At 39.9% G+C, this 72,089-nt stretch overlaps 1 protein-coding gene across 1 annotated transcript; it reads left to right on the top strand.

The window, feature by feature from the left end:
- The first annotated feature begins 5,959 nt into the window (after nt 1-5,959).
- LOC117410628 (potassium/sodium hyperpolarization-activated cyclic nucleotide-gated channel 1-like) lies at nt 5,960-40,181 on the top strand. The gene is made up of 11 exons (XM_034017310.2): nt 5,960-6,321; nt 6,903-7,095; nt 9,023-9,130; nt 14,051-14,191; nt 19,145-19,238; nt 19,767-19,894; nt 20,359-20,505; nt 21,536-21,773; nt 35,126-35,293; nt 36,019-36,075; nt 40,026-40,181. The coding sequence occupies exons 1-10, from the start codon at nt 6,014-6,016 to the stop codon at nt 36,054-36,056; spliced, it is 1,563 nt and encodes a 520-aa protein (XP_033873201.2). The 5' UTR covers nt 5,960-6,013; the 3' UTR covers nt 36,057-36,075; nt 40,026-40,181.
- The last annotated feature ends 31,908 nt before the right edge of the window (nt 40,182-72,089 follow it).

Genomic DNA, 72,089 nt, shown 5'->3' on the forward strand with positions numbered 1-72,089 from the left:
GTCATACCAAACAGCGACTGTTTTCCACAATCCGAAATTTTGTTAAAATCATCATTTATCTAATTTGCATGTCATTGACAATAAAAGTCGGAAAAAGGAAGTGATTCATGATGTCCTTTTAGAGTAAAGAAGAACCGTTTTCACAGTCGGAGTTACCACAAGTTTTGATCTCTTCTAAACACCAAAGAAAACAGGGATGGGACTGTGGCATTGGCAGATAATGCTAATGCATCTGCAGTTGTAGCGCTGGCCGCTAATGTAGCTTTAAAGAACAATGCTGATATGCAAGTTGATAACAATCAGGCTCAACAAAGACAAGCGGGACAGCGGCCAATCCGTCCGAGGATTTTTAAACAAAGGATTTATTTTCTAAACATGCACGATGAGGAGGTGAAAAGAAGATTCAGACTTGATACAGCCACAATTTTCGACCTGTGCAAGGACTTAAGGGGGGATTTGGAAAGCCAGATAGCTAGAACCTATGCTTTACCAGTGCACATTAAGATCCGAATGGCACTGAGTTTCTATGCCTCCGGATCATTCTAGAGACCATGGGGGGATCAATATGGAGTGAGTCAACCAACTATGTCACGCATGCTCAATCAAGTGACAGGAGCTTTGGTGAGATGGCAGCTACAGTTCCTTCCCCACAACACACCAAAAAACCAAACAAGATTTATTTTCCATTGGCTCATTCCCCTCAGTTTTGGGGGCAATAAACTGCACACATCTGGCATTACGAAGACCGACAGAGGACGCCGCAGTGTTCGTCAGTCGCAAGGACTTCCCATCCATTAACGTGCAGGTGGCTTGTGATGCTGCTTGTAATATCACTAATGTTGTTGCAAACTTCCCTGGATCATGCCACGACTCTTACATATTTTAAGCCAGTCCAGCATCTATCGTTTTTTTGAGGGAGACAGACCTCGCTATAACGCGGGACTCGGGGGACACACAATATGAACTTTATAACCGAAGAGCGTTATAAACGGGGGAGGGGGTGGGGGGGGGCGTCGCGGGACACATAGCACACATCTGACTAAAATACAAAATGAAATAACTCCCTCTCTATATATGAATATATAGTGAAGCAAAAATGTAACTTTCTGTAAATTAACCAAGCATAAAGCACGATGTAATGAATGTTATAATTTTTGCCAAAAAATAAATAAAATAAAAGGTAACATTCCCACTCATGGATCATTTTGATTAGCAGTTTTTTTAAACTAAAAATAGCCTGGCTAAACAGCGGTCGGGAGTTCAGTTCAAAGCAAACCAAGTGCGAGAAGGAGAGCAGGTTTGGAGAGGGGAAGAGGGAATGGGCTCACCCCAGGTTTAGCTGCCTGAGCAGGGCTGAAGTGAAGCTGAAGCGTGTCATCTCCCGGAGAAAACCACAGCTCCTCTCGCAGCATAACAAGTAAATACATTAGGAAAGATAACCATCTAATAGGCCTAATATTTATTTAGTTATAAAACAAATGCTGAATAAGATGTCTGTGTTATAAAGTGCCAATGCAGCTTTTCTTCAGTTCAGATACTGTATCAAAAGGGAGAGACAGAAACAGAAGTTAGACTGAGAAGTTGTTTACCGTTTGAACATCACCGGTACTGTATTTACTGTAGAAATATTGCATGAATCACTAGTATAGGGAATTGGGAGACATGCTGTAGGAGCGTTATATCCAAGGCGCGTTATAACCAAGAGCCTATATATCAAATATTTTCATGAAAATTGCCATACTTGTATGGATTTTCATTACATGTTTCATGATTATTTGACTAATTCTGTAGTACTTTTCAAATATAGAATTAGGAAATGTGTTTAGCAGGTGAGAGATTTTACTTGTTGTAAACATACAGTAGTTATATTTTTGTTTAATTTTTTTTAAATGTATTATTTTTTTGTAGGTGATGCTGGTTATGTTCTTAGGTGGTGGTTAATTACACTCTTAGCAGTCATGCAAAACCGGTCGCAGGAAGAATACAAGGAGGCACACACTGCAACATGAAATGTCACTGAAAGGACGCGCTTTCAATGTCTGCACACATCTGGAGGTGCATTACAATGTGCACCGAATAAAGTGTGTGACATCATTGTGGCATGTTGCATCCTGCATAACATCTGGGTGTAGCACCATTTGCTTGAGGCTTTTGAGGAGGAGCCCTGTGAGCAGCGACCTGTTGCACCACAGCCAGCCAATGATCCAGCGCTGCCCGAACATAGGCAGGGGCAGCTGGACCGTAATAGAATAATACAGGATTTTTTTCATGTGTGACTTTTCATTTTAATTATTGCTATTTATTTATTTTTATTTTTTATTTCTTTGTTTTTAGCTAAACTCGACATTGAGCTTATATTAACTTAAATTAACAAGAATGAGTATAAAGTGATGTATTATAGTTTTCAAAAGATAAATATTTATATTTTTTTCCTTATTGTGCGTAAATCCAGTTTATAATTTGATTATTCAAATCAAAATATTTAATTTTTTCTGTTAATATCTTTCCAGCTGATAAACACAACAAGTGGACATCTTATTTTGTTGTATAACTTTTGCTGCCAGCTGTAGCTAAACAATGCATAAGCATCCCTGTGAGGGGAGCTTGTGTGAGGTTGCAAATCAACCACTCTCACCTCCACCTCAAATGTTAAATAATACATAATATGAAGAAACTACACCCAGATATGCACGACATGATGTGTATATATATGTGTGTGTGTGTGTGTGTGTGTCCCTGTGTGTGTGTGTGTGTGTGTGTGTGAGTGTGTGTGCGTGTGTGTGTGTCTGTGTGTGTGTGTGTGTGTGCGTTTTGAAACAGTACCTTCTGGGCACATTAAATGTGTAATTTTAGTAGAAACATCATTAAAAAAATAAGAAAGTAAGAAAAAAACTGTGCAAAATGTTATTTGAATCAAATTACTCGTCAAAAAAAAGGACAAAAGGAGAAATTAAAAAAAAAGTTCACTGCTTTATTATCAAAGTTCAGGGTGTTTCAGACAGTATGTCCTGGATGCACTGCAGTAAGTGTTGATTTTCACATTTCATGAAACTCATATTATTCCAAATTCATTCTGATTTAAACGTGTTTAAATGTAGCTATGCACCTGTTTTATAAACTCCTTCACTGCATGTCAGCGCAGGTAAATTAAATTATATTAACCTTACTTCATTCACAACCCAGTCCATGTGTGTCAGTTCACATGCAGTTAGTTCTGCCAGCGCACTGTCTCCTTGTCTTGATTGATTAATACAAAAATATGTTTAGTCAGGTTTTGCTGTTTTCTGTTTTATAATTATGTTTTTGTTTATTTATTAAAATTGTACATTGCATTGTATTGAAATGTAATTCTGAAATTACATATTCAAAGCTGTAAGTATGACAGATGTACATACTAGCTGTACTAACCTCTGGCGTGTTGCACATAACCTCTGCAGAGCTGTATGGCACTGTACCTTCACTGCACAGCTGTATGGCACTGTACCTTCACCCTGCACAGCTGTATGGCACTGTACCTTCACTGCACAGCTATATGGCACTGTACCTTCACTCTGCAGAGCTGTATGGCACTGTACCTTCACTCTGCAGAGCTGTATGGCACTGTACCTTCACTCTGCACAGCTATATGGCACTGTACCTTCACTGCACAGCTGTATGACACTGTACCTTCACTGCACAGCTGTATGGCACTGTACCTTCACTCTGCAGAGCTGCATGGCACTGTACCTTCACTCTGCACAACTGTATGGCACTGTATCTTCACTCTGCAGAGCTGTATGGCACTGTACCTTCACTCTGCAGAGCTGTATGGCACTGTACCTTCACTCTGCAGAGCTGTATGGCACTGTACCTTCACTGCAGAGCCTTATGGCACTGTACCTTCACTCTGCAGAGCTGTATGGCACTGTACCTTCACTGCACGGCTGTATGACACTGTACCTTCACTCTGCACAGCTGTATGGCACTGTATCTTCACTCTGCAGAGCTGTATGGCACTGTACCTTCACTGCAGAGCCTTATGGCACTGTACCTTCACTCTGCAGAGCTGTATGGCACTGTACCTTCACTGCACGGCTGTATGACACTGTACCTTCACTGCAGAGCTGTATGGCACTGTACCTTCACTCTGCAGAGCTGTATGGCACTGTACCTTCACTGCACAGCCTTATGGCACTGTACCTTCACTCTGCAGAGCTGTATGGCACTGTACCTTCACTGCACGGCTGTATGACACTGTACCTTCACTGCACAGCTGTATGGCACTGTACCTTCACTCTGCAGAGCTGCATGGCACTGTACCTTCACTCTGCACAGCTGTATGGCACTGTACCTTCACTCTGCAGAGCTGCATGGCACTGTACCTTCACTCTGCACAGCTGTATGGCACTGTATCTTCACTCTGCAGAGCTGTATGGCACTGTACCTTCACTCTGCACAGCTGTATGGCACTGTACCTTCACTCTGCAGAGCTGTATGGCACTGTACCTTCACTGCACAGCCTTATGGCACTGTACCTTCACTCTGCAGAGCTGTATGGCACTGTACCTTCACTGCACGGCTGTATGACACTGTACCTTCACTGCACAGCTGTATGGCACTGTACCTTCACTCTGCAGAGCTGCATGGCACTGTACCTTCACTCTGCACAGCTGTATGGCACTGTACCTTCACTGCACAGCTGTATGGCACTGTACCTTCACTCTGCAGAGCTGTATGGCACTGTACCTTCACTGCACAGCTGTATGGCACTGTACCTTCACTCTGCAGAGCTGTATGGCACTGTACCTTCACTGCACAGCTGTATGGCACTGTACCTTCACTCTGCAGAGCTGTATGACACTGTACCTTCACTCTGCACAGCTGTATGGCACTGTACCTTCACTCTGCAGAGCTGTATGGCACTGTACCTTCACTCTGCACAGCTGTATGGCACTGTACCTTCACTCTGCAGAGCTGTATGGCACTGTACCTTCACTCTGCAGAGCTGTATGGCACTGTACCTTCACTCTGCACAGCTGTATGGCACTGTACCTTCACTCTGCACAGCTGTATGGCACTGTACCTTCACTCTGCACAGCTGTATGGCACTGTACCTTCACTCTGCAGCGCTGCATGGCACTGTACCTTCACTGCACAGCTGTATGGCACTGTACCTTCACTCTGCAGAGCTGCATGGCACTGTACCTTCACTCTGCAGCGCTGTATGGCACTGTACCTTCACTCTGCACAGCTGTATGGCACTGTACCTTCACTCTGCAGAGCTGTATGGCACTGTGTGTGTGTGTGTGTGTGTGTGTGTGTGTGTGTGTGTGTGTGTGTGTGCGCGTGTGTGCAGGGGGGTGCACTGGGTGTGTATGTGTGCAGGGGTTGCATGTTATGTGTGGAGGTGTGTAGGGGAACTGGGGTGCATGTTTGGCTTGCAGAATGAGGGTACAGGGGTCTGAGTAAGGGCAGAGGGATGGAGGGGATATAAGAGGCGTGCGAGAGAAACAGGGGAGGGATAAAGGCAAACAAAAACTACAACCATTTTATTTCATTTTCGTCTCCCAGTTCCCTTCCTCGCTTTATGGTTTTATTTTACTAATTGATTAGTAAAATGGTGTTGAGGACGAATGAAGCACGATGTAATTACGAGTTGCGCAAGCAACACTACCCGTGTGAGGATGTCCTTACGAGAGCGACGCTATGCGAGCCTTCATTATGCAGCGATATACTGTTCAAAATACAGCAAGTCAAAAAGAAAAAGACATTACTTGCGCGGATTGATTTTAAATTTGATTCACATTTTGCTGAGTTGTTCCAGTGGGCATACCGTCTATTAGAGCCCAGTAGAACTGGACGCTGATTGTCTGACGCTACTGAGTCGTTTTCAATCCCTGTTTGCACGAGGTTTGGAATTATTATGATTAGGCTCCACGTGACCACCTTACAGGTTGCTATGACAACGTGTTATCTTCATGTCACAACACAGAAGGGTTTTTAAATGTAGTCCTTTATCTCATTTAGACGAGGTATGAATTGCTGCCCTTTCGATATTATCAATTCAATGTTTAAAACAGAGAGGGCCACTCAAGACGGGATGCTACCTCACCCTCGAGAAACAGAGACGCCATCGCGCAGTAACGATCCCCCGAGATCTAGGACAACTGACGGGGTGACGGTTGAAGTGAAGGAAAAGAAAAAGGCCAGGAGAAACATTTTTATACCCGAGGTTAACAAAGTGACGGTCACATATTTTGGCAGCGAGGCAGCTGTTCATAGGGAACAGGAAAGGACTGAGAATCAAAAACAATTCATTATTCACCCTTACGGTTGTTTCAGGTAAGAACTCGCTGACCACGGGTGTTTATATCAGCACTAGTTATACAACAATGTGCATGTTGACTTTTGTATACTACAATTCTATACTGTTTCTGCTTGGAGCATTATTTTTCAGTCTTACTCTCTAATGTCATTTTTCAGCTACTGACTTCTGAAAGACTGTGGATGTTTAAAACAAATTACCAGTAAAAGTTTGTGGTCACAGGTGCAGAAAGACGCCCATGTGAAACCACATTATTTTTTAGATTAGAACACATGAAACGTTTTCTTGAGCCGTTACTTGCTTTGTTCTCGCTTACAATTTACCCTGTGCGCTGTTTTCCTAATGGACCCCGATGCAGTGAACGTTTTGATGGTGAGATTGTCAGTGCCCTCTGAAACGTTTGTAGAAATATATTCCATTTACTAACTAACAGCTGCCACATAGCCTAGGCCTACCGCCTCACTTAATACATTAAGTTTTTAGGAATAGCTATGTCAGAAGCAGATCCAGTCGAAGGACCGTTAGCTTCCTTTGTGGTGTTGTTCTCTATACTTCACCGCTAAAATATATGACTTTGAATTTTTTTTTTTTTTTACAGAGGTTATTGGATTGTGGTTATGCTAGTGGTCACATTAATCAATGTCTTGATTATCCCCCTGGGTGTGAGTTTCTTTAGTGAAGTCATTCATAAGGATGCCCTATGGCTAGCCTACAATGTTATTTCTGACAGCCTATTTATTGTGGATCTTGTCTTAAATTTCTACACGGGCTTCATCAGTGATGATAAGGCGGTAAGTTTCATTTTACTGTAACACATGTATTCATTTTCAATGCTAGTACTTACAATGTCAGAAAACAAAGGTTAGCTTACTGAAACTAGTTTAAGCAATGCACATTGCCAGCTCCTGAATGTGTGTGTATTTCTTAGAGACCATCTAAACTAGTACATGTTGCCCAGTCACAGGGCACAGAGATTGAATAATGAGACTTGGGTAAAGTTGTAGTAACAAGTAGTTCTTTATTTTAAGAGCACTTGAAGCAAGAAGGACTTGGTTGTCATTTTGTTTGCAGATAAACAATTCAAGGTCAATAACACTAAGTTCAAATGGGTTACCACTAACAGATAAGCTTTTGCAATTAAGTAGGTAGATATCTATCAAGGATCTAAATATCTCAATGAGTCTAAATCAATAAGAACAAATCTTACAAGAATACTATCAATAGATAGTGGAATTTACCATGCACTTGGAGACCAACACTGTCAATAGATAGTAGCATTAACAATGACTTTAGGGACCAAACATTCATAGTGGAAAGAAAATAAAGAAATAAACCAAATGAAGTGTACACAGAAATAGTGGCAATCGCCTCCTTTCTAAAATAAAACAAAAACACAAATAGCACATACAGTAACATCAACATGTGACATTCTTCATAATTATACATGCATTGAACACACACTAAAGTCACTTATGTGAAAACTTGCATTTAAACTTCACAGTGAACACCTCTACATGTGCACTAACCCAAGCATATGTAATATTCTTTTATATACACAGGATGTAACTAGTTTTATTCAGTTCATAAAACCATTTTGTCTAAAAGCATTATATAACCATTTTATTTTGTGCATTAAAACATTCTACTTATAAACATTCTTGGGTGCAATTACCCAAATTGTTTATGCCTGCATGAAATGATTTAATCATCATCATCAATATACTTGCACAATATGCAGCCAATGTTATTCAGTGTTTGAAAACGTTCTACTTTTACAGTTGGTTCACAGTACAAAGACACTCTTATACAGTCCAGTCTGTGTACACGATTGCACCAACACAGTAGCACCTCAGAGTTACGAACACCAAACTTACGAACTGGCCAGTCAACCAAATATCCCACTTTCAGCCCGAAGTATGCAATCACTCAATCATGCCTACAATGTAACCCGATTCCAGTTTAAAAAAGCACGTTAACCTGCTGAAATGGTAAGAACTGGGAAGCGCAAATGCGATACACTTTCAATTGAAAGAAAACATTAACAATATATAAAAAAAAATCCAACAGACGATAGACAGCAGAGATCGTACACAACGCTGCTGCTGATGATTTTGATAAAGCTCTCACAAGCCGCGTGCTGGTCACGGTCAGAATTACTGTACCAACAAATGTATCCGGACAGACTTGAGGCAGATTTCAAAGGAAGTGAGGGCAATTTTAGTTTTAAACATAGTTTAGTTTGTTTTCAAGCCAAAGGGCTCTGAATGACTGAGCAAGCTGCATGAATGCATTTAGTACTACATTAATTTTTTAGTACTACAGTTAGTACTACATTAGGTTTTCCTGGCTGTTTAAATCTTTGTTTTTGCTAGTTATGATTTGAATAGTAAGTTCAATTTAGCTTTTTACCCATGTATAGTACGTTTTTAAAACCTTTCAAACCATAACAATTTGAGTATTGCATTACTGTGCTGTATTTTTCGCCAGATTGAGGGTGTAGATGGCAGGGGTGCACATTTATTGATTTATTGAAACCATTGAAAATTCAGAGTTATAGACATTTCAGACTTACAAACAACCTCCATTCCCAAGGTGTTCATAACTGAGGTTGTACTGTACTTACATTTTCACCCTTTCACTATTACACAGAACCAACATTAATGTTCATTTAACTGTACAACTGAATTGCTATTTTTTATTTCTATTTTTTATTTCTAGGACATTGTTTTAGACTTGAACAAGATAAGAAATCACTATTTTAAATCATGGTTTCTTCCAGACCTACTTGCAGTCCTGCCAGTTGACTATGGCCTTCTAATTGCAAGAGTAAGTTATAAAACACTCTATATAATTCTGTAGTATTGTTACTTCTTTATGACCCTGTTTTCAGTTTTTAAACAACTGACAGTTCCATGCAGGGCCGGATTAAAGGACGTGGGGGCCCTACGCTAACCCATATTTTGGGGTCCCTGTCCATATTATGGCGAATGGTGTTATTGGCATATTGGTTATCACATGCGAGTGATCGTAGATGGCGGTTATTAGCAACCCTGATAAAGACAACTTTTGGTTATTAACAACATTTTCACAGGAACCAATCCCGTCCCAATGACTTTAATATTAATGGAATTCTGATATTAGCAACTGCATGCCGCTTATTGACAGCTTTATTACTAGTTGTCAGTGCTGTAGAGCGCACTTGCATGATTTATGTGCATACTTCATGCAGCTTTTATAACACACTGACTTCACAACTGTGTATTTCTGGAGGACTGAGGCAGAATCGTGGCTTTGAAACTGGCTACGAAGCTGCACGCAAAATTGAGATGGGTTTACAGCAGGAGGTGGTACATTGTAAAAAGCAGACAACGTTGGACAATTTCTTATTTTAAAAGTGTGTTGTTTAGAATCGATTCTAAGTACAACACATATTTTATGTTTGCTTTACTCATTGTAAGGACAATTGTAGTACATCGTTGTTTAGTACTATTTAAGCCTACTCCCCTTTTTTTTGTTTTACACACGCGTGAAGTAAACAGTTCTATGTTTGGGTATTTCGTGTTTCTCATGTTCATTTTTTAACACTGTAACATTTAAAACGTACAGTATTTCAGTGCCATATTTGTACAACTACAGTGTGTATGTGTGTATATACAGACGTGCTCAAATTTGTTGGTACCCCTCCACAAAAAACGAAGAATGCACAATTTTCTCTGAAATAACTTGAAACTGACAAAAGTAATTGGCATCCACCATTGTTTATTCCATATTTAATAGAAATCAGACTTTGCTTTTGATTTTTTATTCAACATAATATTGTAAATAAGAAATCAAATGAAAATGGCATGGACAAAAATGATGGGACCGCTAACCTAATATTTTGTTGCACAACCTTTAGAGGCAATCACTGCAATCAAACGTTTTCTGTAGCTCTCAATGAGACTTCTGCACCTGTTAACAGGTAGTTTGGCCCACTCTTCCTGAGCAAACTGCTCCAGCTGTCTCAGGTTTGATGGGTGCCTTCTCCAGACTGCAAGTTTCAGCTCTTTCCATAGATGTTCGATAGGATTCAGATCAGGACTCATAGAAGGCCACTTCAGAATAGTCCAATGTTTTGTTCTTATCCATTCTTGGGTGCTTTTAGCTGTGTGTTTTGGGTCATTATCCTGTTGGAGGACCCATGACCTGCGCCTGAGACAGAGCTTTCTGACACTGGGCAGTACGTTTCGCTCCAGAATGCCTTGATAGTCTTGAGATTTCATTGTGCCCTGCACAGATTCAAGGCACCCTGTGCCAGGCGCAGCAAAGCAGCCCCAAAACATAACCGAGCCTCCTCCATGTTTCACTGTAGGTATGGTGTTCTTTTCTTTGAAAACTTCATTTTTTCGTCTGTGAACATAGAGCTGATGTGACTTGCCAAAAAGCTCCAGTTTTGACTCATCTGTCCAAAGGACATTCTCCCAGAAGGATTGTGGCTTGTCAATATGCATTTTAGCAAATTCCAGTCTGGCTTTTTTATGTTTTTCTTTCAAAAGTGGAGTCCTCCTGGGTCTTCTTCCATGGAGCCCACTTTCGCTCAAAAAGCGACGGATGGTGCGATCAGAAACTGACGTACCTTCACCTTGGAGTTCAGCTTGTATCTCTTTGGCAGTTATCCTTGGTTCTTTTTCTACCATTTGCACTATCCTTCTGTTCAATCTGGGGTCGATTTTCCTCTTGCGGCCGCGCCCAGGGAGGTTGGCTACAGTTCCATGGACCTTAAACTTCTTAATAATATTTGCAACTGTTGTCACAGGAACATCAAGCTGCTTGTAGATGGTCTTGTAGCCTTTACCTTTACCATGCTTGTCTATTATTTTCTTTCTGATCTCCTCAGACAACTCTCTCCTTTGCTTTCTCTGCTCCATGTTCAGTGTGGTGCACACAATGATACCAAACAGCACAGTGGCTACTTTTCTCCATTTAAATAGGCTGAATGACTGATTACAAGATTGGAGACATGTGTGATACTAATTAAAGAAACAAATTAGTTTGAAATATCACTATAATCCAATTATTTATTATCTTTTCTAAGGGGTACCAACAAATGTGTCCAGGCCATTTTAGAATATCTTTGTAGAATAAGCAATAATTCATCTTTTTTCACAGCTTCTTTGCTTTATTCTATGACATACCAAAGGCATGCAAGTATACATGATAAAATAGCTTTTAATTTCATCATTTTTCAGGAGGAATGAAGCATTATTTCAATGAGCTGTAAGGGTACCAACAAATTTGAGCACGTCTGTATGTGTTTATATATATTTGTGTATATATATCCATGTAAATGCAATTGAAAACGGGTGCTTTTTGCTTATTGGCGGCTTTGGTTAATGGCAAATTTTTTTCTGGGAACCGAGAGGTTGTTAATAAGCAGCATCTACTGTAATTAAATCTCACTGTTAATGATAATTTTAATTTACTGTCAAAGATCTATGGGAACATAGAACATGAGAAAGTTTACATCAATATGATGCAATATGGATCACAGGCATAAAAAAAACAGCTTCAGTCCCAGGCAGTAAAGTACAAAAGCATTAGCAAGTGCATAATATAATATCCACTGGGGTTAATGGGTCAGTGGTTTTGTTAGTTTACCAGAAGGTCCTGCAGCTATTATATATTCACAATACCAGCAGAATTATATATATATATATATAGCAAAACAAAAACAATGTTTTTTTATTTTCTCCAAACCTGATTCCAGCTACGGACCAGCAGTAGCATTGCATTCAATAGAAAAAAAAAATCTAGTTTAACAAAAAAAAAGGGAATATCTTTTCTGTCCTTTTAATTATTATAATTTTTTTTGTAACTATAATAGGGAGACAAACAAACACTATAGACTTAAACCGTTCTTGCCGGCTGCAGACATCCACATTTGAATTTCCTTCATCCTCCCGCATTGTACATGTTTTCCTTTACCTGCCTTTTTTTCTAAAATTCCAAACCCCTAATTAAAAAGAAAAGTTATTAAAATTTAAAGAGGCATACTATGTACATTTGAGACAAGACAGGTTTGTAAATTGCCCCTAAACTGAAATAAATGAATACGTAAATTGAGCATGATTCATGCATTTTTTCCTGCTGACTGGTTTAATTTTCCCACGTATTGGACATTTTGACCAAAATATCTGTATGCATTCTTTTTCGTAATTCATTTACTATTTTTCCTTTTTAAATGAAGTGAATCTGCAGCATCGCATGCAACATTCGATACGCCCAGCTTGTTGTTTGTTCGGTCGGCCTTACATAAGGAATATTTTCTTAACTGCGTTTGAAAAGAAAAATAATGGACGACTAGCGCTGTGTTAAAGGTGAATTATATGTAATGCTGTATTTTTTTTTTTTTTTTTTAATAGTTTTGCTATTTCTGCGAGATTATTCAGCTTCACAGTGTATTTCGGCTGAAAAAGCACAGCAGTACAGGCTACATCGAACACTTTCATCCTTTTTTTTGTGAAAACTTTACTAAAATTAGCTACTTTTGCAGTGTTACATTTCTATCTAACCAAGCATATTATAAACATTTGTTTTTGTTTTTTTTTAAATTTAGTCGTTGCCAATTATTTTTATTTTCTCCCCATTTTGGAATGGCCAATTATTTTTAGGCTCAGCTCACGCTACCACCCCTGCGCTGACTCGGGAGGGCGAAGACAAACACATTGCAGACTCGCCATGCAGCCACCCAAGAGCTACAGCGTCGGAGGACAACGCAGCTCTTGGGCGGCTTACAGGCAAGCCCGCAGGCGCCCGTCCAGACTACAGGGGTCGCTGGTGCATGGTGAGCCAAGGACACCCTGGCCGACCTAACCCTCCCTCCTCCCAGGTGGTGCTCGGCCAATTGAGCTCCCCCCCCCGGAAGCTCCCGTCCTCGGTCAGCAAAGGAATAGCCTGGACTCGAACTCGCGACGTCCAGACTATAGGGCACATCCTGCAGTCCACGTGGAGCGCCTTTACTGGATGCACCACTCGGGAGCCCAGCAACAAAATTATATATGTACTAGTCTAGACTTAAATCATATTGGAGAGAAAAAACAAATGGACAGCAGTGCTTTAATTGTAAATTTAAATTAACAAAATAAATGCTGAAAGTGGGTTAGGCCTAATTAGATTGTGGCATGTCTTGAACATCTTTGAGTTCACTGCTGCTAAACCATGGTGTTGGCTCTCGATACCAGGGCAGTATAGCTATTAAACAGCAGATTTTCTGCACAGTTTTCCATAAATGCATCCAAAAACAACGCTAGTACTGTGCTTTCTGCCATCTTGAAAGCTCTGTTCCATAACACGCTGTTCGATTAGAGCCAATTTATGTTACGTAGCGCCACGGCAGAGCACTACCTATTGAATGAAGCCCAGGTATGCTGTAATCGAGAAAAAAAAAGAAAAAAATGAATCAAAAAGTAAGCTTCTGTGCGCCGCTCTTCCTGTGTGACCTGTGCCCAGCCACATGCAGTTTTTGTACAATGTCACAAACAAACGGTGACCTGCTGGGGGCCCTACACTATAGCGTAATTTGCATATAGGTTAATCCGGCCCTGGTTCCATGACATAACCTGAAAGCTATATAAATCCGTAGTGCCCAGCAACCACATTCACTTTTAAAATGAATAGTTTAGGTAAATGAAAAGTTTTGTGAGTCATGTGGTTCGTTTCTAGCTCTTATAGTCTTTAGGTATTTCAGTAATATTACTTTCTTTTAAGTCTGCAGGTTTGGTTTCTACTTACCCATCTGGATATACAGCGGTACGTGTTACACGCATGATCAAGATAACTAGACTGTTCAGCTTACTACGTTTATTTCGGTTTTTCAAATTGGTTCGGTATATCCGCATCTGGGAAGAGGCAAGTATACTTTTTTTTTTTAAAGCTAGTTTTACAGCACATGATTAGCACTAATTGTGGACTACTTAATGCTACTATAGGTAAGATAGTATATGATTTCTGCTAGTTTAGGTCTGTGAAATAGATGCTTTAATGTTTTAATATGGTTTGATAGTAGTAACAAGTCATCATGATCATGTTTCTGTTCAGTGTGTAATTGATACTGTTAGACATAAATAAATACATTTCTGAAATATGTGGCACAAAATGGTATATAGTATTAATTGTCACTATTTGGGAATGTTTCCGTATCGCAACAATTTTTCAAAGCAATGATGAATACATAACAGATATGTAAATTAAAACCTGGAATACACAATTTGACAAAGTGGTGTGAAAAGTGCAAATAGTTACTGCAGACAAGTTGCTTACAAAATAAGTGAGTCTGCTGTGTTTGCAGTAGAGGTGCGCACAGACAGTGGTCTTGATTTTTGGAGTGGGCGATTTGTCTGCAATTTTCTCACACTGAAATCCTGTATAGGCCAATAGAAACCACCTTACATTTCTCCTCTCTGTTGTAGGTCCATATGCATGGAATAGCTTCAGCCATTAAAATCTTCTACTTGATTGCGATTATTGTTCTCTTATGTCACTGGAATGCCTGTCTTCAGTTCTTGGTTGTTTTAATGCTTGACTTTCCAGATAAATCCTGGGTACAAGTGGATGGCCTAGTGGTAAGGATTCTGTTTTTTACACTTTCATGCTGATGGTAGCATATCAGGGTGTCTATTCAGGGCTTGAATTTCAGCGCAGGATTGCGGGAATCGTGCATTTTGCAAGTTGCTCCCGCATATCTGCAACTTTCAATACAGGAAAATCCTGCAGAGATATTTTAAGACACCAAGCTACTGTATTTTTCACCCAATTTAGAATGCCTGAAACGCTACAACAATCTATAAGGAAGTGTAAAAAAATAAAATAAAAGTAGTGCTGGATATTTTAAGTGCTGCAAGACTTTATTCTCTCGTACGTGATTACGGGCCGCTATCTTTAAGGAGTATAGAAACTCAGTACACTGCAGGAAGTAAACAGTTTAAAAAAAAAAAAAAAAAAGACAATATTAAGTCTATCTAGGTGTTTTGCAAGCGGTGACTTTCGCATTAACTCTTAAAACTCAGCCCCATTCATTTTGGGGCGCCAGGGCACCGAAGGTTACGCACATATTACTCCGGCACTGTAAAAGCCACCTACCTGGCTTGTTTAAAAGTACAGACTTGGGGCTTTCCAAAGACGTATTCACTGTGTGTATGCGGTATTCCTAGTCATAGCCGGAACTACGATTGCCTGAAGTTAAGCCTCTCATCACGTGACAGAGTTTACAGCTTAGGTTTCGTTTTGAGTCTATTGCTCTGTGATTATAGCGGCTAGACTGAAAGGGGCGGTATTGTTGGAAGCTCAGCTTCTCCACCCCCCTTGTTAATTTCATATTGAGGTTCAATGGTGAAGTGTTTTTTTTTTTTTTTAGCCATCTATGTTTACAATATATATAGCAGTGACCAAACATGGTTATTTTGGAAATTTTACATATATTCTCATCTCTACTACATATAGTATGCCTGTTGCAACTTACATAATATGAAAGGACATTTTGTGGCCTTTCATTTGATATGTTACATGCATGCCGTATAAACTATCCAGTAGTTAAACATACATGAATGAAAACTGTGAAAAACAGGCGGAAATAGGGCTGGTGTAAAGAGTTAAAAAAAAAAATGGAGCGTTGGTTAAAAAGAAAAGCACTTTTTCTTCTGCTGCTGCAAAAACTTCATGACAGACAATGGCAAAAGCAATGGAGAGTGCTCTATCTCAGTAATGAACAACTGTAGGTCTCCTGAAAGCAGCTTATTTTAAAGCAACACCAACATGAATGATGATGCAGTTTATATATATATATATATATATATATATATATATATATATATATATATATATATATATATATATATATATATATATATATATATATATATATATATATATATGGAGGCTGTGTGGTCCAGTGGTTAAAGAAAAGGGCTTGTAACCAGGAGGTCCCCGGTTCAAATCCCACCTGAGCCACTGACTCATTGTGCGACCCTGAGCAAGTCACTTCAACTCCTTGTGCTCCGTCTTTCGGGTGAGATGTAATTGTAAGGGACTCTGCAGCTGATGCATAGCTCACGCACCCTAGTCTCTGTAAGTCGCCTTGGGTAAAGGCGTCTGCTAAATAAACAAATAATAAAAAAATATATATATATATAATATATATATATACAGTGCCTTGCAAAAGTATTCAGACCCCTGACCAATTCTCTCATATTACTGAATTACAAATGGTATATTGAAATTTCGTTCTGTTTGATATTTTATTTTAAAACACTGAAACTCAAAATCAGTTATTGTAAGGTGACATTGGTTTTATGTTGGGAAATGTTTTTTAGAAAAATAAAAAACTGAAATATCTTGCTTGCATAAGTATTCAACCCCTGTGCTGTGGAAGCTCCCAGTTTACACCGATGAAAGAAATTGCCCTAACGAGGACACAATTACCTTGTCATTGGCCTCCACCTGTGAACCATTAAAGTTGCTGTCATTTTCTGGATAAAAACCCCACTGTTGAAGGATCATTGGTCAGGCTGTGTATCTGAAGGAAAATGAAGACCAAAGAGCATTCTACAGAAGTTAGAGATAAAGTAATACAAATGCATAGATTAGGGAAAGGGTACAAAATAATATCCAAGTGTTTGGATATCCCAGTGAGCACAGTTGGATCAATAATCAGGAAGTGGAAGCTGCATCACACCACCCAGGCACTGCCAAGAAAAGGCCGTCCCTCAAAACTCAGTGCTCAAACAAAAAGGAGACTTGTGAGAGAAGCCACAGAGAGGCCAACAATCACTTTGAAGGAGCTACAGAGTTCAGTGGCTGGGAGTGGAGTAATGGTGCACCAGTCAACCATATCAAGAGCTCTGCATAACACTGGCCTGTATCGGAGGGTGGCAAGAAATAAGCCGTTACTCAAAAATTACCATCTGAAAGCACGTCTGGAGTTTGCCAGAAAGCGTGAGAGTGACTGTCACAAAGACGGCCGGAGTGGGTGGCGTCAGACCAGAAGCAGGAAATAAACAGACAGAGAGGTGTGGTTTGGTGAAGCTGAGCGAATGCTTTCGCTCAGCATTTAATAAACAGAACAGAAAATAAAAGGTTTTAAACACAAAACAGGACACGGCACTTGCGCCAAAATAAATAGACAAACAAAACGTACTAAACACTTAACAAACGGTGCACGGAGAGACAAACAAACACGGTGAGTACAAACACTTACAGATTATTTCACTTTAACGTTTCTCCTTCTCTTTCTCACCCGTTCTCCACTCTCGAACACCCAACCCCGACTGAATGCTACGTGTTTCTATATATACTGTTGTGCTGGGATTCAATTACTAATTAATTATTCACTTGAATCCCAGCACGTGAATTAATTCTGTGCAATCCTGTGCTTACATATTACATTTAACCAGCACGTGAAGTGATTTGTGCCCTCCTCGTGCCTAAATACAAATCTACACTTTTTAAATACACGTGAAACACAGACCCGTTTATATCCCGTGTACCAATGACTATACACCAACATTAACACACGCACGCAACATACAACACATAATATGCACACAGGGGCGGGGCACATTGCCACAGTGACCCAGCTGCGATGTGGGAAAAGGTTTTGTGGTCAGATGAGACCAAGATAGAGCTTTTTGGCCAATACTCAAAGCGCTATGTGTGGCGCAAACCTAACACTGCCCATGCCTCAAGACACACCATCCCTACAGTGAAGTATGGTGGTGGCTGCATCATGCTGTGGGGATGCTTCTCATCAGCAGGGACTGGGCATCTTGTTAAAATTGAAGGAAGAATGGATGGAGCAAAATACAGGGAAATACTGCAAGAGAACCTGCTTCAGTCCGCTAAATGGAATAAAGTTGTACAAGTCATTTCAGGGGAAAAACACAGCTGTCTCTACAAAACATTGTAAGCAGTAAATGCTTTGGTTGAGCATGCATATTAAGTTAGTCTTATCCTTCATGGTACTAAATTAATCAATTTGGTACATGGCAGTCAGGATCTTGTTTAGCCTGATTTTAACAGATGATCCACCTGTGATGACTAACTTCTGGTATGCTATAACCAGGATTAGCAGGTGTACTTTAGTCCAGTCAAGGTGACTAAACCTGCTTAATCCACTAGTTAGAAACATCAAGTGGACTACATGTGGTATGCTGCAATTGAACCCATTATGTTCAGTTTGAAATTAATAAATATCAAATATGATTCTGTTTTTTTTTTTTTTTTTCTAAATGGTATATGGGTTCAGTTCTTTGGTGCACATTCTGTTAAGTTCTTGGACGTTTCACAACTCGTCCTAGTGAACCAAACCACACTTCAATTAGCAACAAACTGCCTAAACGAACCAAGTGTATAATGAAAGCAAGATGTATTGGTTATTGCTGTACTCTGGGTACTATTGGTTGTATTGTCTTGAAACTTGGACTGTGTAACAATCACCATATTTTTAGTTTTTACCACCTAACCAATATGGCCTTCTGGTGCCATCTTGGAATTATTATTATTATTATTATTATTATTATTATTATTATTATTATTATTATTATGTGCTGTCTTCAGTCTGCTTTGAAGCCTGGGATGTGTCATGTAGGTGAACCCACTTGCTCTGTGACATAGAAGCAGATGGGTTAAATGTTTTCTATAAGTATTATAAACTTAACTTTTTGCCTTGTTTTGGGGACAGTTCGTACTGTTACATAACTGTTTTTGTTGTCCTCTTTTATATAAAAAACTAAGAAGATAACCCATTAAGTGCTTATTTTGTCTGATTGTATAGATAGATGAAACTATGTTTATTTAATTTTTTAACAGGATAAGTCTATTGGCCAACAATATTCAAAAGCCATGTTTCGTGCATTATGCCACATGATGACACTTAGTTATGGAACTACTGGAATTCCAAGAGGTAATGACAACTGATTATATTGATAATGGTTTTAAATCTAAAAGTAGTTCAAGGAGAACTTGTTGTGAATTTCTACCAGGAACCAAACAGACCTATCCCCTCCAACCATTCCAGGCTTGGAATGCGCATTTCCAAAATGTAGAAAAGTATAGTACAATGATAACTTCCAACATTCTAGAAAACAGCGTTCCATTTGGGTGCCAAAAGTTAAGATTATGCATTCCTTTTAACAAGCAATCTGGCTACCAGATAAGTTTGATGTCCTGACTCACTATAGGCAATTTGACTTGTTCATTCTCTACTTAAGATTTAAACAGTTGAAGGTGAAAAGCATTCACTTTATGTAAGAGTATTCTTTATCTGTTTACGCTATTGAGCACAAGTCCCACTTCTTAGCTTCTTAGTGGGCTTGTTGCCATTTTATTTGAGGAACTGATCTTAGTATTGTAAAGTATTATGAAGTGAGAAATCAGGTAACCTACTGTTTTTGAAACAGGTCCTCATTGTCCTCCTTTTTCCTACTTTTAGGGTTGTGTGACATCTGGGTTGTGATTATCAGCATGCTGATTGGAGCAGTTATGTATGCACTGCTTCTTGCCAGTCTTACCTCAGTGCTCACAAATTCTGAGGCAAGCAGACAAGTTTATGACATCAAGGTAATTTACATGTTTGTATTGTAATCCTACAGTAATAATGCTTGTATCTTTTTTGTTTGGCCTCTGTCACGCATGTCGAGGCCAAACGGAGACGGTCGTCTTTAGAGCCTGGAGTAAGGGCTCGGCCAGCATTGACAGCTGTCAGCACCTACGGACTCCAGCCAAATTCATTACAATCATTAATTTGTCTATTCAATTGCAATTTAAGTCATCCACATTGGGGATTCTCCGTACAGAATAGGAAAATTATACACTTATCCTAAATAGCAGTTACTTGATTGTATACATAATTGTAGATCAGAACTGTTCTTAACAGAAATGTCAGGATCATCTTATATGTAAATTTATTGTCACAGGATAGGCTTTAAAAGTGGGTAATTTTTTACGTGCTTAACTTTCACCACAGAGTAGAAATGTATTGCAAATGAACCTTTATCTACTGTAATGCTTTTTGCTGTGTACAGTGTAACTTGTGTAAGGAGTACATGCGCTGCCATCGTCTACCATCTGATATTAGGCATCGGGTTATGGATTATTTAGAAAGCAGTTACCAAGGGAAGTGGTTTGAGGAAGATGCTATCCTCATGGAGCTATCAGAATCACTGAGACAGGTATGGTGAAAGATACTAGCTTTAATATTAAACAGGGCTTTATTCGGGGGGTTAGGAAACAGGAGGGTAAACATTAAAAATGAACAATGCCTTTCTCTTGAGACTAGGCTGGCAGTGTTATTATGCAATCTTTTTAATCACCTGAGTCTGTACCCCAAAAAGTTTCCAGCAGTGGCTAGCTCCACAGTTTTTAATTCTCGGGTTAAAATCCCCCCAAAAAATTAAGAAATGTCTGATAGCTAATTTTTAATTGTTGTTCTAATTGTTTTAATCTTAACAATAGAACAATGTTTGCTAGCTACAGTATTCTTGCTTTCAGCCAGTGTATTATCAGTACTGTCCTAGCTGTCAATGATGGTCATACCCCCAATTTACACTATTTCTAGTATTTCATTTTTTTTTAACCACTTTATTTCCCATAAATTATTCACAGTTACAAGCTACTGTATTTCAAAATGCGAAAGCTGTCGGATACACAGGTGAAATTCATAAACTGGAAATCTAACTGAAAACTGGCAACCTAACGGCCCCACTGAGTCAGTTTTTCAGTAACTTACTAATTTTTGTTTTAATGCGCCCTAATCCTTGCACCTCAGTAAGTATCTCAGTTATACTGTCTCTCTCAGAGCGTCAATGTTGAAAGGTTTGCCGCAGTGTCTGTAGAACACTTGTGATCTTGTTGCCACTGAAGAAAGATACAGATCACTTCCAGAATATAACGGCCAATAAAAAATGGAGGTGGCCAAAAAAGTAGATACAGTATGCAAAACTGTAGTGTGTGCATACGCCTGCCACCGCTTTATCTCACTATAGTCCTGTCGACAGGGATATAATCCCCAGCGATGGATAATCAAGGTACTTATTAAAGTGCAAGGACTGAAATCGTGTGAAAAAAATGGAAGTGATTAGTGGAAAAATGTGGACTAGAATAATAACACATTGCAGTCCTGAAGTCCCGCATGAAGGTTTTTCATATGACTTCATGGCTGGAGTTCTTGATTGTAAAACCTTTCAACTTTTTTTCCAACAGGATGTAATCATTTACAACTGCCAACGTCTTGTGTCTAACATGCCACTTTTTAAAGACACGGACCCAAACTTTATCACAGCGATGCTCGACAAGCTGCAGTTTGAAATGTACCAAACAAATGATGTTATAATAAGGAACGGTGCACTTGGCAATCGCATGTTTTTCATTGACAGAGGTACAGTGCTGGTGGAGTCGGCAAACTTAATGTGCCAACTCAGAGATGGAGATTTTTTTGGTGGTAAGCAATTTATATTTGTATTTAAGCTTTTCAATTAAGCTTTTCTGAAATGTTTTAAAGTGTTTTTTTTTCTTCATTGTTTTCATTGTAGAAAGAGAGAATGGAATTCTGTTAAAATGTTAGATAAAATAATAACAAACTAGTATACATAAAATCTTAATATTCAGTGCAATTACATATACACCATATTGCTGAATGTGAATTACCGTAGGTGAAGTACAAAATGTTAACTGGTTATGGTGCTGGGGTGGGCATTCTGTTGCCCGTGTTACCCCACTAAGACTGCTTGCTGACAAGTACCTTGTTATATACGTTGTATTGTGGACCAACTAACACAGAGGTCTAAATTCAGTAGTCCTGCTATAGTTGCTACTACAGTAGTGTGACTGGAGTCCTCTTAACAATAAATAATCTTAACAATAGTATTTTTCATATTCATTTTAAGTTATTTTTCATTTTTATATCAGTATTCTTACCCTAGAATATTTTAACTTACATTCTTTCTCTACAGAATTATACTTGCATACTCTTTCTAGTAACTAATCTTACTGTACTGTTTGTACCCCATAACATCATGGAAACATTTAAAACATTTTTGATATTATAACACAGTTTCTGTATTGGCATTTTAATCTTTTGCTACCAATGTTATGCCAGCAGATGTCAGCCTGAGAGAGGGAAAAACCTTAGTATATAGTTGACTAGTACAGTCAAATCGCCTCCAAAAAACACAACAGATTATTGTGACAGATCTTTACAATGCAGAATGAAATTGTGGTTTATAGAGTAGCTGTAATCATTGTCACCTGTCAGTGTTTGTATTTATGCTGTGTTGTTAGCAAGAATAACTGTTACAGTAGATAGTGGTTCCAGTTTATTTTTACAGATTTGCATGATGTCTAAGGCTGGGGTGATGCCTAATTTTTCACTATCGATATATCGTTCTCCAAAAAAGCAGATGCATCGATTTGACGTTTATGAAAGGGTTAAAAAAAAAAAAAAAAAAAATGCAGTAATACATGTGGAGCTGTGGATTACTGTGTAACATTGCTAGTAACACTTTAAAAACTAGTATACATATTAAATAGATCTGTTTATGCATATAGTAATCAAATATATATTTCATTTTTACTTTTTTTACCTTATTCGTTTGTACCAGTTGGTGGTCAAACAAAATACACCCCCCCCCCCCCCCCCCCAAAAAAAAAACAAAAAACAAAACACTTGTTTAAATCCATAACAAGTCAGAGTAACAATCAATCAAGAGGAAAAAAAAACTCACAGGGGGCAGGGCAGGGGTGAGAAGATGAGCTCAATTGCAAAAAATACAGCACAGCATTTCAGTATTGGGAATCATACACAGTATGACAATAAACCTGAATTAGTTGTTCAGTCTCTTTCTATCACAAATACTATACCACTATTTTGTAAATGTGAGTAATGCTGTAGTTGACTACAAAACCTGGATTTTTTTTTTTCTCATTTTATTCTCATTTCATATAATTGTCATCTTGGAAGAAAAGCATTTGCTCTGTATTTGACCATAATACTCTACAGTCCTGTTATATCCAGCATTGAGATGGAAATTATGTGCTTTGTATCCCAACTTTTTTTACCAAAATGCAATTGTATGGTACTTCCAATACTGCAGTTTAAATTTTTGTTTGTGAGGCACTGGAAACTACTACAAAAATAAAAAAAATAATCTTGGTAGATCCTGCAAAAATGTCAGAATTCCACTGAAGTGTTATTGAACAAAAAAAGAAAAAATAATTGTCATTATAGGCAGACTATTAATAGGCACATTTATAAACATTGACTGGAGGCTACTAATTACAGTTTATCATAATTGTTCATTTATAATGCATTAGATTCTGAAAGTAGTCCTGAATAGATAACCACTTGCACTATGCTTATAGATCCTTTATTGGGTGCAACACCAGAATGTATGTGGAATTTTGGAAGGAGTATCCCAGTTTTACAACTAGTAAATTAAACTGCTAAACTGGCAATAGTGTGAATAATCTGGAGCATATTTATTGCTCCTGGCAATAATTAGAACCGCATGATGTGTTACCTCTGAGCCCATCGTTCACCAAAATGTAATCTACATTTCTTTAGCTCAGAGCTGTGAATTTTGTTGGAATAAAATAAGCAGTTATACTTACTCTTTTTTTTTTCCCCAAATAAATTGCTGATCAAATATGGTCATAAAAAATTGAATCTTTAGAACCAAACATTGTTCCAAACTTTTAAACTGCATGGCCCAGATATTTGAAAGGTTTGCGCACCGCACAGAGGGTTATGCGTGTTGCAAATGGCCGTTATGCGCGAACGTGCAAAATGTGCCATATTCAAAACTTCTTTTTGCGTGCCACAATCTGTTTTGCGCTGTGCATGCATAGTGCAATTTGGCAGGAGTGGCCGACAATTTCCTGAGATCATGCAATGTTTGAAACTATGTGCCAAGCACAAAACCAGTTTTGCGAGGCGCAAAATAACACTTTTAAAAAGCAAGCCTTAACTCCGCGCACATCACTCCAGCACTCATTCAATCACTGAAGTGAAATGCAGGCGTTTTCCGAGGTACTACAACAATGGAAAACACCAAGCAATCATACAAGGTTCCGTCCACATCTATATAATGATTATATTCAAAAGAACGATTGTGATAGCAGCATCACTAGGTTTAATACATGTTTAAAAAATAAACAGGGAAGCTGCAGTCATGATCGTTCTTTCGGACTGAAAGAAAACTAATCCCTTTCCCAAGCACGCTTTCTTGGTGCTGAAAGAATAACTCCCAAAACAGAATCAAGAGTACAGCACGGTATCATAGTACATACCATTGGTATGTAACATAGACCGAGCCAGCAGATACTAAACAACTACCTGTGTAATGCAGGAAAGCTTTACTTTAATAGACACATACAGAAGTATATCAACCCTAGATCACACAGATCTTGCATTCACATAGATTTCAATATCAAAGACACTGCTTATACAGTAGTAGGCTAGGCTACAGATTACTGTATTGGTAAATTTTGTTGGCTTTTTTAATGTAAAGTTAATGTACGAAAGGTGCTTTCTTATTCCACTGCCTGTTCAGCCTGTTTTATTTAAGTTAATGGATGGTACTGTGACAGAAAACAAGAAAGTCAAAAAATGTAAATGTGTGACACCTGTCAAAATTATGGTGACAGAAGTAGAGAAATCATAAACTCACTTCCCAGCAAACAGAACAGCATAGATACATCTGTTTGAATTCCGTAGAATCTGTGATGGCCCTTTAAATATTTAGCTTATTAGCCATGCTAATGCCTGTGATAATGATAAACATTAGATACAAATGTATGCATGTGCGCAAATTTCATATGCTTAAGCACAAAATTATTTGAATTGAAATGGCTAAAGTTTTGCGATAAGCGTGACAGGCTTGCTATGTGCATAATGTTTCCAATTCATAGGTTTAGCTAAGTGCCCTATCCACTGGCAAAAGGCTGCAGTGCCCAAGGGCTCAATCTGTAAAATATCCCTGTAGTTGCATTTTCCTAAGGCTCCCTTTCCTTATCATCCCCCTTACCTGGTAATTCCACACTCGGGTATAAGGACACATCTGACTTTAAGTATTGTTATTTATTTCTCATTGATATCATAAGCATACTTTGACACCAACGATCTGCATTACATGCTATTGACTATGCCATACAGGTGTGGTGGGAGCAAGGGACATGGTGAGTGGGGGGTAGTTTCAGCAGGAGTATGAGTAAGGGATACACATAAGAACATAAGTAGGTTTACAAGCGAGAGGCCATTTGGCCCGTCTTGCTTGTTTGGTTGTTAGTAGCTTATTGATCCCAGAATCTCATCAAGCAGCTTCTTGAAGGATCCCGGGTGTCAGACCCTCACAATTCTCTGTGTAAAAAAGTGCCTCCTATTTTCTGTTCTGAATGCCCCTTTATCTAATCTCCATTTGTGACCCCTGGTCCTTGTTTCTTTTTTCAGGTTGAAAAAGTCCCTTGGTTCGACATTGTCAATACCTTTTAGAATTTTGAATGCTTGAATAAGATAGCCGTGTAGTCTTCTTTGTTCAAGACTGAATATGACATGCCTTTTAAACCTGGGATAATTCTGTTCGCTCTTCTTTGCACTCTTTCCAGAGCAGCAATATCCTTTTTGTAACGAGGTGACCAGAACTGAATACAATATTCTAGATGCGGTCTTACTAATGCATTGTAAAGTTTCAACATTACTTCCCTTGATTTAAATTCAACACTTTTCACAATATATCCTAGCATCTTGTTGGCCTTTTTTATAGCTTCCCCACATTGTCTAGATGAAGACATTTCTGAGTCAACATAAACTCTGAGGCCTTTTTCATAGATTCCTTCTTCAATTTCAGTATCTCCCATATTATATTTATAATGTACATTTTTATTGCCTGCGTGCAGTGCCTTACACTTTTCTCTATTAAATATCATTTGCCGTGTGTCTGCTCAGTTCACATGTGCAGACTGCATCCACAGGCAACATGGATCAATGCTGAGATTCCAGTCTTCGGGGCTTCAGAATAGAGTAGTGTTTTCAGCATTGTGGGTTTGTTTTACAATCCACACTTCTGTAAATATGTTATGTATAGTGTAAGGAGCACGGGTCGGAGCTACTCAGAACACCGGCTGACAGGTGCGTTTCTGTAAAATAAAGAGTGGAGTTTGATGCTACACAGATATTTTGCCCACCTCCTTCTTGTTGACACTTAACCAGTTAGCAAGTCGCTACAATATATTTTTATTTAAGTTATATGTTGAATAGCCTACACTATACTGTGGTCTATTGTTTGATTTCTCCATTTAGTAGCTTATTTATATATTTGTGGGGGTGGGCAAACAACTGGGGTGCCAATGCTACCGATGTGTGTTGAGCTTTGATTCTGTATTCCATGTGCAGGTTACATTTGAGTGTAGACTCATTTGAGGAATATTGGTATGTACTGTACACCTATGATAGCTGCTTGGCAGGGTATTCTTAACAGTCCATTGTCGTGTAGTATTCCAGTTCTGCGCATTCTCGTGTGCATTTGCGCTATATTGGTATTGAATGCGCAGGTGGTTTTACGAGGCACAAACACATTTGCGAATTGAGCAAAAAACTGCTATTTTACAACTTCGCGCAACTGTTTTGGAAAATATCTTATATATATATTTTTTTTTTGTGCAAAAGCACTACTTTTTGCGAGGGGATTGCGCATCGCTTCAAATATCTAGACCTTTGTGTTTATTATTTTGATGTGACAGGTATGATTTTCAAAAGCTTCCAAAGAAATTAATCTTACTTTAAGCAAGATTTTAAAAGTCAAATGAAAAATATCAACAAAACACCCCTATAAAAACAAATAATTGACCAAAAAGTAAGATGTAAAACAAAATACTCAAATGTTGGTGGCAATTTACCAATTCACCAGGTGAACAAGTGCGATGCCACAATGCCCTCTGGATTCTGATCTGATGAGATCTCAGAAGCTCAGCCGGGTAGAGCTTGCTCATAGAAAAGGGGGCTATAAGAAGTGGTGTCAGTGGCCAGCAGAGTGCTGCCGCCCCTCCGGAGGCATTGCGCTGTTGATAGTTTCATGGCACTTGTTTCATTCGGTGACCTCATTAAATCCAAATATACATGCAGGTGAAAACAAGGGATTGGCTGAGTGGTTGTTGATTCCATAATTATTACCTGTCTCATACTCTTTAGTTCACAGTTCTGAAATGTGCAATTTTGAAAGAAACACATGTTATAGCAATCATGCATTTTCATTTTATAAACGTATAACTGATACAGTAATGCCGGTATATTAAAGTCTCTGCTTGCAAACCTGACTTTCATGAAGTCTGGCTCATCCTTGGTCATTTCACCTGGAGAGTGAAATAGTCTCCACGTGTTCAACGCCTTCTTGCCTCTCATTAACGAACCAGCTGCTTCCCTCACTGACTGACACTTTGCAGACAGAATCATGCTTTGACACTAGAGACACAGGTGACTTAGGAAATAAAGTAGGAACAGACAACCTCAAGTAAGGCAATCTCATTGAGAATCAGATATCATGCTTTAAATGAAGACACATGCACAGGCGAGACCATTAAAGCAACAGGTAAGAATCAAGGAATTATTTATTTTTTCAAAAACCACTTTAATTCCCCCCCCCCCCCCCCCCCCATCTTTTTACACTTAGATTTAAACTTTTATATACAGAATTTTTTTTTTTTTTTTCGATGACAGGTACTTTTAGAGCATTTTATGAGACATGTTTTTGTAAAACCTAATAAAAAAAAGACCATCATCAGGTATTGTACAGTATGCCCTGCAAATGTGCAGTTGCAAATACACATTACACTTTTATTTCTGACCATACGTTGAATTATTTACACCTTTAAGGCTGCTGATTGAATTGCGCATCAGTCAATTAGCAAATCAAAAATGTGTATCATTCCAATTTAGCTTGGAGTTCTTCGCTCCTTTTTTTTTCCTTTTAGATTTTCACGATGACAGTGACAAATGACTCCTCCGCTGGCTGAGATTGGAAATTAAAAGCATTTAGAGTTGCTCATGCATTTATGCTAATGAGAATTCTGATATGATTTGCATGCAAAAGAGGCCAATCTGAAAGCTCATCAGTTTTTTTTTTTCCAGCTTCTGCATTTTGATGTACCAGAATTTCTTTTAGTAAAGCCAGTAAAAAATGACATTGCACATAACAAGATTTTCGACTGGAAACCCATTGTTAGTTGAGAAGCTTTCATTTTTTTAAGATTATAGTTAAATCAGTTGCTTTTGATTTTGAGACTGCAAACTATTCATTTTTATCTTCTATGTTTATCAAAGACACGTTCCAGCATTACAGTTCAGCTTCATTTCAAATGCAGCTAAAAAAGGACCCGAGTTGAGTTCAGGGACGTGCAGTCTGACAGCCTACGTTACAGATAGACGCCAAATTAATTCCACCCATACAGAAGAAAATGAATCATCAGGGATGGCTGCAGACATCCTGCCTTTTACTTTTTCTCTGTAGTCAGTCATAATTAAGCAATGCCGTCTCCCCCTTTTGAAGGTCATGAACACGGCACTTTTAGTTTTGAAACATACCAGTTTGTATTTTTTTATGTGGTTGTGTATATAGTAGAAAATGTAATTTTAGTGTTGCACCCTTCTAACAAGTTTTTCAGACAGGAGATTCTAAAATTGTTTGATTATATTCCTGTAAAGTTATATGGTTAAATATCACTATGACCATTCTTAGATTTTTTTGATAATTTTTTAGTCAAGACTTAATGTTTCAGACATGATTGAAATTAATTTAAAATTGTATAGTTGATTAAACTGCACAACTGCATTGAATTGTATAGGGTGAGATTTGACATCAGTTTTGAGACATGTGGTCTATTTTAACGAAGGTGAAAAATAGACAAATGCTGCTACCATTTAACTTGTTGGACAATGGGAACATGACCACGTTGGAGCAGACTGGTATTTAGATTGTCTGCTTTTTAGATCTTAAGATTAGATGGCATGCTTTTTTAAATATCCATAAACCATTCAGCAATCAAGTTCTTACGCCATATTGTAATGAATCCCAAGTTTGTTCTGAAATTATGCTTGATGTTACTGTAATTAACTTTATAACAACAAATTAAGCATCATGCAGTTTCACCACAGGGAATGAAAAAGCAATAAGGTTTTCTAGGGACAAACTGCATACATCTTTTATGTATTCAAGAAGTACTACAAGATTCCAAATAAGCATCATTACAGAGATGCATTTCAGGTCCATTTGCAATTCATACATAAAGCTCTAACATTTCTCGGTGTGTTAGATTAAAACTTAAATTAAGTACAAACACATTTGAAAAATGTAAATTGTAAAATGGATAATAACTCAATTGGTGTTAATACATATCTCACTCCAGGGTTCTTACGCTAGTCTGGAAATCTGGAAAAAGTATGGAAAAATGCCAAACTGATTTCCAGGGCTTGAGAATACTTGAAAAAACATGTCTCCGTTATGAACGTCTTGAAAAAGTCTGGAATTTTACTAGTATCACGGGAGAATGAAAATAATTATTATTATTTTATTAAATTAATTTAAAATATTAAATAATTTAAATTAAATAATTTAAATTAAAATATTAAATTATTATTATTATTATTATTATTATTATTATTATTATTATTATTATTTATTTCTTAGCAGACACCCTTATCCAGGGCGACTTACAATCGTAAGCAAATACATTTCAAGTGTTACAGTACAAGTAATACAATAAGAGCAAGATAAATACAATGACTATAGTTCACGCAAGTACAAGTGTGACAAAATACAATTCAATAATATAGCAGATAACAGTGACAGTGATAGTTACATCAAGATATGATTAAATACCAAAATAAACACTTGGCAGATTACAGTACTCTGAAGTACAGGATTAAATGCAGTAAAATAGGGGGCAGATAAGAGCAAATAAAGCGCATTTAAGGAAGGGTGATAGTGTCCCAGGGGAAAAACAGAGGTGCTGTCTGAAGAGGTGAGTCTTAAGGAGGCGCCGGAATGTGGTCAGGGACTGGGCGGTCCTGACATCTGTAGTTGAAGACTCTTGTACTAGCCTACAGATGCCTTGACCAGACTGCACCCAGCTACCTCCAGACCCTCATCTCTCCCTACACCCCCACTCGACCTCTCCGCTTCTCCTGCATTAGAAGACTGGCTCTACCTCCTTTACGCTCCCCTGCCTCCAGAGCCCGCTCCTTCTCCACCCTCGCCCCGCAGTGGTGGAATGACCTTCCTACAGATGTCAGGACTGCCCAGTCCCTGACCACCTTCCGGCACCTCCTCAAGACTCACCTCTTCAGACAGCACCTGTAGAACTCCTCTTTTTTTTCCCCCTGGACACTTATCACTCTTCCTTAAATGCGCTTTACTTGCTCTTATCTGCCCCCTATTTTACTGCATTAAATCCTGTACTTTAGAGTACTGTAATCTGCCAAGTGTTATTTAATCTGTAGTATTTTGTATTTAATTATATCCTGATCTAACTATCACTGACACTTTTGTCTGCTCCGTTATTGAACTGTATTTTGTCATATTCGTACTTGCTAGAACCAAAGTCATTGTGTGCTGTGTGGTCCAGTGGTTAAAGAAAATGGCTTGTAACCAGAAGGTCCCTGGTTCAAATCCTGGTAAGTCGCCCTGGAAAAGGGCGTCTGTTAAGAAATAAATAATAATAATATATAATGCGTGCACATTTGTTATTTCATTTTTGTTATTTTTCTCCTCCAACATTTAACAGAGGGTATAAAGAAGTTTGGATCAGAATCCAATGTCATGCCTTACAAAAAAGTAGTATACTGCAAGTATACTTGTGCCAAAATTGTCTGGTTTTAATATACTATTGGTACCATTATACTATCCAATTTTGGCACAAGTATACTTGCAGTATACAACTGTTTATATTCTCTTTGTAAATAATGCAACATAGTTCTCAAATGGGCGTTTCTTAGATTATATCTTACTTCTCTTTTGCATACCTGCATTGTCTCTTCCTAGATATGCACCTCCAGATTCTGACAAATACTTTTAGAAAACCACGTGCAACTTCTGCTCTGGATCAAAAAGATATAATGCTCTGCAGCTGCCCCCCTATGTGGATAACTATCAAAAACTAGTAGAAACTAATTAAAACACAAGTCTGGGAAACAAATGGAAGTCTGGAAAAAGAATGGAATTTTGATGTTGAAAAAGTGTATGAACCTGGTCACTCTTTCTATCTGTGTGTGTGTGTGTGTGTGTGCGCGCTCCAGTGTGTTTCCTAATTTCATCTTGCCATCTTCCTGGAGGTCTTCTTAGTCGCTTTACATCTCTTGGGATCCAGTCTAATATATCTCCTTGGTCAAACGATGGTCTGTTCTTGTTACATGTCTGGCCTACTGCCATTTAATTTTTATAGTAACATTGTATACTTTTGTTTGTGCTCTTATCCATTCTTTCCTTTTCCTGTCTCTTCTTGCCATTCCCAGCATGCATCTTTCCATATTCCGTTCAGTCGTTTGTAATGTTTGAGTCTTTTTTGTACTGAGGGTCCAGGTTTCGCATCCATAAGTTAGCACTGGCAGCACGCATTGGTCGAAGATATTCCTCTGTGGCATAAGGGTAGTTTCCCTTTCAGAACCATGCTTAATCTTCCAAAGGCACTCCAGCCCATTTTTGCTCTTCTGTTGATTTTGCACATTTGGTTTTCCGTTGCCGAAACTAACTCCTAAGTATATGTAGTTATTGACTTCTTCAAGCTTGATCTATTGACTTAAATTGAGTTGTAGTGGTATATTTATTGAACATTACTTCAGTCTTCAGGTTAATTTTCAAACCGCTTTGATGCTAGCCTCATGTAGTTCTTGTATTCTTGTTTGTAATTCTTCTGGGCATGTTGTAAATATGAGGATGTCGTCAGCAAATCGTAGGTGATTCAAGTAGGCTCCATTGATATTCAGCCCCTTATTTTCTCAATCCAGTGTTTTGAAAATGTCTTCTAGGGTGGCCGTGAAGAACTTTGGGGAAATTGTATCTCCTTTTTCAATCTTGATTTTGTCGCTGTTTCCATGGAGTCTTACTTTGGATGTTGCATTTGGAGTCTTACTGTGGATGTTGCATTCTTGTATATGGTGCTGATCAAGTCTCTGTATGTTTGCTCAATTCCTTGTTTTTTCAAAGAGCTTAATACAGATCTTGTGTAAATAGTCAAAGGCTTTTTCATAGTCGATGAATCCCAAGCAAAGTGGTAGTTCATACTCGTTGCTGGTTTGAATCAATTGCTGTACAACTTGAAGATGATCCATTGTGCTAAATCCATTCCTGAATCCTGCTTCCTCATTTGATTGTGCCGAGTCAAATTTAACTTCAAGTCTGTTGGTGAGTATCTTGGTATAAATTTTATAGATTATAGGAAGTAAGCTACTAGGTCTGTAGTTGTTTAGGTCTTTATCTCCTTTCTTATGTAAAACTATCACCGATGCATTGTTCCAGTCATTTGGCACTTTCTTTTGCTTAATACAATCTGTAAAAATACACAACAGTATTTGTCAGTTCTTCACCACCTTCTTTCACGATGTAAATCGTTATGCCGTCTTCTCCGGGTGCCTTTCCTGTCTTCATATGTTTGATAGCATGCTTCACTTCTTCTGGTAGAACGTCTGGAACTTCTTCCACGGGTTGCGTTTTTCCTGTCTCGTCTTCATCACCTGCTACGTTGCTCTTTTCAGCTTGATATAATTTTCTGTTAAAGTCTTCGACTCTCTTCAAAATCAATTCGCGGTTCTTGATGACAGCCCTGTCCTCTTGTTTGATTGCTAAAATCAGTTTTTTTCCCCAACGATCAGTCTTTGTTTTGCTTTCTTCATGCTTTGGTTGTTTTCAATAGTTTTCTCTACCAACCTACAGTTGAATGGACCGTATATCCTCAGTAATGCACTTTCTTACTGTCTTGCATAGCTAATGTATTTGACTTCAGAGCTGCTGTTTGTTTCATTTCCCTTTTCTTCATGAGGTCTTTTGTCTCTTGCATGATCTTCTGGTTGCATTTTGTACTCTGTGATCCAGTGATGTTTTTGGCTGTTTCTGCAATTACTTGTGTCACTTCCTCATAGATGTTGCTTCATCTTTTTGAAGATCTTGAAGAGCGTTGAATCTATTCTTCAATTCCAGTTGAATCACCAGGCTTTGCTTCTGGAACATTTCTACGTTGATTGTGTTGGATTCCGTCAATACAAGTTTCGTTCTCTCCAGTGCTGTGTTTAGGTGTATTTTGCATCTGTGGTCACTTCCGGTGTTAACATTGTTCAGTAGTGAGACATCTTGTACGATGTGCTTCTTATTGGTGAGGATGTAGTCAATTTCATTCTTCACTCTGTTGGGTCATCTCCCTGTCCATTTCCTGGTGGGTTTCTTCTGGAAGAAGGTGTTCATGATGAATAAGGTCTTGTTCGCTGCAAATTCGACTAGTCTGTTGCCTCTCTCGTTCCTGTTGCCATGTCCAAATTTGCCGACCGAATTCTCGTCCTCTTGCTGGGCGTTGGAAGTTGACGATGATGAACTTATGGTGGCTCTTCCCATTTTCGTGTAGTTCTTGTACTTCATAAAAGTCTACAACTTCTTCATCCGGATAGCTTGTTGTTGGTGCATATACTTGGATGACCTGAAGCTGTCAATCTCTACTACGTTATTCTTGATTCACTTGTGGACAATGAATCCAACTCCTCCTGTTCGTCCATCTGTAGTGCCTCGATAGAAGAGAAGATGTCCACTCTTGAGTTCTAGTAGTCCTTCGTCTTTTTGCCGTACTTTGCTTTGGCCTACGATGTCCCACTTGATTCTTCCAAGTTCTTCTTCTATCTCTTGAAGTCTTGCAAGTGTAAAGGGGAGGCATACCTTGATTTAGTCTTTTCAAATAACGAAAACCAAATAACTAAAACAGAGGTCAGAGAACCATTGGCAAACTCAGACCACAACATGGTCTTATTATTTGAAGTGATTTTTAAAACCCCAAAAGTGATGACTAAAGCTAAGGTTTACAGTTTTAGAAAAGCAAACTATGAAGGTACAGAAGTAAATTGGAGTGAAATAGAGAAAACATCCACAGAAAGGCTAAAAACACAAAAGTTGTAATAAAAACATCTATCGCCATCCTTCAGCAATCTTCAATCCAAAAACACAGACTGAAGCCAAGGAGAAATACAAGCCTCAAGACCTGTGAGAGTTCTGCACCAGAAACTAAATGCAGATAAATCTGTCTTACAGCGTGTAATAAAATGGATATGGACTGGGTTTTGTGGAAAACTATTGTCCCTAATATTGATATACCGTCCTCCAGTCCCCTATAAAAATGCACCTTGGTTACCACAGTACTTGCACAATGGGATTTTGAAACAATTCATCTGTTGAGAAAAAAAAAAAATTACCAAACCCTTAACTAAATTATTCTCAACAGACTAATTGAACTAAGGTACAAATACTATAGGTTTTAATTAAGAACCATGGTACAGTGAGTATCATTGTACTTTTACCCTGGTTCCATGGTTTTTACTTTTCAAAGTCCTGTTGTGCATGGTACCCATGGTTCATTTTTATAGGGGGTGGACCCTGTCAGACAATATATCTGCCTTGTTTAAATATATAGACATATTATTTTTGTTAACTTAATGTGAAAATGGTAATTCCACTAATAAACACATGCACATTTTAAGGGTTGTTATGAACTTTATTTTTGATCGTTATGAAATGTTCAAAGTATGATTGCTAACAGTACTGCCGTTTACCACAGAGCTATGTTTGATAACTGGAGGAAGAAGGCGTGCTAGTGTGAAGGCACTCACACCATGCAGACTGTACTCCCTTTCTGTGACTTGTTATAGAACTGTTCTACAACTCTATCCAGAAGTGAAAAATCACATTGAGGAGGTTGCCTATAAACGCCTACAAACTCAAGATGGTATGTTGTCATTTCTCTCTTTTTTGTTGCATCATTTCCATCAACACTTCAGCCTATGTTTTCAAAAGTGTTTTTTTACAAAATAAGTGGAATTTATACGTACATTTTGATGTATTCACATGCGGTTCTTAACTCTGTTCCAGTGGCATAGATTTGAATCCCTTTTCTTTAGCGCCACCTGTCATTTTCTAGGCATGTGCTGGCAAGATGGATTCACCCGAATAAGTTTACTTTTGAAAAGGCCTGTATATTTGAAAATACTTTCTCCAATGTAATATTGTAGGACATGGTGTTTCATTATATGATTGCATATTTAGTTATGGATATTCTAACTAAATGTTTTGTAATGTTTATTAGATTTTAAAAGAAGATTATAATAATGGTCCCAAAATTAATCAATTAATTCTTCAACCATGGGGAAAATCAAAGTGTAGTTTATATGTTAGCTCCGTGTATCAATTGTGAGTCTCTCTTGCAAAGAAAGTAAAACCATTTTAATCCGTCCAAGCAGAACCAATAGACATTGTTCATTAGAAAACATGCAGACTTGTATTATGTGAGGATACTTAACTAAAACGACTGGTCATGAAATATTCTTGCTGTTCTGATTTATATTTGTATGAGCTAGAACTGCATGGAACTGTGCCCCCAGCAAAAGAAAAACATTGTACATTACATTTTCGGAAGTTCTGACAACGTTATAAAACATGTGTTTGTACCCCAAGGTAGGAGACGACATCCCCAAACCATCCCTGCTATCTGAAAATCTCATGTTACTGATGGTAAGCATCTGACTGAATATAGCTTTACAAGTTTTTCCTATTGGACTCACTATTTTATATATTCCCTGTCGGGAATAAAAACAATTTTACATCAACTTATAAAATTGATCATTTTTTCTTATCTATAGTTGCCCTTAACATTTATATTATCAGATTTTACAGTATTTCACATTGTTCCGGTGAAAAAACATACCTTAACTGAATTGCATATTTATACTTAATTGTATATGAGGTTAGTCTTTTCATGTCATAAGATTAATCTGTTCCCTTTCAAATACGAAATGTAACGATTACTGTATGAGTATTTACCTCTTAAAGACATGAAACCTGAATAAAATACAACAAATCTGCTCATAGAGCCTGTAGAGTCATGTCCTGCCCCCGAGGGCACAAAAGCACTGTGGTCACAGACCTCAACACCATTTTTCCTTTCAAGACAGGAGAGCTGGTTCAGATAAGTACTTGTTACTTTTTCTGCTATATATTACGCATTTATTGTGTTTTTACACAAATTATATGTAATATTAAAAATAATCACTATTATTTTTACTAACATAATAACATAAGAACATAAGAAAGTTTACAAACGAGAGGAGACCATTCAGCCCATCTTGCTCGTTTGGTTGTTAGTATCTTATTGATCCCAGAATCTCATCAAGCAGCTTCTTGAAGGATCCCAGGGTGTCAGCTTCAACATTACTGGGGAGTTGGTTCCAGACCCTCACAATTCTCTATGTAAAAAAGTGCCTCCTATTTTCTGTTCTGAATGCCCCTTTATCTAATCTCCATTTGTGACCCCTGGTCCTTGTTTCGTTTTTCAGGTCAAAAAAGTCCCCTGGGTCGACATTGTCAGTCCCTTTTAGGATTTTGAATGTTTTGAATCAGATCACTGCATAGTCTTCTTTGTTTAAGACTGAATAGTCTTCTTTTAGCCTGTCTGCATACAACGTGCCTTTTAAACCCGGGATAATTCTGGTTGCTCTTCTTTGCACTCTTTCTAGAGCAGCAATATCCTTTTTGTAACGAGGTGACCAGACCATTGTTTATTTCTGGTATATACTTTTGTTTTTTAAACTGTGTACAACATTTTACAGCTATTTTTCCTCATCTAACATCTCTCCCATGATGGCTAACTGGAACATTGCGGCAGCAGGGTGATCCTGGTTTCATACCCTGATGGTTTTTTTTTTTTTTTGGGAGGGCAACATACTTTCTCTGCACTACTCTCACTGAAAAATAGATACTAAAACTGAATTAATGCATAAACACATTGCCGTGAGATTTAGAGTCTGTATTTTATTTTAAATCAATAATAAAATATTGTACATATAATCTCATATATTATTTATTTCTTAACAAACGCCCTTATCCGGGGTGACTTACAATTATTACAAGATATCACATTATTTTTACATACAATTACCCTTTTATACAGTTGGATTTTTACTGGAGCAATCTAGGTAAAGTACCTTGCTCAAGGGTACAGCAGCAGCGTCCCCCCACCTGGAACTGAACCCACGACCCTCCAGTCAAGAGTCCAGAGCCCTAACCACTACTCCACACTGCTGCCCACAGAACCATTTCATTTCTATCACTATAAACATATATGTCAATCTTCATGTTTTATAGTTTCACAAATGGATGGATTGTGCATGTCCAATAAATAACTAATATCGCTTCTGTTCTCTTTTTTTTATATATATATAGTGTTTAAATCTAAAAAAAAATGTAAATATGGTAAATAGCAAATGAAAGTGTTATAAATTACACAACGATTTTTTCTTAGCGACTATGGTGTTTTTCATTTTTTTATTTGTAACTTTACTAAATTGCTGCATTTACATGTCAGGTTTATGTATTAAGAAAGCAGTATCACTTATTTGCTAATTTACAAAAAACGTAAATAATACCTTAAGTTTAAAAGACTAGTCTGTGCGTTGCCAGAGGCTCTCAGGTAGCCATTTCTGGGTTTCTTTGTAACCAATAGAAGATTAGCTTCTTCCACAGCTTTCCAATCAGAAGTGATAGGGGTGGGACGTAAACTTGCGTGGCTCTCTATAAATATAACAGAGTGTCTTTCTAGAAACAGCATGAACATAGGAAAAATAAATAAATGAAAACTACTTGTCCAATGGCAAAACTTGTTGTCCCAGGCATCGGGCGATACGAATTGCACACCCCTGATGTATTTCCTTATTTTATTTATCTGTATGGCTTTATACTGAAGTTTTAACATGTTCGCTGAGTTTAACATTTTAATGTTAAAATAAAAGTAATGTAATTAATTTGCAGAGTCAGTGTGATACCTCGTTAAAAAAATGCACTGAGTCAATAAAGAACCTTGTAGAACTCTTGCGTGGTTGTACAGTCGTTCAAAGTAACATTGCAGTTAAATTAGAAGGCTTTTTTAATGCCTACCCCAGTACCATTGAATATTGTACAGTATTTATCGAGATTACTTCAAGGTAATGTTAGATTTTACCCCCTGCTGTATTTTACTGTCTGTGTTAAAATGAGAGAGTAAGTTACTCCCAGACCCAAAACCTTATCTGGAGCACTGCCCATGCGGTAATGGTTACATTTCATACATGAAAGGTAACGTTAGGTTATTATCATAACCTTGGTTCCCTGAAATAGAAATGTAACTATTAACCTTCAAGGTCGCTACATCCATGATTGCAGCAGGCTTGAAGAGAAAATGGCGTTGAGGTCTGTGAGCACAGTGCTTTTGTGTCCTCGGGGTCGGGCATGACTGCGTCACAGGCTCTACAAGCAGCTTTGATATATCTTATTCAGGTTTTGTGTCTTTAAGAGGTAAATACCCATACGGTAATGATTACATTTCTATTTCAGGAAACCAGGTTATGATAATAACCAAATGTTTTATGTCATGCATAATGAAATCCCTATCTTGCCACTTAGCCAAGGTTTAGAAGAATGCACTGAGTAATCTGAAAATACATTTCTAATGAATCCTCCAAGATTAGATTATTATTTTTTGTTTTGTAATAAGGCATCGTTTCTAACCTTACACAGTATGTGTCGCAAGGCTACCATCTTTTTGGAACAAGTCTTGTAAAAAGGATGCTAAGAGGTACTCTTAAATCGAGGTACCCCTGCAACACATACACATATAAAGATAAAGTAAGTCACGTTGCTACAAAAGAGTGCTGCATGAAAAGAAAACATTTAAAAAATAAATCTGGTAGACATTAAATTGAAAACTTGCTTGCCATTTTGGTTTAATTTGTTTATAATTATGGCTACAATTTGATGAACTCATAGCTAGCTGTTACCTGTTACCTTGGAAACATGGTTGTATTTCTGAAAGGAGAAACCGCCCCCCTAATCAGATATGTAATCATCGAACCATATAAATAACCTCTTTCATCTACTTCCCTTATTATTCATTGTTTGTTTGGTCCCCCTCCACCTTGCAGAGTGCCTTATCGAGGGGGAAGATGGCCTCGGGTGCCACTTGTCCTGCCTGCTGGCATTAGTTTTAATCTAATTCATATATATTTAATTTATTATAGTTTTGCCAGCACAGGGGTGGCTAACGCGCTCCAATGGGCAAGGCCAAGGGCCAAATTCAAATAACCTAATTTACGGGTATGTTTATCTGTCAATTCAATAAATTTCATTCCATTGGTGGTTGTCTCCTTTTTGAATGGAAGTGAATTTTAGAATTGTAAGTCTTTGTGCACCAGACAGCAGCACTCTTTTTTAAGTGTAGTTGCTACTGATTCTAATGGAGACATGACTTGCAGTGGAATAAATACTGTGTACATTTGTGTACCTTGCCAGTCAGTATTGACCTAATTCAGTTCTTTAGTTAGGTTGTATCTATTATATGACAAATATAGAAGACAAATGAGATGTTTTAAGGAAAAAAAAATGTAATGTTATCAGTACATAATTAAATATGTTTGTTATCTTTTTGTATTTAGAGGCAACCTGTGTTGGCTGTAGCACAAGTACCCGGTGAACGGACAGAGCAGACAATGCATACATGTTCAAATATCCTTGCAGAGTTAAGTTAGTGTAAATGTTTGAAGTGTGTTCTGTTTTTGTATTACTTATAAATAAATTGACTTTTAATTCTTTGATATTTGCTTTCTTCTTGTTAAAAATGTTGTAAACATAAACAGTAAAATCTTTTTTTCAGGTGCTATATAGTAAGGTAGTTCCTGGAATGAAAATTGTCAGAACAAGGAGGCATTCACTATCCAGTTCTCTTACAAAATATTGCAGATTTTCGTGATCTATTTCAATAATAACATTGGTTATCTTTTTCTGTAAAAAAAAAAAAAACATTTTAAAAAGGACATATGTAGTAATTGAATCCACAAATCAGGTTCTATTAAATTCAACCCTTGCAGTAGAATACCAAGCACATACAATAAGTTAGAAAGCCTATTACAGGATACACCCTGGGGAAACTAGAATGAAGCAAATTTCACTTAAGTGGGGTTAAGTCAATTTCTTTCTGTTAACAAAGATATGTCCTGTGGCCTTTTAAGTGTATTCTTTTGTTTGGCTAATTTTGACATTTTAAATATATAATCAAACTACAAATGCCTTCAGCTCAAAAGGCTTTCCTTGCAAATGTTCTACTGGACTATCTTGTATATTTTGTTATTGGTTTTCCAGTTACAGCAGGCTTTCAAGGCTACCACATTAAAATATTTTTGTAAAGGTGTCACTGTACAACAGCAACAATTACTTGCACCTTATTTTATAAATGTTGTTGTTGTGTGCTAAGTTTCACTGCTAACCATGTAACCTGTCACTGGTCTACAATTTTGTTTTCGGCTACATGAAAGCATGATCCTAGGCAAACAATAGGTTTTGCTATGTTGCCTCACACAAAAAGAACACAGTGGAGCTGAATGACCAGTGAGCTGCTTGCAACATTGGACCTGACAGTTGCATTTGCAAACACTTTATACATTTCTTTTCCAAAGGAAAGCCTTTTAGCCCAAGACAAATGACTCGTCACAAACAACCTCCCAGACAGGTTATATCAATGCAATTCCTGAGTAGTTGAAAAGCAGCTGTGCCCTGACTTGTGTCAAGACGTTGTAGCTTCACAGTGAGTTATCAGCCTTTTATTTACACTTTCTGCAAGTGCTGCTAAACACTGACTGATGTGTAAAATCCATCAGCATTGCATCTATCTGTTGTAACATTGTGTGCTGGTATTGAGTTTAAGAGGTGCTAAATATAAGAAGATATACGACAAAGACCTACATATATAACTGACCAGGATATAAAATGCTTTTTTACTACATCGGTTACAATATATGTTAGATGTCATATGCTGTAAAGGAAAGTATGAAATGCTACATACAATGTATTTTAGATGTAGTATACTATAAAGGAAAGGATGAACTGCTATATACAATATATTTTAGATGTAGTATACTATAAAGGAAAGGGTGAACTGCTATATACAATATATTTTAGATGTAGTATACTATAAAGGAAAGGATGAACTGCTATATACAATGTATTTTAGATGTAGTATACTATAAAGGAAAGGATGAACTGCTATATACAATATATTTTAGATGTAGTATACTATAAAGGAAAGGATGAACTGCTATATACAATATATTTTAGATGTAGTATACTATAAAGGAAAGGATGAACTGCTATATACAATATATTTTAGATGTAGTATACTATAAAGGAAAGGATGAACTGCTATATACAATGTATTTTAGATGTAGTATACTATAAAGGAAAGGATGAACTGCTATAAAGGAAAGGATGAACTACTATATACAATGTATTTTAGATGTAGTATACTATAAAGGAAAGGATGAACTGCTATAAAGGAAAGGATGAACTGCTATATACAATGTATTTTAGATGTAGTATACTATAAAGGAAAGGATGAACTGCTATATACAATATATTTTAGATGTAGTATACTATAAAGGAAAGGATGAACTGCTATATACAATATATTTTAGATGTAGTATACTATAAAGGAAAGGATGAACTGCTATATACAATATATTTTAGATGTAGTATACTATAAAGGAAAGGATGAACTGCTATATACAATGTATTTTAGATGTAGTATACTATAAAGGAAAGGATGAACTGCTATAAAGGAAAGGATGAACTGCTATATACAATGTATTTTAGATGTAGTATACTATAAAGGAAAGGATGAACTGCTATAAAGGAAAGGATGAACTGCTATATACAATATATTTTAGATGTAGTATGCTGTAAAGGAAAGGATGAACTGCTATATACAATTTATTTTGTTGCTGCACTTTTCAAAATGTTGATACCTAAAGGCTTACATTGGTGACCGGCAGATTTAATTAAGCTGAGTTTATATACAAAAGAATCTGAGAAGAATAGAGCATTAGAAATTGAAATTCAGAACAGGAAAACTTTTCATATATTTTGCAGTTTTTGCCCCCAAAATCCACACGTTTTTAAATCTGCAATTGATTAACTGACAAATTTGTCTCTTTTGAACTGATGTAAAGAAAATAATTGATTAGTAGTTTGCATATTAATTTGTGTATTTTTGTGTAGACATCACTATTATTGAAGAGAGACAAAAAGGATTTGACACACGTGAATGCCAGGGCTAACATATTTCCAGGATACTCGCCAGGTCTTTAGTACAGGAATATAATGTGGTGTTTTTTCATGTATATAAATAGACCTAGCTATTAAAGTGTGAGGAAGGCATAAAGACATTACAGCCCTCCTATGTAATTCACCTGGAATTGAGGTTAATTGGTTAAATGAGTATGTATTAACATACTTACTGCACCTACTGTATAATAGTCCTATTTGATTGAGAATACCTAAAATGAGGATTTTACAAATTCACAACAAAAAATAAGGTTTGTGGTAAAACATCTAACATGCACAGACATTTTAGAGAATTACATGATTTATCTGTGTTACATTATAGAATAGTTTTGAGAAAGTGCCGACATAGACAGTACCGTAATTATTATGCAGCTTCCAGTGGGACCTTGTGACGCCCCTTTTAGACTAGTTTCCTATGAATATTCAAACCTACTGGAATGGAACAGAGTGAAAATAAAACCTTGACAGAACAAAAGCCTTTCAGATCCTGGGTAGAGTTAAAAAGGCTGTAGAGAAAGAGAGTCACAACAGTGGATTGAAAGTCACCCAGGGTAGTACTTTGAGATTTGTCGACTGATTCCCATTGTTTGATATTATAAATTACTCATACGCCACTGTTAGTACTGTTACCCTTCACTTGTTTTTAATACCGTATTAATCTTTTAAATTCATCTGTGAAAATGTTTATCCATTTCAGAGTATCAGCTGAATTTTGCTGGCTCTTTGAGCTAAAACTTATATATAAATATATATATATATATATTTATATATATATATAATCATTTGAGTTATTTAAAAATATACCGTGTACAAACAAAAGGTGCAGGTGTAGTTACCGTGTCTTCTCCTTCATGGAACAAACTGTTTAATTTTATGGACTGTGTTACTTAGACTCGGCAGCATTGGACTTCCTGCTGCATACAGTGCTTATAGAAAGTCTACACCCCCTTGAACTTTTTTCACATTTTGTTGTGTCAGTGCCTCAGAGTTTCATGCATTTAAATGAGGATTTTTTTCCACTTATCTACACACCATACTCCATACTGTTAAGGGGAAAAAAGTTTTTATTGAGATAAAAATTATATTTTAAAAATACAAAACTGAAAGAACATAATTGGATAAGTCTGATGGACAGCAATCTTCAAGTCATGCCACAAATTTTCGATTGGATTTATGTCGGGGCTCTGGGCCACTCAAGGACATTTACCTTTTTGTTCCTTAGCCACTCCAGTGTAGCTTTGGCTGTGTGCTTTGGGTCGTTATTATGCTGAAAGGTGAACTTCCATCCCAGTTTCAGCTTTCTTGCAGAGGGCAGCAGGTTTTCTTCAAGGACTTCTCTGTACTTTGCTCCATTCATTTTCCCTTCTATCCTGACAAGTGCCCCAGTCCCTGCCGATGAGAAACATCCCCATAACATGATGCTGCCACCATCATGCTTCACAGTAGAGATGGTGTTCTTTGGGTGATAAATTGTGTTGGGTTTGCACCAAACATAACGCTTTGCATTTAGGCCAAAAAGTTCCATTTTAGTTTCGTCAGACCACAAAACTTTTTGCCACATGGCTACAGAATCTCCTGAGTGTTTTTGCATACTTCAAACGGGATTCAAGGTGGGCTTTCTTGAGTAATGGCTTCCTTCTTGCCACCCTACCATACAGGCCAGATTTGTGGAGTGCTTAGGATATTGTTGTCACATGCACACTTTGACCAGTCTTGGCCATAAAAGCCTGTAGCTCTTGCAAAGTTGCCATTAGCCTCTTGGTAGCTTCTCTGATCAGTCTCCTTCTTGCTCGGTCATCCAGTTTGGAGGGATGGTCTGATCTAGGCAGGGTCTTGGTGGTGCCATACACCTTCCACTTCTTAATAATCGTCTTGACCATGCTCCAAGGGATATTCAAGGCCTTTTATCTGTTTTCATACCCGTCCCCTGATCTGTGCCTTTCAACAACTTTGTCCTGGAGTTCTTTTGAAAGCGCCTTGGTGCTCATGGTTGAGTCTTTGCTTTGAAATGCACTACCCAGCAGAGGGAACCTACAGGAACTGCTGAATTTATCCTGAAATCATGTGAATCACTACAATTTAACACAGGTGGAGGCCACTTGGTGTGTGATTTTGAAGGCGATTGGTTACACCTGAGCTAATTTAGGATTGCTATTACAAGGGGGGTGGACACTTATCGCACCAAGCTATTATAGTTTTTATTTTTAATTAATTTTCTACACATTTCTAGAATATTTTTTTCACTTTGAAGTTGTGGGGTAGGATGTGTAGATAAGTGAAAAAATAAACTATTTTAATGCATTTAAATTCCAGGCTATAAGGCAACAAAAGGTGAACATTTTGAAAGGGGGTGTAGACTTTCTATAGGCACTGTATGTAAACAATCAGGCCTAGTGTTTGTTTTGAGCTGCATGGAGCAGCGCATTGCCTGTGTTTAGTTTGTGTTTGCAAAAGGCCTTATTAGTTGTATTTGTATTTAATTTAAGAGATGTTGTACTCTGCTTACATTCAGAAAAGTGTTATACTTTTATATTGTGTTGAAAGGCTGACTGTAAGAGCCTGCATAACTCCCTGCAAGGGCTGTAATATTTTACCTGCAATAAAAGGGACACTGCAGAAATAATTGCACCAAATCAGAAGAATAAAACCACTGGTTTTTTTTTTTTTTTTTAGCAGAAACGTGTTCTGCCAACAATTGCATTTGTAGCAGGCCCAGTGTGGTCATGACTGTACAAGGGATACCAACGAGAGGGTGTCTGGGGACAAAGAAACAGATAGTGAGGAAACATATTAAAGTGAAATATCGCCTGAGACCATAACCTGTTATACTTACCCAGTCTTGTGAAGCACTTCCTCTGCAGGACTCCTGAAGGAACAGAGTCCACCTTGTGAACTTACCGTGACAGCACCACACGATCTACCTGTGAAAGGAAAAACAAAGCAACAGTGTTACCAGCCCTATCAACCCTGAGGTCTTGTGAACCAGACCGGGCACCCAGATACTGGACTTTGGCCAGCTGTAGTAATTTTACTACAGAATAGTACACCCTGCAGTATATAAAAGAAAAATATTGCTTTTACCTGTTTGAAGGCAAGCTTCAGCAGAATTAGCTAGGGACAAAAGAAAAAGTGAAGTCAGAGCCCAGAGGGCAGCTTTTCTTTTGTTTATTCTTTTGTTTATTTTTCTTTCAAATAAAAACTGACATCAAAGGGTATGAATACTTTTGAATTGGGATTGCCAAAAAATTGCTGAAATAAATAATTGTAGATATATATTTTATGTAACCTTTTTTCCTCATCTACAAAAGCAAACCATTTGCTACAAAAAATGTTTCCAAAAATTTCCATTGGGGTATGTAAACTTTTGACTGTAACTGTGTGTGTGTGTTTGTGTGTATATGTAAACAATAAGGCACGACAAGGTGTGGGATATACGCTGATATCCACACGCCCCGGGTGCGTTATAAGTCACAAGGTTCAGAAGAGCGAACCAGGATGGCACTCTGAGAAAGGAAGGGTCAGAAGAGCGAACCAGGGTGGCACTCTGAGAAGAGCGAACCAGGATGGCACTCTGAGAAAGGAAGGGTCAGAAGAGCGAACCAGGATGGCACTCTGAGAAAGGAAGGGTCAGAAGACCGAACCAGGATGGCACTCTGAGAAAGGAAGGGTCAGAAGAGCGAACCAGGATGGCACTCTGAGAAGAGCGAACCAGGATGGCACTCTGAGAAAGGAAGGGTCAGAAGACCGAACCAGGATGTCACTCTGAGAAAGGAAGGGTCAGAAGAGCGAACCAGGATGGCACTCTGAGAAAGGAAGGGTCAGAAGAGCGAACCAGGATGGCACTCTGAGAAAGGAAGGGTCAGAAGACCGAACCAGGGTGGCACTCTGAGAAAGGAAGGGTCAGAAGAGCGAACCAGGATGGCACTCTGAGAAAGGAAGGGTCAGAAGACCGAACCAGGATGGCACTCTGAGAAAGGAAGGGTCAGAAGAGCGAACCAGGATGGCACTCTGAGAAAGGAAGGGTCAGAAGAGCGAACCAGGATGGCACTCTGAGAAAGGAAGGGTCAGAAGAGCGAACCAGGATGGCACTCTGAGAAAGGAAGGGTCAGAAGACCGAACCAGGGTGGCACTCTGAGAAAGGAAGGGTCAGAAGAGCGAACCAGGATGGCACTCTGAGAAAGGAAGGGTCAGAAGACCGAACCAGGGTGGCACTCTGAGAAAGGAAGGGTCAGAAGAGCAACCTCAACAAAACCATGGTGAACAAAGTGACGTTGTGCAGAGGAAATCCGGTTGTACAATAAAACCTCCAGACAGACTGAATCTGTAATACTAAAGTGAAAATTTATAGATAGTTAGAATATTTTAGTTATTTAGATAAAATGTTTAGTGGCAGTACCACATCAGTTCTAATAACAATAATAATTAAAAAAAAAAAAAAAAAAAAAAATTGAAGGAGGGTGTAAGGATATTCTAGTTAGCATGTATCAAGCTAGTTTGAACTAGTGAGGCTTCCGTAGACACATGGATGTACCACGACTACCAATAATAAAAGGAAGCCCGGAACATAATCCAAGGTTCCATTGTTTACTGCACTGCTGTCTAACCTCGGCTCATTACAAGTAGGTAGGTGTTTATCTTTTTAATTATTTTTATATATAATTATTAGTCGAATAAACTGCTACCGAATAAGACCATTTTGCTACCTACTTTCCAGGCAATTAGCAAATCCTCACTACTGCCTTAAAAAGTTTACTTCTAGCCCTGTGTATGTACTAAATATACTTAATGCCATATTAGTCATTAAAGATCGATCTATATATAAATATATATGGAAATATGTCAAACAGCACCCTATACAATATTCTGTGTGTGTGTGTATATATATATATATATATATATAATCTTGTGACAGAATTGGCCTTATTTTTGGGTTTGTGCCCCTATAAGAACGTGACCCAGAAACGGAACTTTGATTTTTCAGCACACTTTTAATTTTAAACAAAACAAAATAAACATCTAGCTCTTATGAGCACTTACTAAACATAAGCAGGTCCCTGACTAACTTGCAGGGCAGCTAAGATGTTTACCCGACACACAAAAAAACACTCTGTTGCACACAGTACCTTTTTGCAATATTAACGACACACAGCCGGGCTCTCCACACAGTCAGGGCTCTCCACACAGCCGGGCTCTCCACACAGTCAGTGCTCTCTCCACACAGTCAGGACTCTCCACACAGTCAGGGCTCTCTCCACACAGTCGGGCTCTCCACACAGCCAGGGCTCTCCACACAGCCGGGCTCTCCACACAGGGCTCTCTCCACACAGCCGGGCTCTCCACACAGTCAGGGCTATCCACACAGCTGGGCTCTCCACACAGTCAGGGCTTTCTACACAGCCGGGCTCCACACAATCGGGGCTCTCAAAACACAGTCAGGGCTCTCCACACAGTCAGGGCTCCCTCCAAACAGCCATGCTCTCCACACAGCCGGGCTCTCCACACAGTCAGGGCTATCCACACAGCCGGGCTCTCCACACAGTCAGGGCTCTCTCCACACAGTCAGGGCTCTCTCCACACAGTCAGGGCTCTCCACACAGTCAGGGCTATCCACACAGCCGGGCTCTCCACACAGGACTCTCTCCACACAGCCGGGCTCTCCACACAGTCAGGGCTATCCACACAGCTGGGCTCTCCACACAGTCAGGGCTATCCACACAGCCGGGCTCTCCACACAGTCAGGGCTCTCTCCACACAGCCGGGCTCTCCACACAGTCAGGGCTATCCACACAGCTGGGCTCTCCACACAGTCAGGGCTCTCCATGCAGCCGGGCTCTCCACACAGTCAGGGCTATCCACACAGCTGGGCTCTCCACACAGCTGGGCTCTCCACACAGTCAGGGCTCTCCACACAGTCAGGGCTCTCTCCACACAGTCAGGACTCTCTCCATGCAGCCGGGCTCTCCACACAGTCAGGGCTATCCACACAGCTGGGCTCTCCACACAGCCGGGCTCTCCACACAGTCAGGGCTCTCTCCACACAGTCAGGACTCTCCACACAGTCAGGACTCTCTCCACACAGCCGGGCTCTCCACACAGCAGCAGCCTCGAGCAGACTGACTGCTCTCCTACATATTGGCAATTTGCTCTAATTTACAATAACGAGCTACCTGCCAAAACAATAAAACAATGAACTAATTATAATACAATTAAACAATACAATTAAACAATATAATTAAACAAAAACAATTAGCCGGGAGGCTTTTCACCCGGTCCCTGCTTCAAAACAAATATTTTTATACTTCCAGGGCCCCTGCCCTGCTACAATATGTTCTGTATATACTTCAATTAAAGACCAAACACAGATTTTTTTCAGTGTTTGTAGACTCCACAGTGGTAAAGGAAAAAGTATCAGAAACAAATTGACTGTCTCCATTTTTACCGTTGCAATGAAAGAAACACATTCTCATAATTTAGTTGTATGATGTTGTATGATGTATGAACTGGTTAATGTAATACACTTGTTTGTACTGTAACCACAGACTGACCTACAGACCGTTCCAATCAGTGAGTCCAGCATTCTTACTCTGAATTAATATGAAATCAATATTACAATTCCAAATACATGCATTCGGTATGTTTTGGAATGCAGGTCCAGGTTTTGTGCTCTTCATAGCCTACCTTGTACTTCCATTTTAAGGAAATATTAGTTTACTTCAATATTATACAATGGAGTTTGACTGTCAGTGCTTTCTGTGCACTCTACTTGTTTGAGCAGTTCATTTATAGCTTGTTTTCGTATTTATTTTTCCCTAAGGATCTTTTTTGTTTCTAGATCTCCTTTTTTTCTGTGAAAGATGATTTACAAGAGCTGCTCTTTCAAAGAAACCACTGTGGATTGTTCTGAATATGTCAGCACCACAGTGTTTGTAGACTCCACAGGAGCCCACTCGATATCTTGTTGATTTCATTAAGGATTTCAATACTTGCTGGAAATGAATATGTTTGTTGTTCAGTCATTTTGATTTAGTAAGTAATCACATCCATAAATCAGTAAATACAGCTGTTGTTAGTTACCAGGTGTATTGTCTTCACCTTGTCTTCACCTAGGGAACCCAGATGAACAGCATCTTATTTGTCATACTGTAGGTTTCAGCCTTTGCAGTAGCTTGGGACTGATTTTATGTAGATCTTTTCACCAAAACGTGAAAGTAAAATCAATCAATCAATCAACACTAATTGATTGATTTTAGAGGAGAAACCTCAAAATGGAGCGAGGTAGCCAGTGGAGTACCACAGGGATCAGTATTAGGTCCTCTGCTCTTCCTAATCTACATTAATGATTTAGATTCTGGTGTAGTAAGCAAACCTATTAAATTTGCAGACGACACAAAAATAGGAGGAGTGGCAAATACCGTTTCAGTAGCAAAGGCATCATTTAGAACTGGGCAGACCCATGACAAATGACATTTAATATAGAAAAATGTAAGGTACTGCACGCAGGCAATAAAAATGTCCATTATAAATACCATATGGGAGACACTGAAATTGAAGAAGGAATCTATGAAAAATATCTAGGAGTTTATGTTGACTCAGAAATGTCTTCATCTAGATAATGTGGGGAAGCTATAAAAAAAAAAGGTCAACAAGATGCTCGGATATATTGTGAAAAGTGTTGAATTTAAATCAAGGGAAGTAATGTTAAAACTTTACAATGCATTAGTAAGACCTCATCTAGAATATTGTGTTCAGTTCTGGTCACCTCGCTACAAAAAGGATATTGCTGCTCTAGAAAGAGTGCAAAGAAGAGCAACCAGAATTATCCCGGGTTTAAAAGGCATGTCATATGCATTCAGACTTAAACAAAGAAGACTACGCGGCGATCTGATTCAAGCGTTCAGAATTCTAAAAGAATGTTGACCCAGGGGACTTTTTTGACCTGAAAAAAGAAACAAGGACCAGGGGTCACACATGGAGATTAGATAAAGGGGCATTCAGAACAGAAAATAGGGGGTACTTTTTTTACACAGAGAATTGTGAGGGTCTGGAACCAACTCCCCAGTAATGTTGTTGAAACTGACACCCTGGGATCCTTCAAGAAGGTGCTTGATGAGATTCTGGGATCAATAAGCTACTAACAACCAAACGAGCAAGATGGGCTGAATGGCCTCCTCTCGTTTGTAAACTTTGTATATAGTGCCTTTCATACAAAAAGTATATCAAAGTGCTGCACAGGACAGAACACTAGAAAATCGAAATACAATGCATGTGTATAGTTTAGAATTCAGTTAACAAAAAACAGGAGAAAATCCAAAAATGTTAGAGAAACAGAGTTTAAAATTTAGTTTAAAAAAGCTCAATAAAACTCTTCTTTTTTTAAAACAGATGACAAACAAGTTTTACCTTTTATTTAGGGCTCAAAACTGCCGAAGTTTGCTATGAGTTAACAGTTTGGTTTCACAAGAATTGCTGCAAATTGCATTTTGGTGTAAATGAGGATCTGTCTCTCTTTTTGCAATGTATTTGTTGTGACACCTTTAATGGAGTTGCAACAGCTCTAATGGAAAATACAAACCAAGATTTGCACTGCACTGATGTGTTTGTCTGAGAATAGCAACCAGAATAGAGAAAAACAAGAACAAACAGAACAAAATCATCACAGTACTCAAAAAAAAAAAAAAAAAAGGGTGGCAGGTTACAGAAATGCCATTGATTTATAATGAGTTGACTTTCATCCCATTGTCACATTCAGCTTCTTCATAGAGCAGTGACCAGAAACGTAGCTGAAACTACAGTGTGCTGGATGGAGATGCTGACAGGATGCATAGGGTTAGACACACAGGACACCAAGGACTTCATCTGTAGCATGGCATTGAAATTTCAGATACACCTCAGAAAACATGTACATTAACAAGACATTGTTACGCTGTTAACATCTATGATTGCATGCCCACAAGGGAACCACTGATAATGTAGTTTGTGCTGAGAAGTAAGAACATTGATTTAAAATGGATTTAGCACTAGTGTAAGATTATTTTATTATTATTATTAGTTTATTTAGCAGACGCCTTTATCCAAGGCAACTTACAGAGACTAGGGTGTGTGAACTATGCATCAGCTGTAGAGTCACTTACAACTACATCTCACCCGAAAGACGGAGCACAAGGAGGTTAAGTGACTTGCTCAGGGTCACACAGTGAGTCAATGGCTGAGGTGGGATTTGAACCGGGGACCTCCCGGTTACAAGCCCTTTTCTTTAACCACTGGACCACACAACCTTTTTATTTTATAATCTTTATTAAAGTGTATACTACTTTTATATTGCGTGGCATAAATTAATAATAGATTTGAAATTGCATATTAAATTCATGTTAAATTACTGTTTAATAGATAAGCAATTGATATTAAATTTACATTCAATTATTCCTTGTTACTTTCCATTAACATTGAAGTCAGATTAACTGTATTTTCAATTAAAAACACGCAAACAATGGGAAATGATTACATATTTTCAAGGGTAACAAAATATAATATAAATGGGTGTGATATGGAATTACATTTTCAATCCACATTTGGGTAATATTTAGCAAGAAACCAGCTATTGCATATTTATTAAATATGAATTTAACATTAATATGCAATTGCATATCTATTTAATATTTATTTATGCCATGCAATATAAAGTGTTACCCTACTTTTTATATAAAAACCCATAAGAGTGTAGGATTTTTTTGTATCAATTTCTGTCTTTTTTTATTCTTGTGTCTTAGGAGTGAGGGCAGTTTTGACAATGTCTGTTCTGAGCTCACTGTCAGGGGTGAGTGCAGTTTTGACGATGTCTATTCTGAGCTCACTGTCAGGGGTGAGTGCAGTTTTGATGATATCTATTCTGAGCTCACTGTCAGGGGTGAGTGCAGTTTTGATGATGTCTATTCTGAGCTCACTGTCAGGGGTGAGTGCAGTTTTGACGATGTCTATTCTGAGCTCACTGTCAGGGGTGAGTGCAGTTTTGACGATGTCTGTTCTGAGCTCACTGTCAGGGGTGAGTGCAGTTTTGACGATGTCTGTTCTGAGCTCACTGTCAGGGGTGAGTGCAGTTTTGACGATGTCTATTCTGAGCTCACTGTCAGGGGTGAGTGCAGTTTTGACGATGTCTATTCTGAGCTCACTGTGAGGGGCATGAGATAAGCAGAGAGAGAATTCCACAGAATCCCACAGAAACCCAGAACACCGGCGAAAACTTATCGTGCAGGGTGTAAACAACTGGAGCCGTGCCGTCCTGTCTTCCATTCTCACGGTATATTATCTGCGTCTTATCTGCATATTATCAGCTTAATAAAAACTTATTTCTGAGAGCTACACATGTAGAAATTAATCTGCCCAGCCATTTAAATTGGAGATATCAAAAACACAAGCCAAGTTTCAAGAATCTACTGGGGCAACCTTGACCAGCACAAAGCAAACAGGCACAACTGTAAAAGCAGTGAGGGTCAAGGTTGCCCCAATTGTTTCTTCTAACTTGGCTTGTGTTTTTTAGGCACAATAAAAGTGGATCAAATACATGAAAAACACAAGCCAGGTTAGTAGAGTGAAGTTGGAGTGAAAGTATGACTAGTTGTGTGTGTATATATAAGTTAAAGTTATGTGTGCAAAAGTATGTATGTTCGATGAAAGTGTCATTCATATCAACTACACTTTTTTCACATAAAAATGTGTTTGTTACACATAAATAAAATACATTTTTTTTTTTTTTAAGTTTGCAATATAAACCCTGTGTAGGAATCGAACCCAAGACATGCTTCCAATGCAGACGCCCTAGCTTTCACACCACAAGGTTTGTCCTTCCATTTCACAACATGTGCACGTAGTATAGCAGTAAGACTAACAAGATTGATAGGGGAAAAAGAAATAAATAAATACCAAGACAGACAAAGAAAGAAAGAAATGTCTATATTGATTTATGTATTAATTTATTTCAATATTTATTAATGTTTTACTTTTACCAGATATATAGGCTATCCTTCAGCATAGCTAATTCTCAAAAAAATGTACGTTCCTTTTTGTCTAGTGGGGACCACAAATAGCATCACTCTCCTCAACCAGTATCGAGACGAACCGTACTTTCTTGCGCCAATAGGGACCACAGTGAGCGTTACACTGGCAGGAAACCAACATTTTTCAGAGCTCAAGATCAGAATCTCTGAATGTGATGATGATGATGAATGATGACTCGAAATATACCATACCAATATTTGTGTTATTCAGGAACACCAAAGGGATAGGCTGTGCTGATTATCTTATTACTTCTAATGTTGGAATAGCATGGAAACCCAATGAACTGTTTTTAAGGCAAGCATGTTTATTGTTAAATGCTGTAACTGGTTAAATGACCTATTACAGCATGTCCAAACACATTTCTTATAGTTGGAGCCGGGCATTCTTGCCTTTTGCAGCAGCTTTATGATGTGCATTATCAGGATGTTAATTAAAACCTCCTTGGATTTGAAATCACGCCACAGCAGGAACATTTCACACTTTGATTGGTCTGTAGTGCACCACCAGAAGGGTCGAGGCATCTGAACCTACCCCTCACAAAAGTTTGTGGAACACCTACAAGATCATTAACCAGGGCTTCACAGTACAGTCGCTGCCTCCAGAGGGAAAAAAACACAGAGCTGAGAGAAAACTTAGCTATTGAAAATAAGCCACATTCGCAACTCTGTCTCAGGCTGTCCTTGTGGTATCGCATCTCGTTTAAAAACAGGGTCCTAAGTTAGTCTTTATCTTTGATATCTTTTTGCTCATCTACCTAAAGCAGCGTGGCATCATTATACAGTAATCAGTCGCTTATCCGCCCATCGCATAGCCACCCTAACCGTTTATCTGCCATGATCAAGCTCTTCAGCATAGTTTATTATTGAACAGAGAAGATTAGTTCAGAGATTGTAGATCCTACCAAAGTTTTCGTACATTGTGTTGTATGTGCTCCATGCGCTGCCATTGCTGGTAGTGTCACATGAGCTGTTCAGTGTGTTGTTATATTCTGTTAGCCTGTGTGGGTGCAGCAAATGCACGCACCCACACGGCACACAGCTACTCTGTCACAAGCATTAATAAAATGTATCTTTCTAAACAAGGGATTTAGAGGAGCTCCCTAATAAAAGCAGATTCTCAAAACAATAATTGTGTGAATATAGTAATTATTACAGCTGTATATAATGGTATTTAAAACATGATTCATTTCTATATATCGGCCCGTACTCTGGTCCCTCCACAGTCGGATACACAACGAATTACTGTATATTACTTTGAAACACTTTCCTCTTCGATGTGCATGTGCTCACTTGGGATTTATTTAACTCAGAATGGTAGCGTTTCCAAATAGACTCAGTTACGCATCTCTTCAGTTACGTAACCCATCAGGACCAAGCACTGAAGTTCTCGCACGTTCATCTGCGCTGATGGTGGGATTGAGGGAATATCTGCAAATTAGAATTAGTAAATGGAATTGGATGGATTTTCATTAAGCAGCTAGATAACAAAGACATACAGTAATGATATCACTGAGTAAGACAGATTTTGGAGGAAGGGGAGTCTCTCAATCTAAATGACCAATTATTAGATATTGTTGACTTTTAAGTAAAAGTCTAATTTCAATCAGAGGTAGTCATTTTGATTTTAACAATTTTCTCCTTCTGTTTAGTGTAAGAAAGTGTAAGAAATGCCTGCTGATAAATGCATGCTAATTCAGCTTATGATATGGAAATCAACATTCCCCTAGAATTGGTGATGATGAGTGAGGGAATGCCCCCAAGCACGGTCACAGATTGTTTTATGTAAATCTGTTTTACATTTTTAACTCCCTCCGTGCTGATGGCTTTAGCCTCTTCGGAAGAAGATTGAAATATGCTTTCTTTTTGCAGCACTATCTGAGAAATTATGTTAGTCAATACCCAGCTTCTTTATTACTGTTTAATTAATTGAGTTATATGTTGGTCCTGGATTCCTGCTTTCTCACAATATGAGCCCTTCTTTTCCTATCAGAAGAATAATTAGGTTAGGTCTGTCTTCGTGAAACCTTTTTATTTTAATTTGTCATTTTTTTTCAGGTGGTTTTATTTTTCTGTAAAGAATGGCGTTAACATCATGATAAGAAATGATAGGAAAGGCACATGGATATTGAATCAGGTTTGTGTTAGTAGCAATGGCGTATTGAACCAGGTGTGTGTGCAGTAGCAGTGGGGTATTGAATCAGGTGTGTGTGCAGTAGCAGTGGCGTATTGAACCAGGTGTGTGTGCAGTAGCAGTGGGGTATTGAATCAGGTGTGTGTGCAGTAGCAGTGGGGTATTGAATCAGGTTTGTGTGCAGTAGCAATGGGATATTGAACCAGGTTTGTGTAAAGTAGCAATGGCGTATTGAACCAGGTTTGTGTTAGTAGCAATGGCGTATTGAACCAGGTTTGTGTGCAGTAGCAATGGGGTATTGAACCAGGTTTGTGTGCAGTAGCAGTGGGGTATTGAATCAGGTGTGTGTGCAGTAGCAATGGGATATCGAACCAGGTTTGTGTAAAGTAGCAGTGGGGTATTGAACCAGGTTTGTGTGCAGTAGCAGTGGCGTATTGAACCAGGTTTGTGTGCAGTAGCAATGGGGTATTGAACCAGGTTTGTGTGCAGTAGCAATGGCGTATTGAACCAGGTGTGTGTGCAGTAGCAATGGCGTATTGAACCAGGTTTGTGTTAGTAGCAATGGCGTATTGAACCAGGTGTGTGTGCAGTAGCAGTGGGGTATTGAATCAGGTGTGTGTGCAGTAGCAGTGGGGTATTGAATCAGGTGTGTGTGCAGTAGCAGTGGGGTATTGAACCAGGTTTGTGTAAAGTAGCAATGGCGTATTGAACCAGGTTTGTGTAAAGTAGCAATGGGGTATTGAACCAGGTTTGTGTGCAGTAGCAATGGGATATTGAACCAGGTTTGTGTGCAGTAGCAATGGCGTATTGAACCAGGTTTGTGTGCAGTAGCAATGGCGTATTGAACCAGGTTTGTGTGCAGTAGCAGTGGGGTATTGAACCAGGTTTGTGTGTAGTAGCAATGGCGTATTGAACCAGGTTTGTGTGCAGTAGCAGTGGGGTATTGAACCAGGTTTGTGTGCAGTAGCAATGGCGTATTGAACCAGGTTTGTGTGCAGTAGCAATGGGATATTGAACCAGGTTTGTGTGCAGTAGCAGTGGGGTATTGAACCAGGTGTGTGTGCAGTAGCAATGGGATATTGAACCAGGTTTGTGTGCAGTAGCAATGGCGTATTGAACCAGGTTTGTGTGCAGTAGCAATGGCGTATTGAACCAGGTTTGTGTGCAGTAGCAATGGGGTATTGAACCAGGTTTGTGTAAAGTAGCAATGAGATATTGAACCAGGTTTGTGTGCAGTAGCAATGGGGTATGTGTGATTTTTTAAATGTCTTTTTTATATTAAAAGCCTCTAATACTAGATGTGGATTGAATGGTGTCTATGGGCTCTATTTTTCCTAGAGCATGTATCTATTAGCAGGAAATTAGATTGCATACATGTTTAATACTTGAGTCATGACATTTGTAAATGGAAAACACTGCTATTTGAATCTATGCACTCAACTCACAGAGGAGTGGTTTTCAAAGATCAGGTGCCATGCCTCTTGGGCATATTCAAGTTATCCACAGTCATCGACAGCATTCCCCTTTCATATTATTATTATTCTGCACTATTTACAAAGCTTTCAATGTCTGCTTATAATATAAAATATATAATATTGATATTTACATTTATCAAACTGTGCTTGACTATTGTTGGCTTCTGCGACATCAATTGAGACCAGTTTTATGAATATCAAACGTTATTTAATTAATCTCTGTGGGACTTGAAATGCAAGGCTTAACTCCTTCTATGAGGCAGCCTGCTGATTGAAAGCGGGGTCAGGGCGATGAACTGGTGAAGTGCATTTCAGACCGTTCATGTGAGAAGATAGCAGTAAATGTGCCAACACATCACATGAAGAATATAAACTGCTTATTTAAGAGGGCAAGAGTGCTGTGCTGATGCAATGAATCCATTGTGTAATGTAATCGATTGCTCTGGATGCAGACACAACAATCCAGTGTAAAAGACTAGAAGAAACCTGTTTAGACTTTCCTCAGGTTTGCATATTTGAACATTCTGTCACTTGTTGAGTTTTAAGGCGCAGAGAGTTCAGAGAGAACCCTCATTTCGAATGGAAAGAGTTGTGGATGTGTGTGGCAAAGTGGTAATGACGTGCAGGTGAGTGCAGTGCAGAAGAATCACACAGACAAACGTTGGTACAGGTGCAAGGGTGTTTATTTAAATTAATAAATGTCCAGAGCCTCAAGGCAAAACCTGTAACTAATAATAATGCTGGAAGTGATACAGCGGCGTGTATCACTTCTCGTTATAATCCTACGGGTTTGACCCGCAACCCCAAAGTCCCGTTCCGACACCCACACTAAACACAAACACAAAGACAGTGCGTGATTTAAGTGCTAAAAGGTGCAAAACAAAAGACAGTTCCAGTAGTGAAAAGGTGAGTGGTGAAGTCCGGGTTTGTCGCTGGCCTGCGGCTGCAGCTCCGGATCGTGCTCAGTAATCTTTAGTGAGACAACAACACACAAGACACACAGTGTTAGAACACAGACACAAAACACTCACGGTCGATCTCACAAACGGGCTCCTTCTTGGTCATATAATTTAACCATATGCAAAGGAACAGATCACTCAAGCCATGCCCCCTATTTATACCCTTGCCCATGACCCCGAGGTTAACGAGCGCATCCGCTCCTCCAGTCCTCGGATGCCACGCCGCTTACCGTCTGGGTCACTGAGCTCGGGTGCCATAGCTCCGCCCCCTTCCGAACTGACCGACTTCCATCTACCCTACGGAATAAATTGTCGTGCCATTTCATTAAGGGTACTCTGTTCCTCGTACACCGTGCTCTCACAGGTCGAAAGGGAGATCTAACACTAAGACTCATTCGATCTCTGTCACATATCCCACCGCTCAGAGTGGAGCCGAAGGAACACTCGGCTAAACCTACCTTTCCCATTACTCCCCCCTCCCGGGAAAAATAATCCGCATTTTGGTGGTCTTTCCCTGCACGGTGTACCATATGGTACATGAAGGGCTGCAATGCCAGATACCACCGAGTTATCCGGGCATTGCTGTCCTTCATTGTGCTTAACCACTTGAGTGGGGCGTGGTCAGTGACAAGATCAAATGAGTGTCCCAGCAGGTAATATCTTAAAGAGTGAGTAGCCCATTTAATGGCCAAACACTCTTTTTCGACGACGGAGTAGTTGCGCTCCCGAGGGAGCATTTTTTTACTTATGTACAGAACAGGGTGTTCTACTCCGCCTACCATTTGAGACAGGACTGCACCCAAGCCGACATCCGAAGCATCGGTGTGGAGGATGAATCTCTTAGTGAAGTCTGGCGTGATGAGAGCAGGGGCCTGGCAAAGTCTCTGCTTAACAGTATTAAACGCCCCCTGACATTCTTCTGACCATTTAATTGAATTTGGTGCGCTCTTTTTGGTGAGGTCAACTAAGGGATTAACCACTGTGGCATACTCGGGGATAAAGCGGCGGTAATAACCGGCTAACCCCAGTAGCGACCACACTTGAGCCTTGGTTTTGGGGATTGCCGCGTCTACCAAGGCCTGGACCTTGGAGACAACGGGTTTCACCCTGCCATTCCCCATTACAAACCCCAAATATTGCGTTTCTTTTTTGGCAAACGCACATTTTCGCAAGTTAGCTGTCAGCCGGGCTGCCCTTAGAGACTGAAGGACGGCTGTGATCCTAGCCAAATGCTCTCGCCAGGTGGAGCTGTAAATGACCACATCATCAATATACGCTGCCGCATATTCACGATGTGGGTGTAAAACCTGGTCCATCAGTCTCTGGAAGGCAGCAGGCGCACCATGTAACCCAAACGGCATGGTTGTAAAATGAAACAGCCCCTCTGGTGTTGAAAATGCGGTTTTCTCTCTAGAACTACGAGTTAACGGGATCTGCCAATATCCCTTCGTCAGATCCAGAGTGGAGATGAACCTCGCCGTCCCCAGTCTATCTAGGAGTTCGTCGACCCGAGGCATGGGATACGCATCAAACTTGGCAATAGCGTTTACCTTGCGGAAATCAACGCAGAAGCGGTTGGTGCCGTCCTTTTTGGCCACTATCACAATTGGACTGCACCACTCGCTCCTGGAAGGCTCAATCACCCCAAGTTCGAGCATGTCCCATACCTCTTTGCGAACGCCACTCCGTCGACTTTCCGGGATCCGGTAAGGTCTCTCTCGCACTGTGACACCTGGGGGAGAGATAATGTCATATTCAGCGAGGTTAGTTCTACCGGGCGTGTTAGAAAAAACATCGCTAAATTCCTCAATTAACCTACGTAGTTCACGTTGCTGATCAGGAAGTAACTGTTCCCCCATCGAAATGTTCTTTGTGCTAGAGGGTTCTAGCTCGGGCCCTAAATCATCCTCTATATTGCCTGGGGCTATAAATAACACCTCTCTTGCCTGCCAGGGCTTTAATAAATTTATATGATAAATTTCTTTTTTGTTACGGCGATCGGGCTGTTTAATTTCGTAATTCACCTTTCCTATAGCCCGAATCACCTCATATGGCCCTTGCCATTTAGCACATAGTTTGGATTCCGCTGAGGGAAGTAGCAGCATTACTTTGTCTCCAGGTCGAAAAGTTCGGATTAATGCATTTTGATTGTAATGCTGCTGTTGTCGATGCTGAGCCGATCTGAGATTGTCTTGGGCCAAACGACCGACCAAATCTAGGCGATCTCTCAGTAGGAGCACATGCTGCACTACATTTTTGGACGAGCCTTTGTGCTCCTCCCACCCCTCTCTCAACAGATCGAGAATGCCGCGAGGCTGTCGGCCGTACAAGAGCTCGAAGGGGGAGAACCCTGTCGAACTCTGCGGCACCTCTCTCACCGCAAAAAGGAGGTAGGGAAGAAGCGATGCCCAATGTTTTTGCTCCTGATTCACAAATCGTCTCAGCATCGCCTTTAGAGTCTGATTAAAACGTTCCACCAAACCGTCCGTCTGTGGATGGTAAACCGACGTTCTGATGGGACGTATTTTTAGTAATTTATATACCTGCTGTAGCGTATTTGACAAGAAATTAGTTCCATGATCAGTCAATATCTCGTTGGGGATCCCTACTCTTGCCATAATCTGCACTAGTTCTTTGGCTATCGCAGCAGCACTAGTGGACCTCAATGGAACTGCCTCTGGGTATCGCGTTGCGTAATCTACCACCACTAATATATGCGTATACCCGGAGTCAGAAGGTAGCAAAGGGCCGACTATGTCCACTGCGATGCGTTCAAAGGGGGTGGAAATAATCGGCAGTGGGACCAAAGGGGCGGGGCGCACTCGACCCGGCGCTACTCTCTGGCAGTCTGGGCATGTGGCTACATATTTCGACACTTCCTTATAAAGACCTGGCCAAAAGAATCGAGCCAATATCCGTTCCCTTGTCTTGTCAACTCCGAGGTGCCCCGCAAAAGGGATATCATGCGCCAGCCTCATGACCTCCAGCCGACAAGACGGGGGGACCAATAATTGTGTTACAGGATGTCCTGTGCCCGCGGCCAGGTTTACCCTATATAGTAATTGCCCCTTGATAATGAAGTGTGGAAATACTAGTGCCCCAGCGCCTTCAACATCCTTACCTTCAATGGACCGGACCTGTCCCCGAATGTGCACCAGTGATGGGTCATTGTCCTGCTCCCACACTAGGTTCACATTCGAGTGCCACATGTCCGGTATATTGAGCGGGGCGGGAGTAACATCTGCCCTTGATGGCCCAGTAACCTCGCCCTCTCGGTCACACTGCGTTCCGACCCCCTTCGACTGACGTTTTTCACCGTTATAACAGGCTCCCACCAGCCCCCAGCCTTGTCTCATTAACGCTCCCTCCCATTTCCGCAGCCTTCTCTCTTTGTTTGTTTTTTTCGGCCGGAACAGGGAAGAGAACATTTCCGCTTGAAAGGGAAAAACATTACCAATCATTTCCCCTTCTACTTTTTCTGCCACATTTGCGTATATGGCCGGGACTGCCCTTAATTTCAATAAATCTTTATAGTTGGGCCAGTCCCGACCCAGAATAATGGGATGTGGTAACCTTTCCGCTACCCCAACTACCAGGGAACGTTTCATCGGACCGACCGATAAATATGCTTTTACTGTGGGGTATGTTGCCGTGTCTCCATGGATACAGGAGATCGCCACCTGACCTTGTGGCTGCCACACCATACCGCCTAAGAGAGATGCTCTAATTAAGGTCTGACCACACCCTGTGTCCACTAATGCATGGGTTTTCACATTTCCAAAAATCACCTTAACAATACAAGGCCCCTCCCGACCATTTTTCCCTCGCTTACCCGCTTCAGATGCCAGATTACAGACGGCCACGTCACACTCCATCGCAGATGGGCATGACCTAGCCTGATGTCCCGGCTGGCGGCACCTAAAACAGGTAGGGGGAAAGGAGGGCACAGTATTAAATGGTCTGTCCCGCTGCTGGTATGGCAACGGGGCAGGGGCAGCACCTCTACCCCAGCTGGGGGCCAACCTTGGTCTCCATGAAGAGGAGGCAAGGTCGCCCATTGGGGTTGGTGCTCTTGGAGGTCGTTGAACCGGTCCTGGTGGTGGGGCTGATGGAGCAGAGAGAGGAGGTGGGGCTCGGCCGCTCCGTTGAGGTGGGGTGAGTAGCCCGGTCTGGGCGGATACCAGGGAGTCCTCGAAGTCCTCAGCGAGCTTGACTGCCTGTTCCAGGGTGTTGGGGTTGTGGCGCCGTATCCATCCTTGGGTCTCGGCGCCGACCACATGACAAAACTGCTCAATGACGATGGCCTCCCCCATCTGGGCAGTTGTTTTTAGCGCCGGGGTGAGCCAGTGTATCATGTGGTCACAGAGCTTCTGCGCGACCACCCTGGGGCGTACGTTCGGGGACCTCCTGTACTCCCTGAACCTCACTCGGTGCGTTTCCTCCGTAATGTTAAGACGGCGGAGAATAGCCAGCTTTACCAGGTCATATTGAGCGGCGTCGTCATCCCCCATCGCCTGGTAGGCTGCCTGCGCTTCCCCAATCAGGCAGGGTCCCAGCTGGCTTGCCCAGAACTGTCGGGGCCATGACGCGGTGGTAGCCAGCCGCTCAAATGCCACCAGGTATGCCTCTGGATCATCATCCGCCGTCATTTTCTGCGTCCGTGCTTTGGGCGCTCTGAAGCTGCATTCTGCTGATGCTGTGGGAGGTATTGCCAGCCCGACCCTCTCGATCAGCGCAGTGTACCTCTCCTCTCTCCGTCTTTCCTCCACCTCCCGTCTGCTGTCCAGCTGCTCCAGCAGCGCCGACAGTGTTGCGTAGTCCATCCTTACTTCTGACAACCACGTGTGGCAAAGTGGTAATGACGTGCAGGTGAGTGCAGTGCAGAAGAATCACACAGACAAACGTTGGTACAGGTGCAAGGGTGTTTATTTAAATTAATAAATGTCCAGAGCCTCAAGGCAAAACCTGTAACTAATAATAATGCTGGAAGTGATACAGCGGCGTGTATCACTTCTCGTTATAATCCTACGGGTTTGACCCGCAACCCCAAAGTCCCGTTCCGACACCCACACTAAACACAAACACAAAGACAGTGCGTGATTTAAGTGCTAAAAGAACACAGACACAAAACACTCACGGTCGATCTCACAAACGGGCTCCTTCTTGGTCATATAATTTAACCATATGCAAAGGAACAGATCACTCAAGCCATGCCCCCTATTTATACCCTTGCCCATGACCCCGAGGTTAACGAGCGCATCCGCTCCTCCAGTCCTCGGATGCCACGCCGCTTACCGTCTGGGTCACTGAGCTCGGGTGCCATAGCTCCGCCCCCTTCCGAACTGACCGACTTCCATCTACCCTACGGAATAAATTGTCGTGCCATTTCATTAAGGGTACTCTGTTCCTCGTACACCGTGCTCTCACAGGTCGAAAGGGAGATCTAACACTAAGACTCATTCGATCTCTGTCACAATGTGTTAATGGGAACAGGCTAGATGTATTCACTGGAGAAGAACCTGCTGGAGTGATACCTCTGACGGTTTAAAGAAACAAACTTGAAGCTCTGCCCACACTCCAGGATTGCTAACATGAGGTACAGTACTGTGCAAAAGTTTTAGGCAGGTGTGAAAAAACTGCTGTAAAGTAAGAATGCTTTCAAAAATAGACATGTTAATAGATTATATTCATCAATTAACTAAATGCAAAGTGAGTGAACAGAAGAAAAATCTATATCAAATCCATATTTGGTGTGACCACCCTTTGCCTTCAAAACAGCATCAATTCTTCTAGGTACACTTGCACAAAGTCAGGGAATTTGTAGGCATATAGTCAGGTGTATGATTAAACAATTATACCAAACAGGTGCTAATGATCATCAATTCAATATGTAGGTTGAAACACAATCATTAACTGAAACAGAAACAGCTATGTAGGAGGAATAAAACTGGGAGAGGAACAGCCAAACTCAGCTAACAAGGTGAGGTTGCTGAAGACAGTTTACTGTCAAAAGTCATACACCATGGCAAGACTGAGCACAGCAACAAGACACAAGGTAGTTATACTGCATCAGCAAGGTCTCTCCCAGGCAGAAATTTCAAGGCAGGGGTTTCCAGATGTGCTGTCCAAGCTCTTTTGAAGAAGCACAAAGAAACGGGCAACGTTAAGGACCGTAGACGCAGTGGTCACCCAAGGAAACTTACTGCAGCAGATGAAAGACACATCATGCTTACTTCCCTTCGCAATCGGAAGATGTCCAGCAGTGCCATCAGCTCAGAATTGGCAGAAAACAGTGGGACCCTGGTACACCCATCTACTGTCCGGAGAAGTCTGGTCAGAAGTGGCCTTCATGGAAGACTTGCGGCCAAAAAGCCATACCTCCGACGTGGAAACAAGGCCAAGCGACTCAACTATGCACGAAAACACAGGAACTGGGGTGCAGAAAAATGGCAGCAGGTGCTCTGGACTGATGAGTCAAAATTTGAAATATTTGGCTGTAGCAGAAGGCAGTTTGTTCGCCAAAGGGCTGGAGAGCGGTACACGAATGAGTGTCTGCAGGCAACAGTGAAGCATGGTGGAGGTTCCTTGCAAGTTTGGGGCTGCATTTCTGCAAATGGAGTTAGGGATTTGGTCAGAATTAATGGTCTCCTCAATGCTGATAAGTACAGGCAGATACTTATCCATCATGCAATACCATCAGGGAGGCATCTGATTGACCCCAAATTTATTCTGCAGCATGACAACGACCCCAAACATACAGCGAAAGTCATTAAGAACTATCTTCAGCGTAAAGAAGAACAAGGACTCCTGGAAGTGATGGTATGGCCCCCACAGAGCCCTGATCTCAACATCATCGAGTCTGTCTGGGATTACATGAAGAGAGAGAAGCAACTGAGGCTGCCTAAATCCACAGAAGAACTGTGGTTAGTTCTCCAAGATGTTTGGGCCAACCTACCTGCCGAGTTCCTTCAAAAACTGTGTGCAAGTGTACCTAGAAGAATTGATGCTGTTTTGAAGTGGTGGTCACACCAAATATTGATTTGATGTAGATTTTTCTTCTGTTCACTCACTTTGCATTTTGTTAATTGATAAATATAAACTATTATGTCTATTTTTGAAAGCATTCTTACTTTACAGCATTTTTTCACACCTGCCTAAAACTTTTGCACAGTACTGTATATGCATGTGAAAGCATTACTGGACTCGTGACATCGTCTCCTGTGCTGTGCCAATCCCTGCAGTATATTTTTCAACAACATTTTCATTTCTGATAGTTTAGGATTCACATACCTGGGTATTAATCAAATGGGGAAAAGTTAGAACATATTTGTGAAGTGTTCTTTTTTCAATACTTCGAGAAGTAAAAAAAAAAGTGTTTTAATATTATTATTATTTATTTCTTAGCAGACGCCCTTATCCAGGGCGACTTACAATTGTTACAAGGTATCACATGATTTTTACATACAATTACATTATTTTCTTTACACATTATGTTTACATACAATTACCCATTTATACAGTTGGGTTTTTTACTGGAGCAATCTAGGTAAATTACCTTGCTCAAGGGTGCAGCAGCGTCCTCACCGGGGATTGAACCCACAACCCTCTGGTTAAGAGTCCAGAGCCCTAACCGCTACTCCACACTGCTGCCCAGTAGTATATAAATGTAGTACTAGGATGTTCAGCATGTTAAAATGATACTTGCAAATGCATATCTGTATATAGTGCAAATAGGATCATAAGTGACATCAGTAAATGATGTAGTCTTTCTCACTGACAAACATGTCTTCCCACTGTTTCCTGGCAGTGTTTAGGCATATTGCAGGAATTGTCCTGGCATGGAAAGAGTCCCTTATGGTTTTATTGAGTTTACAATAAAGAGCAATTGTGCATCAGCCCTTGATAGCAACGAAGACACTGCACTAGATGCAAACAGAGAGAATTGCAACATAATTGCTGATATGTGACGATTATAACTTGAAACAAATCATTTCTTATCACAGAGGTCAGACAGGGTTTAATTAGGAGAAATACATCAGTGTCAAATGTCTTGCAAGCTGTTTGGTTCATTGTCAGCCTAACTTCAAGTCTGTCTCAATGATTATGTTCAATAAATGACAGAGGCCAGTTTGAAGTGCAGAATCACTGGCCAAGCACAGAAACACACAAACAGGTTACTCATAAATATTAAAAACATGCACCATCTCTCCTGTTTGAGTTGTTCCAACTTTTTAAAAAAAAGAGTAATTCAGTTTAAAAAAAAAAAAAAAGAGTTTAAATTGTGTTCTACCCTCTTCAGACTGCTTTGAAATGGACATGCCCCCTGCAGCTGAGACACACACCCTGTGATTCAGACACACCCCCCACAACTCAGACATCCCCTGCAGCTCAGACACGCCCCCCACAACTCAGACACGCCCACCCTAGATGTCCACCAGGACAGTTGTGTGCTCAGGACTATACAACTCAGCAGCACCCTTTCAGGTGTTCTGCAGTGCCTTATGATATAGATGTGTGAATTGTACTGTACTACATACCCAGGCATACACTCAAAGTGTGTCTTAAAGCCTGTAACTTCAGGCATCCTACATGGTGCAGTGTCATTGGTTATCTCAAAGGAAATGAAACCCCACAGTCTACTCCCAAGCACATGTATAACCTCGTTTCCATCCCAGTGCAGCCTCTTCTAATGAACAGAGCAACTCCGAGCCAGGGAAACAGGATGATTGCTCAACCACCACCCTTGAATGAATCTACAATACGCTTAACTTTGGGCTTGAATCGCTTTCTCTTGCTTAAGGGTTCTCAGTATTGCCAGAGCCAGCAGGGTGAGACAATGCATTGCCTGTAGTCTTTATCAGAACAGAAAGAACCCTCACAGCCCTTGCATGTGTATGTGTATATCTGCCCGTGGTCCCTGAATGTACTTGTAAGTATAATTGTGGGTATGTGGTCCCCTTCCCCTGACGATTCTTACACTGCTTCACTGCCAACTACCCACCCATGCGGGAGCAAGACATTGGCTTCTGCAAATCTAAATTCTGAAAAGGTGATTTTGAACGTGCATTTCACAAGCATATTCAGGCACTTAATAATCCATTACAGCAAGCCTAATAAATCATGCTTATAAACGTTCTGACTCAACAGTAAACAAACCTGTAAGAAGAAACGGGGGAGGATGGAAGAACGGTTCCACATCTGGGAGTGGGGCTGTGGAAATGCAGATTTGGAGTAAGATACTACACTTAATATCAGGAGAGTACATAACCATGTAATAACATGATAATAGCTGGGTAACAATAAACATGTTATGATCTTGCATGGTAACTACCAGCACAACAAGTGTGCAATTACATGGAAATGGCATTTACTATGTAAATATATCAGGTAACAAAATATTGTTGACAAGACCATGTCAATGTAAGTACACAGCAGTTAACATGTTCGAGCAGGAACAATTACCCAGTTATAACAATGCAATTACATGGATATTCCTGCCCTGTAACAAGGGGTGGGATTTCAGTGGGCTCACAAGAACAGTTTGTTCCTCAGGCAGAGGCAAACACTGATGCTGTTTACAGACAGCTCTACTGACAAAAACATGTTTTACCTGAATTGTTCTTTGGGTCATTTACTTTAGTTGCTGTTCACATTACCTTAATTGAATTGGGTCAAATAAGTAAAGAAACATAACAATAGAACAAACAATAAGTACAACATACATATTTGCACAGTACCACATGCAATCCTAAAAACGCAATTGTAATCATTGCTATCTTTACACTGGGGCGTTTTTTTAAATTAAGAAGGCATGAGGGTTTGAAACAAAGAAGATTATGCAAAACATAATTTCATGAATTGAATAAAGTATTAATATATACAAAAAACACAAACCCATCCTTCAACACATCAGGCTTCATTCACTTAACGGTGGTAAATGACCAGAATTACCGCCTGGCAAGGGGAAGCCACACCGCACGCAAAAATGAAGCAGTGTCCACTCTATTCATGAAGCTAATTATATGCACAAATAAAGCAAGCAACACTATTCATTTGCAAGTTGTCACATCACGCTGAATTCAGCACAGGGTTTATACACACTTTATTATAGTATATATGGGCACTCGAAAGAAAAGGTAAGTACAGTTCTGAGGCAATGACAGCGACCCAGGAGGACAGAGTGAGGAATCTAAACTTTACAGACCAGGAGCTAAATGTATTAGCAGAAGAAGTGGTGGGGAATTATGAAAGGCTTTTTAGTGCTGAATCAGAGAGAAGATTAATGTCAATGAAGAGGGCCATCTGGCAAAACATTAAGGACAACATAAATGTGCTTGGGGTCTGGTGAGTGCAGTCTGGAAATGATAAAAAAGCACTGGACAAATGCCAAGAAAAAAAACTAAAGAGAAATGCACTCACAATTCTTCTGCAGCGCCTGCCACTGGAGGTGGACCCTCACAATGACTGGATCTCACCTCGTATGAGACCATCATTGTGACCATTCTACAGCCACAGCTCGTCGGGGGCGTCCACGGGGGCATTGACACCAGCAGGATCCCCGTGGAGCCAGCCAACCAAGGTATGTCTCCTTGTGTGCAGTCAGCATAACCTGACATTGTATGTTTCAGTACATGATGTACATATAAAAAAAGAGCTAGCCAATTGTATTTCAAATAACAAAGACAGAATAACTAAAATAGAGATCAGAGAGCCATTGACAAACTCAGACCACAACATGGTCTCATTTGAAGTGTTTTTAAAACCCCAAAAGTAATGACTAAAGCTAAGGTTTACAATTTTAGAAAAGCAAACTATGAAGGTATGAAACAGAGACTAACAGAAGTGGACTGGAGTAAAATAAAGAAAACATCCACAGAAAAAGGATGGCTGTTTTTTTAAAAATGTAGTACTAGAGGCGCAAAACAATTACATCCCAAAGGTAGACAAATCTAAATCTAAAACAAAATGGCCAAAATGGTTTAATAGATCAATAAAAAAATATATTCAGCGGAAAAAGACACTTTTCAGAGCGTTTAAAAGGGACCAAAAACAAAGTACACAGAAAGAGTACTTGGAACTGCAAACACAAGTCAAAAAGGAAGTTAGAAAGGCCAAGAGAGAGCTAGAAATTAACATTGCTAAGGGGGCTAAAACCAATTCACTACAGCTTGATGAAGGCTGTGTCTATTCAACACAGCTTGATGAAGGCTGTGTCTATTAAATACAGCGTCTAGCCCGAAACGCTGCTCTGTTTTTAACTTTGTTATTTTTAAATAATAATTGTGATCTCTGATCTATTATTATGGTGTTGTACCTCTACATGCATGAATTGTGACGAGTAGTCTCAGTAAATGTCTTTTTGTTATCAACACAGAAAAAAAAAAAAGTTCTCATTGCTAACTTCCTTTTAGTCCTATTTCTTTCATATGCAGTAATACAGCTGTTCACAGATTAGTAGCCATCTTATCCCCTAGTGAATATGTGGGGAGTAGAGCTGCTATTTCCTTGTTTATAAGGCAGGATGTGAGAATACATATGATAGACCTCTGATCTGCACCACTGTGAAAGTAAGTGTTTTTTTTGTTTGTGTTTATGTGCAGCAGCAATTATATTGTGAAGATTTGGAGCCTGACAGTCGCTGCTCCAGGGCAGGCATGTTCACTTCCTGCAGATGCTGCTTAATCCAGAGGAGGTGATGAAACCTGAAGGGAGCTGAGAACAGGTGGGGATCATGACTGACACAATGACGGCCTGTGTCGACATGCAACCAGCGAACAAAACAGTGCACTTAGCTAACAGGCTCCCGCTGCTGCTTTCACATGTACCATCAACACTGCCTGTCAGCTTGGTATTCACAGCTAGAATGGGCCCAGCTGTAGCTGCTGTCAAAGCTCTGTTTCCAGGGGATGTTTCACAGCAAACAGTACACACAGTATTTGTTAAAGTATACAACAGAACCCCAGCTTTTACCAAACAGGCAGAGGTGCCTGGGCCTATAACACCTAATTCAGACCAGACAAGCAAGAGACGAACCTGACAATTCTGCAGCCCAGCTTTGCCCGGAGAGTACCAGGCAGAGCTATTGTTAGTGTGGGGTTGTAACAGTGCACCCACACTATAATGTTTATCAGAATAATAAAGCCAATTTGGTTTTTGCAGGCTACGATCTGCCAGTGTGCTAATGTATCGTGAAAGCCTCTAATCAGCCATGTTATTTCAGATCAAGCAGGAGTGACACCGCTTGCCCTGAAAAAGCAATGCAGCAGTACAATAAGTTCAACAGGGACCCTATGCTTCAGAATCTGTTATCCAGAAATTCAAAAAAACAAAAAAAAACTAAAGTATACTTTTTTAAAATATTATTTAAAATCATATTTATTAACCCAGCCAGGTCAGTACTTGTGTAATAATATGTTATCGATACATTTATAAATATTTATTTGTATGTTTTATTACTCTTTTGTGTGTTCCATTGAGATGAAGGCTCTTTATAAACACAGCAGTTATGTTGCTGTATTGTAAGTGCATTAGTCATTTCTTCTAAAATACAAAAGGCTATCACTTAAAGGAGGCTGGATACCAGCATTACATATTCAAAGCTACATTATTACACAAGCAGTTTTACCTATTGTGCAGAGACATGCCTCAGGTTTAAAAAGCAGCAGGAAATGAACAGCCTTGCATTATTAGTTCTTTAAGTGCTTCAAACGTTAACCTAAATAAGAAGATTCTTTTTTAACTTGACAGGCTTATAAAATCACTGCAGAGCAAGGATGCTGATGTGCCGTAACCCTAACAGCATGCGGCACAGGAGAATAACCCTGCTCACTCTCCATCGACTGTGTACCAGCATGCCGGTGAATCCATTTCTGAATAGAAGAATGTCCTGTATTGGCTCAGAAACTTCTGGGCTTGATGGCAGCAGCTTCTCAGACCCTACCTTTGGGTCTCCTGTGCATGCGCCCCCTGCAGGCCTTGTTCAACAGCAGGGTTTTTCAGCTTTGAACCGTCCGCCTATTGACAGTGTCTCATCACTGTCTAAAGGCACTCTCTTGGTGGAAACAGCCTGCCCATCTGTGCCTCAGCGTAGCACTGGGCAGTGTCACCAGAAGGGAGGTCGTCAAAATGGATACGTCCAGCCTGGGCTGGGGTGCTGTGTGAAATGGCAGGGGTGCACAAGAGGTGTGGAATCTCCCTTGGCAGGGTCTCCAGATAAATGTTTTGGAGCTGCAGGCAGTTTACCTGTGGTGGCGTACATAAACCACTAGGACGGCCTCAGGTCTCCCAGTCTCCATCGCGTGGCCCGCAAGCTTTTGCTCTGGGCACACAAGAACCTCTTCTCACTGAGGGCAGTGCACAAGGGGAGTTCCCAGCACCTCAGAACGGAGGCTTCACCCCGAGGTGGTCAGCCTCATTTGGGAGAGGTTCGGGAAAGCAGAGATAGATCTCTTTGCCTCCCAGGAATCGACCTACTGTACCCTCTGGTTCTCTTTAACAGGAGTCAGGGACTCGCTGGCGATAGATGCCTTGGCACACCAGTGGCCGATGCAACTGTTATATGGCTTCCACTGCTCGCCATGCTTCTGCTGTGTCTGGAGAAAATCAGACAGGGCCGGGCCTAGGTGTTCTTACTAGCCCCTTATTATCCCAGGAGGCTCTGGTTTTCAGCCCTGATGCAGCTCCTGAGCAGCCAGACGTGGAGACTGCCCAAGCGCTGCAACCTGCTCAGTCAGGCACGGGGGACCTTATGGCATCCGGACCCATCGAG

The sequence above is a fragment of the Acipenser ruthenus genome, chromosome 6 (assembly GCF_902713425.1).
Source record: "Acipenser ruthenus chromosome 6, fAciRut3.2 maternal haplotype, whole genome shotgun sequence".
NCBI classification, from domain to species: Eukaryota; Metazoa; Chordata; class Actinopteri; order Acipenseriformes; family Acipenseridae; genus Acipenser; species Acipenser ruthenus.

Coding starts and splice junctions, on each gene's coding strand:
- LOC117410628 (XM_034017310.2), top strand. CDS start 6,014: ATGAATTGCTGCCCTTTCGATATTATCAATTCAATGTTTAAAACAGAG. Junction 14,192..19,144: donor ATATCCGCATCTGGGAAGAG/GCAAGTATACTT, acceptor ATTTTTTAACAG/GATAAGTCTATTGGCCAACA. Junction 35,294..36,018: donor ACGCCTACAAACTCAAGATG/GTATGTTGTCAT, acceptor TTGTACCCCAAG/GTAGGAGACGACATCCCCAA.